Source organism: Puntigrus tetrazona, chromosome 16, assembly GCF_018831695.1.
Source record: "Puntigrus tetrazona isolate hp1 chromosome 16, ASM1883169v1, whole genome shotgun sequence".
In the NCBI taxonomy this organism is placed as follows: Eukaryota; Metazoa; Chordata; class Actinopteri; order Cypriniformes; family Cyprinidae; genus Puntigrus; species Puntigrus tetrazona.
Genome location: NC_056714.1, coordinates 25,283,072 through 25,355,160, shown reverse-complemented (window position 1 = coordinate 25,355,160; position 72,089 = coordinate 25,283,072). Strand labels below are relative to the sequence as shown.

Here is a 72,089-nt window from a genome sequence, read left to right as displayed (position 1 = left end):
AACATAGAAACTTCCAGATCGTCCACGCCGAAGCCTAATATCGCACGCCGCGCCGAGAATAACAGCGCATGATGCACGCAGAGGCATATAGACGAAGCGCAAAGTACTTTAAAACGTGATGAGAGCTAAAAAGCCGTGGTCGCGTTCGATCGAGCCGAAATGCGACGATCTCCGGTGAGTCTAGAGTTCAATAGAGTTTACGATCGCATCTGCCGTCCGTTCCGCGAGCGGAATAACGCTTTTAAAAATAAAAGTAACCGCCGGCGTTTCCTGGCTAACATCCTGTTGAGCCTCGGCGGTACGCGCCTATAGGAACAGAAGCGTTCGTGGATCGCCTCTCATCTGGCCAAACAACAGCACGAAGCCCGGCGACCTGCCGTCTCATCTCGAGCCGATCTGCAGATCCGAAGCAGCTTTAAAAAGTGCGCGATACACTTTCGAACGTCGAACGAAACGTCAAAGCATCCGGAACATTCCTGACGCGCGTCAGCTCTACATTGTATCTTCCGCTTGTTACATTTGTAACATCTGCGCTCGGTCCTTTTTCTTTCTGTTTCTCTCTCTGTGTGTGTGTGTGTGTGTCTCTCTCTCTCTCTCTCTCTTTCTCTCCGTCTCTCTCTCTCTCTCTCTCTCTGTCCCCATTAAATTATGAGTTGCATCGGCTCATCCCTCCCTCTCCGCGCTGCCTGCCGCTTCTCCTCATCTCTAAACCTCCTAAACGACGCGATCGAAGACGGATTTCCTCGTGCTCCCGCGTCTGTCGCCGTCCTGGAGGAGGATGGACGCGAAAATAAAGTAAAGTGCAGGAGAACGAGGATGATGATGGTGTTGGATTTCCGCCCGCACGCGCGCAGGAATTTTTAATCAGCTTGATTAGAGTGAGGCGGTTCTGGCATTTTATTACTGAATCTACACACACATCCTGTACACAGCCACACACACACGCAGGATGCACATGCACCGAACGGCGCAATAAAATCACTTTGCATTTTTTTTTGGTCGCAAACAAACGGTATTTGTTTGTGAGCGCGAGGGTTTTGATCCCGATGGCGTGTGCTGAGACGTTAACGATGAGTTGATCGGCGGAACCGGGGGAAGGAAGCAACGCGAATGATCGCATGAACGAGAGCGATGATGTTATAGCGGGGTTTGACGCGGTTCTGTTTTAAAAAGTTGCGAAAGAGCTCAAGAGTACAATATTTCTTATAGCAAAAGGACACGCCATCTGTCAGTGATGCTGGTGCATGACACACACACACATATGTGCAGGTGACAGCAGACGACTAACCCTGAACACACACACACACACACACACACACACACACACACACGCACACAGGAGAGATCTAATTTATGCAAATATGATAGAAGAAGAAATTAATGCACACTAGTTTAAAAATGTGATGTAGTAAAAATTTTATAAAAACAGTAAGACTTTTTGATGCATTTGATGATAGACTAAAACTAAAACTAAATTATTTTGACATTAAAACAGGAATGAGATCATTTCCAGCCTTATTTGAATTTAAAAAGATGCCTGCTGCAATAAAAGAAAATAATTATTAGAGGGACGTTATGTGTGTCATATGCACCGAAATGTGTATTACTATAAATAAAAACACAGTGACTTACTGAATGCAGACGACAGTCATGCAGAAATGTGTGCAAGGGTCCAAATGTAATTACTCATGGTTTAAATGAAACACCACATCCTGAAAAAGTCTTTCAAAGATCTGTACTTGCTACTATACTATGCTTATGATTTCAACACTGTATATAAGTATACCAGTAATAAATAAATACACACACACACACACACACTCAAAATCCTATGAACCTAGATGCTTTGTTTCTGCTACTGTATGTTATTATAACACCGAGCTTTAGGGTGAAATATATTGTTTATTTATTATAAAAAAAGAAGGTAGTTTTAAAGGTAACCAAGTACATGCCCATGTCAGAATCAACAATTATAATGACTAATGGTCCAAATAATTAATTACAGTGAAGACAGTAAAATGTCTTTTTAAAAGCAGGAGTGTGTAACATGTACAGACATGAAAGTGAAGGTGGATAAAGTTATATGAAATCAGCAGAGGTGCTGCAACTGGAACACTGTCACTGGCGTTAAAACAGGAAATGTCAAAGAAGAGCAACGACCAAAAACGTGGACGCTTTCAAGCGGTCGTCAGATACGTTCTTCAAATCAACGCGAGCGAAGCGACTTTTAATGTCACGTATGCAGGCGGCGACGTTTCAGAGACACGCCACGCCAAGGTTTTTCGGCGTGGATGTGAATTTGCGCTGAGCTCGTTTTTCGCTCTCTCGAGATGTTTCGACTACAGCGACGCCCAGATCGGGCCGAAACTACTACACCCAACTTGACATGAAAAACAAAGACTCTTTTGCGCAAGACACATTCGTATTTCAATGCAAAACACGCAGCTGACCCTTCAAATCGGCAATGGTGGCAAACGATATTTATCTGGCGCATTTCTGCACCCAAAACCCATCGCTGGCTCTAAAAGGCACTAAAATCGCAAACGGATGCGCGTAGCATCGGTCCACTCTTATTTGCACAGTAAAATGGAAACGCGGGCCGGGCGCAGTGGTAAGCGGAGCGTGGTCGCCATGTTGACGTGCTGTGGCTGCAGTCTCTCTGCACTGCGACAAGAGCATCACACAATTTCTGCCGGCCTTGCCAGGAGGGTCCTGATGCTGCCAACAGGTGCAGACACTGCCAAGAGCCCTGGCACACACACACACACACACCGCCCAACAACACCAACTCTGACATACAGAAGGGCATGCAGATTCACAGAGCAGAAATGATTTGATCAACTGTGGTTATAATTCAGCTCGCCATTTAAAAGAAGGGTAAACACAATTGAAGAGTTGAAAATGCCAATATTTGTAGCACGCCGAGCAAACGCTAATGAATGCTAATACGCTTAGCGCTTTTAAAAGAAAACAACGATGAACAGATACGCAAATGCACAATGCAGGACAAAAGCAACGCATAAACAACGTAGCGCCTCGCATTGGTGGAGTTTCTAAATTGATCAATATGATCAAATATTTTATCTAAGCGTTTCGGTTTTCGAATTTGAGAAGCAAGCTTTAGCTTATATTTTTAAAATTACTCGAGTTAGCGGAATACGACATTAATTAAAAATTAAAAAAAAAGATTCCCAATTATATAGCATCCAAAAGATAATGCATTGTTTCTTTTGCCTTTTCCATGAACATACCAGTCATCCTGGCTTATGATCATTTGATGTAACTGTTATATTCACGTTAAAAAAAATGGTCAAAACTTCCTTTTTAATTTTTCCAATTAAAAAAAATAAACGGTCAGTATAAAAAACTTTTTTACAATTAAATTCTCACCGCATTTGAATAATAAAAAAAAAAATTCATAATTCTAAAAAAATGGAAAAAAAGTTAATACATTTTTCTGTAGCACTTCTAACACTTCCAACACAGAGGACTGTAACGCTATTTGTCCATGTTATACCCTCCTAGGATGTCGCATTGCTTATTGTTTCAAGCTCATCCGGTTTCCCCCGGAATAGTAACACAATATGTGTAAGTGTACATCCAAAGTTAGAAACCCCTATGACAACAAGACAGTACGGTCTTCCTCTTTTTAGCTGCACTGGAGGCAGTTTATCACTCGGCACATTTCACCAGCTCTATTCTGACTGCTCGCACGCGTAGGTGTTGTTTAGTCTATGTGCTTGCCACTTCCGCAATGTTAAATGTGCATTAACAAGATTATTTGAGGTAGTGTTATAAATCAGAGCCAAGATATCTCGGCAGTTTGATAACACAAACAGCATGGGGTAGAGTCATCAGTGCCCACCACATACCGAACGGAGACACTGAATCAACGCGGAGGCAAATGGGCAGTATACAAATCTCCATTAGATGCATTCAAAACAAACATTTCCTGAAACACGAAAACGTGGAACTCATTACAGTCTCTAAATATTGGTGGCTGGCGCATTTTTAGACAGAAGAGAGGAGCCGTGTTACTCGAGCACACATTAATACAGCGGTTTGCAGTTGACTGTGCGCATGACTCGTAAGTGTATTAAATAATAAAAATAACCTGCAGTAATAGACTTACGCGGCGTGAGGGGAGCCTAACTCCATCACTTTACATGTGCAAGCTAATTATTTAACGCATGCAGCGCGTAAGCGATGCAGCACAGCTTAACAGTCATTTCTGTCTAGTGCGCACTGTGTTGCCGAACCTCTAGTGCGCACTGTAAAAGTCCCCCTGTGGCTCGCCGGCATCTGAACGCCTGCCAAATAAAGTGCGGGAGACTTTTAAATCAGTGGAAAGCTCGCGTAGAGCCGAGGTCCGCCGCACACGAGAGAACGACAAACAACAACAAAAAAAAAGATCCTGCTCTTTGAGCCTCCTCAGAATCCGTATTAATTATTTAAAAACAATTACTCCTCCGAGCGCACGAGAGAGGCTCTTTATCGCTCATCGCTTGTTTATTCCCGCTTTTATCGAATTATAAAACAAACCGTCATCTAACGATCAAGCGAGATCAGTTTCAAGGCCCGGGAAATTACTTTTCTGTCACTGCAGTGGGGCAGCGTCACATGATCGAATAATTAGCCCTCTAATTTCTGCCTCGTGGATTGCGACGTATCAACAATTAATAGAGTTAAAGCGACAGGAGAGAGAGAGAGAGAAAAAAAGCTCTTTTTGTCCGAGCCTGCCGAGATGCAACGCTGGGCCCACGCAGATACTCGCGCCCGCAGAAGTTTGAGCAGAATTGCAACGCCCGTCATTCACAAAGTTCTCCGCGTTTTGCCTCGTTTTTTATCCCGCTTTCGAAATGAGCGCGGTACTCTCACTTGCGACATTCGACGCGCAAGTTCTAAAGACATTCCTGCAAAATTCAACTCGATGATGAGCGAGTTCTCTCTCTTTTTTTTTCGTTGTCTGCATTAAAGCATGCACTGAAAGACGCACTCTCGCAAATAAACCGTTTCCATTGCACCGCAACGCCTTTTCGGAAGCTTCGCTTTGAAAATGCACAGCCCCGCCCGGGTCATCGGGTTCAAATCTTACGAGGGACGCACACACACGCATTCGCACTGAGAAAATCGACCTCGAAAGTTACGCATAAAAGCGTACGGCGAGTAGATGCAAACTCGAACCGTCCCGTGAACCGCTTCAGAGGCCTGGTGACAATGGGACGGATTTGCGATATATTACAATATAGGATTTTTATCGATATACTTCTTCCTTCTCTTTCGTGTTTCTCTGCGCGTGTGTAAGAAATCAAAAGCAACAAATGAAAGCCCTTGCTTCTTTCAGTTGACTACACTGCAAAGGCAAAGATTTGTATGGCGTTAATCTGCGTCCCTCCAAATCTCTATAAGTGCATGTGTGTGCCTTTGCACTGTAAAAGAGAGTATCTTCTTTAATTGTTTGTTGCGAGTACGTGGGTGGGTATTAAAACCCTGATCTTTTGCAGTATGTGCATTCCTCTGATACATACTGCTTTCTTTGTGTCGCCTTACCAGAACAAAGGATTCGAGAAAACCTACACAGATCGGATAACGACAAGCATAGAAACGGCAGACAATAACACGAGATCAAAACATATGGAGTGTCTAAATTTAGGTTATGCGAAATTTAAAAAGGTTTAAGGTGGAACTGAGCGCGTATTTCAAATTGTATTAGTGATGGTGCTGCGGAGAACGATTACATTGCTCTTCTGATTTTACACAAATGTCGTTTAGCCCAAGCATGACCAAATCGACATGACGCACTTTTGACGCTTTGTCCTCTCGAAAGATCCGGCGCCCGATTCTCGAAACCAGATAAAAGCAGGGAGACACGTAATAATCTAAAAAAAAAAAAAAAGAAAAGAAAAGAAAAGGAGAGGGAGATAGCGCTTGAGGAATCAAACGCGAGACGGGATGCGGATTTTAGCACGAGCGTCAAATCGCTGCTGATGTATGCAAATCATCTCGGGAAAAAGTTGGAAAACGTTGCTAAATTATTCTCGAGTTGCATGTGATCGTCTGCCGTTTTACATGCTTGACTCAGAGCCCAAGTATGCGCAAACAATCCTTAATTTTCCTTTCTTTCTTTTTTTTTTCCCAAACTGGTTTGAGCTTGTCATCAAAAGTCTCTGATTCATTGTTACCTTTCCTAACGATTAGAAATCATAACAGCTCTTTCCAAACAGGGTGGAATCTCCGAGCAGCCACATATTAAAAAACGAGACAGACCTCTTATTTGCTGGCGACAGTCTAATAAATGCATACTCTGGCAGCTAAACAGGTATTTACCGTGCTCTAACCACAAGTATAATTCTTCTCTTTGCTGAGCTGTTATTTCAGCCTAAGTTTCATTACCGCTGTGGTAAAGACGATTAATGGTTTTACCCCAGAAATCGCTCTTGACTTCGCTGTGCATGAATCAGACACGGACCGACCAAGAAGCTCTTCGTCTGGGAGGTGAGGAATTTTAGGTTGCGCCTCCGTTGCTGTCACTTACAACGGGACAAATCGTGCGAGACGGCGTGGAAATAATTCATCAGGACGAGTTGCCTTGATTATACTCTCAGGTGCGCGCTGAAAATAACCGCCGGATAATTGGTCTCGAGGGTCGGGAGGGCGACCGGGCGCGCGTCACTCCCGACAAAGATGCAACTTCGTGTCTCCGCGTTAAGGAGTTATTAAGCGCCACGGAGAACGCTTTGACCTCTCCGACCCGAATTTGCAGGCCACTTGCTGAACGATATCACCTTTTCTCTCGGAAGCTACTGCGACTTCCTGTTGCTATTTGATGCTCGTGCTACGATTCAAGGCCTACCCGACAGCACTGATCCTAGCCTACTCTCGTTTTTAAACACGCGCGCTCGTTATTCACGGCCCGTCTGAGCGTGCCAAGTTGTGCCACCGGCGCTGAGATTTGGGACAGCGATATCGGCGCGCGGCGATGAATAAGGCTGGGTTACCATATCAGGGTGAGTATCTGAACAACAACAACCAGCCGTGGAAACGGGGTTAGGTGATGGCGATAAAAAAAAAAAAATGGTTAACAACTTTCAAGTCGAGATCAAGGGGACCCACGCGTTTCACATCGGCAGACTGTACATTAACGTGACACCGTGAAGGAGATGTCAGAATGAAACAAGTGAAGCAAAACCTGCATAATAACAGCCACTTTGATGTCAAACAGCACTTACAAGAAGCAAACCTGACGCTGGCAGGAAAGATCACGAGCTCTGTTCTGAGAAACACTGACCAGATCGACCGCACTAATTCTACCCCAGATAACTAGCAATCTCAAGAAGAATAACCTCGTTTTTTTACCACATTGACCTGTTAATGAGGAATCAGATGTATACCTTACGAACGAGATGGCAGTCACACGCTCGAATAATATTCGGGCGTGCACTTATTTACTGAATTCGTGAAATATCGATCACCGACTAATTCATTACATGCACATCACTTTGCACTGCGACGGTCTGGTTTTCCCAAATATCATTTGTGGACAGCACCTCGTCCACGCAGTGACGATGAACGCCGTGCACTTCCTACAACCGCTCTCTGCTTTTTCGTCATCAGCATAGCAAAGTGAAACGTAATAATAGTAATGTACGGTCGCTACCCATAACCATAACAGTAATGTACATAAATTTAAATGCAACATTTAATGAACCACTTTGTAATATAATTTATTCTATCACACCCCATATAATTGCCAATTAAGAGCGGTGGATATAATGAAAAGCACAGAGATGCAGGGATATTTTTTTTTATTTTATTTGTGCCTAAATGCAATCGTTTCAGGTCAAAAATGTGGAAATGCATTAATCTCGGTTGTGAACGATTATTTTTAGGGCTGAGCTGCCGAACGCACGCCGATTACTGGCGCTTTCCCTACCGGTCTGATATTTTAAAGAAATTCGATCAAGTGCAAAAATAATAGATATCCTGACAAACGTGCACGTGACAAGCCCTCGATAAAATTTTCATTTTCTTAAACATTATTCTTCGCAAACCTGTGCCTGCTTCTTAACTGCCTGAAGTCTGTCGCCTTTTTTCTTTGCAAGTAAATGCATATCAAGCTTTCTCAAGTTCACAAGCGAGAATGTCACACTCAGCTGCACGGGGTCCTGACCACTACATCCTCCTATTAAAACTGAGACGTGGAAAGTTTTACATCACACCAGAAAAGAGAAAAGAGTGTGATGCGATTCTCTGCAGGCTGACAGCCGGTTTTATTTAGAATCATTTAGTCGTATTAGTCATTTCATCTTATTTAGGAGCATGTCTGCCTCTTGACTCCATAAAATTGGATTTTTGTTTCTTTTTTTCTATTTAGATCTCAGTACGTATGTGCACAAGTGCAAATGCAATAGGTTTTGTGCAGAACGTTTAAGGTTAATAATAATCACGTTTTTCAATATCTAACACGAACTTTTGCCACTTAAAAAAAAAAATCTGCATTAAGAGATGTGCTCGTTGCATAAAAGGCTTGGATGTGCAAAAGGCGATTATGAGAAAATCAGTTGCACCTGAACCCATGCACGAATGATTTTTCCACCCTCGCTGTCAATTGTTTTCCTATTGACAAGACGGGACGGCAAACGCGTCTGACTGGTCGTTAAATATACAGCAGCTCTGCGTTCGGAGCAGATGCTCAGAGACATCCGAGAAAGAAAAGAAATACGACAGTACCTTAAAGAAGTTAGCGATCTCCGCGAAAGCGCTCGTTTTCCATCCAAAAGTTGAGAAGGCTCGTTTAACTTCGTCCCCGCGTTGAGAGATCCAAAGCCGGCGCGCGTCCGCAGCAGCTCTGCTTCGCCGATGGAGATGGAGATGTCCCTGCGCGTACCGCTGAAGTTGGGAGCGCACGGACTGCGCGCAACGTGGGCTGCGATGCGGGATAGAAGCGCGAGAGAAGGGGGAGGGTTCGAGCTCGACGAGAGGGGTGTCAGGTAAACGAACCGCCCCTCCCCGTCGACATAAGACGATCTGCCAGCTGTGGCGCACCGCGTCTTCTTGCCCCACTTTGATTTTTGGAGCGGCGCGTCTCCGCGCGCTCTCTCCAGGGACTCATCCACTTTCACACTCAGCCATTCTCATATTTACACACCACATGTTAAAAAATGTCAGGAAGGAGGACTGTATAAAATTATTTAAAACTTGCCATCCGCAGCCACGGTGTGTTTACACTTCTAGTCATTTGATTTCATGTGCGACTTCACACACACACACACACACACACATTCGCGGGATCGCGAGAAAACATTTGATTTTTAAAGCCCGTTTATAGATCAATAAGTTTTCAATTAGTCGCGCGTGAGATTAAAATCCAAATGAATACAGAGAAAGCGAAATCTGGCGGGGAAGAAGTAAACGCGCGTTTGAAATATATTCCATATAATAATAATGATGATCATAAAATCATCAGCGCGGGTTGATTTCTAAAGTTTGCGTAATATGATTCTCTCTCGTTTCTGATTTAGGAGTTGTACGTTTTCGTCCGTTTTAATCATTTCATTTTAGACGCACGCTAAAGCGCCATAAAGTTGTAATTCGTGGCACAAAATTAAAGACGTTTTATAACCCGCTCTTACGATTTTCTCTCATTAAAAATGATTTTAATATTTTATCCTGTACTCCATATACCAACAGTGGGAGATATTGATTAAAAAAAGAAAACACACACACACACACACACACACACACACCTCGCGATTAAAACATAAAGATCTACCATATGGATTTTTATTTTAATATTCAATGCGGAAAAAGAAACCATTCAAACTGTAGCTCTGCAGGAGTTTTGCACCAGATATGATGATGAGAATGAATCCTTTCAAACGTGAGTCATCCGACCCGAAGCTCACGTTATTAGAAAGCTTTTACACCATACTTCATTTGACATTTATTCGACATAAACACGCATCAGATACCATCATCTCCGATGCAGATTTCCAGTAGAGCTTCAGCGTTTCCTCCCTTTGATGAAGAGGAAAGAAGTAACGCCGCGCACCGTTTTGATCCTAAAGACCAAGTTTTGATTTAAAAAAAAAATAGAGATTAGCCATTTTGATCTGAAAGAATTCCAATTCGATTTTTTTTAACTGTTGCTTCACGCGCACGCGCTCGTTCATTACTGTAACGCATGCATCGTTATGGTATAGAAATGACCAAAGGGATGCAACGTGAGGAAACCTTAAACGAACAGAGCAGACCAGAAAGTGCTGTAACATCATGACCACCAGCCTCCTGAAGTGACAGGACGGGTTATGAGAATATGTGTTCCAATCATTTCAAGGCAGCTTATTTGAAATGGGTGCACTTATATCTGGCCCACCGGAGAGATGCCAAACAGGCCTGTGTTTAATTGTACGTAATTTAAAATAAAAAGTCGAATGAATCGACGCGAAAGAAGCATGCATGAAAAAAGAGATGCTTCTGGAACCGGTGGAGTCGGCCTTAAGTGCAGCGCTTTTGGAGCCCGAAGTTAATTTAGACCTTTTTAGGACGAGCTTTAGTTTTCAAAGCAACTTCATGTAGAAGTCCGAGCCGTGCCCCAACGCTCGACCTTTCGGAAAGGACTCTGCAAGCGTCACCTGTTGCTGCAGCACACGCTCGAGGGCGCCTGTCCGAGTGCGTTTGAGCATTTTCTGTTTGCGGCGACATCGTTGTCGTGAACGGAAAGGTGGCTTCTGGCGTGACTCGCATCATGGAAACAAGCACATGTCGATTTCCAAAAACACTGACACCTCGGACTCGATAACTAGGCCAAAATTTACATAATCTCAGAGAAAATCTGCCGATGCTTTCTGAAGTGTCGGCGACCGCTGTATTTCTGCTCTTCGAAAGCGAAAGAGACTTGGTTTCGAACGGAAGGGATTCGGAGTCATCCCTCGTATTAGCCCCCGATATTAACATGAATAACCGCCGTCGTTTCTTGTCACCGTCGCATTGTAACTGCTTCTCAGAAAGCTCGCCCAGATAGCGGCTTCGGGACTCCACAAAAGCCAAGGCAGTTTCATTTATCAGTGGCATTCATAATTTAAAGGTTCTCTGTATGAATCACCGTCACGCGTTAGTTTCAGGGGAGCCAGCTAGAGCGGGAGAGATCGGGGGAAACTCCTCGAGTCTGAGAGAGCGGTACAGTATGAGGAGCGCCGAGAATATCTGACACCGCCTTTGGATTCAGCTCACCCTGGTGTGGATGGAGAGCTCGGGACGAGGCTTTTTTCGTGCGCTGTTCCCTTGAGCGACCACAAGAGGGCTTCGTGTGTGCTGGAGAGAAACACTGAGCAGCTCTGATTTACACACTTTAAGGCAAATCGTGAAACAAGCCATTTAAAGGAGACAGTTCTGGGTGACGCTCGGATAATGCAGCATCGCTAAAGTTCATAGTATAGTGGCACACACACACACACGTATGTATAATACTTCAAAATAATATACACATTTTTAAAATTATTTTATTAAAATAGAAATAAATACCATTATTATTATTAAAATGAACTAATAAAGAACTAATATTAAAATAATATTAAAATAACCAATGTTAAATGCTACACATATTGTGTATTATTGTATTATACTGTATACATTTATGTATGTAATATATATTTATGTATGTATATATATATATATATATATATATATATATATATATATATATATATATATATATATATATATACACATACATGCATATATATACATATATACATATAAAAAATATATATATATATATATATATATGCATATATATACATATATATATATACACATATATAATTTTTTTATACATAAATACACACACGCACATAAAAGAAAATGTAAAAATTAGAAATTAATTTTTAAAAGAAAAATTAATACTAAATAAAATGCTACATATGCATATATAACAAGTTATATTAATGTACTATTATTATCTAAAAGTTTACATATTTGCACAAACAAAATAACGCATATATACTGTAATTGAATTACTTTTTAAGAAAATGAAAACAGAAATGACAACAAATGTATGAAGGCTATATCTATCTACGCGTGCAATTATTTAATATAAAAAGGAAATAAGTACAGAATAAAACTAAAAGCAATAAACACAAATATAGATGCTACATATAAAGTATGTACCTATTCATTAATTTTTTTTTTATGAATAATTGCTTAATTGGGAACACCACCAACCGTATGATATTTCATCTTAGAACTGGGTGTTTTGATCTACAACACAAAACTTTCCACCGGACGATTTTCTTTAAAACGAGCTAAGGAGAAATATACTAGAATACAGCAGGTAAATACCCAAACAGCTTCACGAAACAATAAGAAAGCTTGCTGACGTCAACCGAAATGGAAAGCGATTTCAGAGGAGGAGGAGGGAGGGATGGGGTCGAATCATCACGTTCCGATCAAACTTTTTTCTTTTCTAACGCGGAAGAACGTGCACCAGGCGCGCGTATTAGCAAATTAATTGGGTTAATTTCGATGTCGTGTTGACTTAAAAACAAAATATTTCACGCCGTCTGCCACGACTGCCATAACAGCTGAGAGCGCGTCGGAGAAGTCGCTAACGGTGCAGTATTAGCGGTGCTGGGGTGCATCCGCGCTTTGACAGTAGGTGTTAAAGCGGCGGCGTGGGTGTCTGACACAGGAAGTCAGCTTAATTGTGTTGACAGAGTCGTATTTTTTCTGCCAGCCGAGTCTAATGGCGAGCAAAAGGAAAATGCAAGATCGAAAAAAGAACTCGGCAGAAGCAGAAATAAATAAAACTCTCAGATCCCAGCCCTTCCCTCTCACCCCGAACAACACCCTGAAATTAATGTTTACAAGCCCAAGACTGCTGTTGTTTTCATCCAGTGGGTACATTTTAATTACAGGCTATATTTACCATGCTAAAAAAAATACGCCTGGGGCAAAATATCAGAGGGCTCGTCTAATTTTAGAATGTTTTATTATTTTGTTGTTCTTGAGGAACAATTTGCAGTTTTTTAAAGAATGCGAAGAGCGATTGTTATTTTTGTTTATTCCTGATTCGGTGCTCTTAGTCAGCTTGTAGGATCGCCTGCGATGTAATGTTATTAAATTTGTCTTCTTTTAATTAGCACGGGTTTTAAATAAAATATCGCTTGTGAATAACGATTACTTGAAAACCGAGCAGCTTGAGCCCTGCGATGAATCTGTCCGAAAAAGAAATACAAGACGTGGGTTAACCGAAAGAGTTCGTGTACTTTTTGATATTTCCTGCTGTGAGTATACGACCACGTAAGTGTTGATTGGCAGCATGCACGGCTGAGGACAGCTTTAAAGGCAAAATTTGGAATTTTTTGCACCCTCAGATTCCGGATTTTCAAAATAGCAGCTCAAACACATCGTCCTAACATCAACGGAGAGCTTATTCATTCAGCTTTCAGATCGTGTGTGAATCTCGGTTTGGAAAAAAGGACACTTCTGTTTTCGCGCTCTACGCTCTAGTGCACAGAAAAAGTGATCGAAACGCCGTGAAGTTGTTCTAGTCCGTTTTAGCTCAATCCAATAACAATCCAAAAAAAAAGACAATCCTCTCGGGGTCAAAATGACTGGAACACGGCATGAGGTTTAAGTTAAAGTTAAGATAAACTCTCAAACTCTGTATTTTGTGTTGTTATAACATTGTTATAACAGATCTGGGTCACAACCTGTCAGTTGACATCTGCTTTTTCTAACATGAATGCAACATTTCAGCTTTAAAAGAGAAAAAACTATTTTGTAACTCTTTCTCTGCCATTGACGAGATAACTTGTCAATTAAGAGACAATGCACATATATATATATATATATATATATATATATATATATATATATATATATATGTATATATTATATACATATATATATATATATATATATATATATATATATACATATAAATATATCTATCTATCTATATATATATATATATATATATATATATATATATATATATATATATATATATATACACATAATTTAGAGGTGAAAGAATGATATCTGAACGCATTTTGCTTGAAAATTCAACTCCATTGAAATGCATTTTTCTCAGGTTTTTTGTACAAAATATTGCATTTCTGACGATACCTATCTGCATTCAAGTAGTGATAAAGCATGAAAATAGAATAAAATATTTTTTTTTTTTTTTTTTTTTTTTTCAAAAGCAGAGGCTTGGTTTTTTTTTTATATATATAATATATACATGTTATATATTGGTAATTATGCGTTGGTAAAACATCAAAAATGCAGGTGGCGGCTTGCAACTTTAAAAAAACACCGGCAGGGAAAGAGTTAATATAAATGGGGTGAAATGGACGGACTGTGTGATGTGAAATTTAATGTGGGTCCTTGTTTAAAACCGGTCTTAAAGCCCATGAAGTACGTTCACAGCAGCTGAATTTCTCCATTCAGAAAAAAAACGGTGAGCCAGCAGCTGTTAGATCAGCAGAGCTCTGATCATGGCTGGATTTCTGGTGTGGTTCAACATGCTTTTCACTCCCCAGACATGAAAGCAGAAGAGTTTCAGACGCTGATAGCCCAGGTTTTCAGAGCTACCACCCATGTTAGGCCCTGACAGGATGTTGATTTAAAGATCTCTCTAGATAAGAAAAAGTTTCTACAGTGTGAAACTGATGAACGAGCAAATTTAACAAAAAACTGCATATCTGGTACATGATATAAACGTTTGCTAATTTATTAAAAAAATGAAGAGCTGTCAAAAAAAAAATCACAAATGAAATTAATTTAATAAGACTCTGCCAGGCAAAGACTTATATATAATTTATTTTTTTTTTTTATTTATATATATATATATATATATATATATATATATATATATATATATATATATACACACATACACACACACACACACACACACACACACACACACATACATATACACATATCTATACATATAAATATGTATAAATATTAATACATAAATAAATAGATGCATGCATGCATACACACACACACATACATATATATATATATATATATATATATATATAATGTATGTATGTATGTTTATATATATATATATATATATATATATATATATAAATATTCTATATATATATATATATATATATATATATATATATATATATATATATATATATATATATATATATATATATATATATAATATATATATATATATATATATATATATATATATATATATATATATATATATATTAATAATCCTGTTTTGCTGTTTTGCTATATGTGCATGATTTCTTTTTATTTTCATATTTTATATTTATACTTCATTTTATTATGGTATATATGCTATATAAAAATATGTTGTATATATTTATTTCTTTATTTTGCATCAATTAAAGTATTATTAATTTAGTTTCTGTACAAACGCACACACAAAAAAAAAAAAAAATCCACAATTCAGAGACGGCATGGAACAGCACACCCTAAAAGTGCCAATGCCGCACGCGATTCTATCACTATAGTAAAGATAGACATCTTCAAATGTGGATAAAAGTGCGAAAGAAAAAGTGTGAGAAAAAGCGTACAGTTAAATCTTCATCCCCTCCAGTTCTCTACCAGAGCACCGGCGCGCATCCCAGCTGCAGAGAGTGCATTACTCCTGCTTAATTAAAGCACACACACACTTCTGAACTCAGACAAAGAAGCCTGCATGAGAAGAGTTTGATCTGTAAATAACTCAACGTTGTTGGACTTTCTAACTCAAACACTTTCTATTCTTGAAAAAACTTGCCCCTCGCGTTCTACTCGTTTCCTAACTGCTTGTCTTTAAAAAAGACGCTAACCTCTCTAACCTTTTTGCATTCTATATATTTAGTTTTTTATTATGCAATTAAAAAAAGCAAAAAGGCCTCTAACGTTAACGCTTCTTTTGCTGAAACTTTGATACCTTATCCTATCGTTGCTCTTTTGTTGATTTTTGCTTCCTCGCTTTAAAAGTGTCTGCCGGCCTAACTAAACGCATGTGTAATAAAAAAATAATAACAACAATGAAAATGAGAAAACGCATTAAAAATAAAATACAATAATATTAACAAAAATGACAACATCATCCTAAATAAATAAAACACTTATTACCACCGACTGAAATGAATGCATACTGCAAAAATAATAAATTACGCCTGAGTTTTAAACGTTGCCTTGTGAAATTCAGACTAAAAGAAAGTTTCCAATTTGTTCAGGGAGGGTTTTTCCTGCCACTTCTTTTCTTGTGTTTTCATCAGATTTATGACCCGTTTCGAGCGCCGTTCTTAAGATAAATGTGACTTTATTACAGTAATTCGACGAGACAGACCGCACGCCGATTCCTAAAATTCCACAGAGTTTGAAGTCGGAGTGCGCAAAACAAAGCGAGCGATTGCCTGCCATTAACAGCGCTCTGCCGACAAGCAGCAACACATCACTTCGGCGAAAGCTTTTATGAGGGAAAGCTCGCCCGCCTCTGGAGACGATCGGTGACTACGCTACGTTTTACCTGTTGCTAATTTGCCGAGGAGTGAAGTTCATCTGTTACGCGTAATTGCGCGGGCTGTAACCATGGCAACGTCTTCAGGCATCCAAGCACACCTGTGCTCCAGTCCATCATGAGCTCATCGGGCAGCTGAATTGCCACAAACCTGTCGGATTCATTACGTCCAGCTAAAGCGTATTAACATTAATCTGAGAAAAGACAATTCATGGCATCTCTCGTTTTAAAAAAAAAATTCCCTATGTATTACATCGATAAGACGAAAGCGGCAAACGATTAAATCGGCGACGTGACGTTTAGCGCATAAAGTACATTAAGCAAACTTGTATTTTTATCCCTTTTTCTAGATAACAAACGAATAACGTGGCTTTTTTTAAGCGTTTAAAACTATTAGGAAAAGGTTTTTACATGCCGTCGGAAACGGGTCAATTAAAACGTCTGTCTTCATTTACTCGTTGCAAAAGTGTGTGGAGTTCATTTTCGATTGCAAGATATACAAAATAGACTTTCAAGGGAAAAACAATGTACAAAGGCTGTCACTGGAGCAGTACCTTTTTCAAATGGTACTCTTTTGCACCTTATTGTCCCCCTAAAGGTGCATTTTAGGAACTTAGAGGAACCTGTTAAAACATTCTCAGAAAAAAAGGTACAAAAGCTGGCACTGGGACGGTACTTTTTCAAAAGTTACTTCGTTGTCCAAAAAAGTTCATACTGGTACATTAGAGAGACATATTAGTGCCTAAAATGCATATATTTATACCTAAAATGTAAAATGGTGTTACTTTCAGAGAATTAAAACCACCCCAGTGACAGCTTTTGTACCTTTTTGTCCTGAGAGTGTATTCATGACGTGAATGGTAGATACCTTTTAAATACGTTATTTTTCAGCTTTGTGGCTAAAAATAAGTTCATAAATAGAGCCTGTCAAATATTGTCTCTTTAAACGTAAATAAATGTATGAGGGATGAAAAAGTGTTTATTGGTTATTAATTAAATACATGGATTTGGACTGAAATGGGGGTGAGTAAATAATGACAGATTTGCTTCGGAATAAAAATATATTACACTTATATGAAGAGACTATTGAATAAGTTCATAAAAACTGCATGGAATTGGCTAAAAAACAGTTGGGGGCTTTTGAAAAATCTTTTTTTATAATATATTTTACTTATTGTAGAAGTTTCATTTCTCCAGTCTTCAGTGTCAAGTGAATTCAAAAAACATTTCTTATTAATACCAAAGTTGCTGCTTCATATTTTGGATGCGTTTGTTTTTTCAGGAGTCCTTTATGAATCGAAGGTCCTAAAGAACTTACGTGAAATAGAAACCTTTTGTAACGTTGCAAATGTTGTTTTTCGGCGGCCAACTCAATAAGCAATTTAATAATAAAAAAATACACGCACATATTATCTCAAAAGGTTTGAGTGGTAGTATATATAAAAAAATGAGAACAATGTTTCAGGCGGAGTTTAACAAATATAATCGCCCGATACCAACCAATAGAAACGAGTGAGCAGAGCGCTGGTTTGATTACACGAGAATGAAATGAGTTTCAATTACGCTCTCTTGACAGAGACTTTCCACTTCTTTTCTCCGACCAATTAATCCTCCGATATTCCATGTTGCTTTTGACAAGCGCTCTACATCAATCCATTGAAAGCAATGGGGGATCCCTCAACCGAAGAGAGCGCTTCTCCCAAACCTCGTCGCCCCCGGTGATAGCGACAGAAGTCAGTAATTGCCGCTGCCTCAGACGACTTCATTAAGACGGGGATTGTCTGCGCGGCTGATCTCAGAACAGCACAAACGCGATTAGGCCGAGGCTGTGACACGTGGGGCCGGCGTCCTCCGAGTCTACAGGCGCTAGCGTTACCGGGGCCGGGCGAATATCCACATCATCCGTCATCCCGCTGTCATTAGCTGGTAATGATTTGATTATTTTGCAGATGAATCGTGATATAAATCTCTTTCACAAGCACTTCCTGTGTAAATTAATCAAAACCGTTTGGGTAGAGCTGACGGAGAAAAGAAGGGAAATGATGTCTGAATTAAGAATTACAGTCTGTCGATTTGAGCGCAATGCTAGTTAGTACAAAAGCAGTGCAGTTAAACGGGTCATACCATAAATGTAGAATTCACTTCCTCCCCCAAGGTTCACTTATAACTTGAATAAAAGACTTTTATGCCATAAATAATCTTTATTTATTTTTGATGTCTATTTGCTATTTTTTCTTACACCCTTAGGCTGAATTAAGCAGTGTTTTTAAATAAATTCATTAATTAAATTCATTAATAAATAACAATAATAATAATTAGACACACACATATATATTTTCATTAACTAACATAACTAATATTACACTATATTAACATAGCCAATATTAAATATATATATATATATATATATATATATATATATATATATATATATATATATACACATAGTTACTTAAAACATGTTTTTTACACCCTTAGACATATATACACATACATACACACACACACACACACACACACACACACACACACACACACACACATATATATATATATATATATATATATATATATATATATATATATATATATATATATATAAATGTGTCTAAGTGTGTAAAAAACATGTTTTAAGTAACTGAACAAGTTTTGTAATTTACTTCAATAATCAAATTCAAATATTTTATTACAGTGTAGCAATGATAACAGCCAGACAAAAATGTTATTTTTTTGTCCTGAAGAAGAAAGTAATTCAGGTTCAGGATGACACGAGAGTGAGTAAAGAGTGACACAAAGTTCGTTCTAGTGTGAACTATCCCTTTAAGACGCCGTGTTCTCCTGATGCAGCCCTGTCCTGTACTTTTTCCCTTGTCTAACCCTTGCCATCAAATCACTATAGTTAATATCCCTATAAACTCCTCAGCCTTCTCTAACAGCCTTTTTGCAAGTCACATTATGACAGATTCATAAAACAGCTCATGCTGAAACGTGATGCTCAAGCTGTTACAATCAAACTATCATCACACTCAAGGTACAAAAAAGGTACAAAAGCTGTCACAGAGGTAGTACCTTTTTAAAAAAAGGCACTTTTGGACCTTATTTACCCCTAAATGATGCATATAAGTGCCATAACAGCACACATTTGTATCTTTTGAAGGGTGTCACCTCACTGATAGCTGTTGGACCTTTTTGCTCTATGGTTTTTATTATGTTTTTCAGAAATAACAGTAGCATACCGGCCTTCTGTAGTCCTGCCCCTTTTTAGTGTTTTGCTGTCTACTGCCTTCCAGTTGTATTTCCACAGTGATCTGCAAGATTTATGAATGAACCGCTCATCTTAAAATGCTTCTGGTCTATTGACATTTGTTAAAACATTTGCTTTAAACATTACAGCGCAAGATAACTATTGTAAACTTTACAATACGTAAGTCTACTTCACCAGCTAACTTGCTCTTAGACAGCGATGCCATAGAAATATACAGAGCTACCGCACAAAGAGAAGTTCAAAGGCAATATGATAAAAATGGAGAAAACTGTTAATATAGCATCTTGTTTAGCATCTGACAAAAACACTGCATGCATATAAATGATTTTTTTTTAAATGAACAATTAATTTTTTATCTCAAAAGATGTGTTGGATGCACATTTTGAGACACTTTTTAAACCTGAAAATGCAGTGAGAATAAATGAGAATCCAATGCAACCATGTCTTAACCATCCTTTCCCACACCCTACATGACTAATACCAACAAGTGACGACCAAGTCTGGGAGGATCATCTCAGCCGAATACAACCCATTCAACCTCAGCAGATACCCATTCAATACCTTTACAGGCACTAATAAACAGCAAACAGGTTAAACTAAGGGATGAACACTAAAACGTTGTTTCCACCATGTAAACAATCACAAACAAGGACGCAACTCTTACATTCCATAAAACCATAAATGATAATTTAACAGATTTAATGATTTTTAAATGCAGCTGTGACTCCTGAACTTTGTAGTGAATTCACTAAGGTTCAAGATTTGAAAGAATCATTATGAATCATTTATTAAGGAAAAGATGCATTTATTATAGGAAATGACAGTAGACAATTATAACGTTACAAAATATTTCTATTTCACGTAAAAGCCCTTTGCGAACATTCTATTCATCAAAATGTATCAGATTTTCTATTAAAAAATACTGTATTAAGAATTTTTCAACATTGATAATAATAAACAATATTTTTTTTGAGCAGCAAATCAGCATATTAGAAGGATTTCTAAAGGATTATGTGACACTGAAGCCGAGTAAGGATGCTTTAAATTCAGTTTTACATCACAAGAATAAATTATATTTTACTATGCATCTATATAGAAACAATTTATTTGAAATCGTAATAATATTTCACAACATTGGCAATTTTACTGTATTTTTACTGTACTTTTACGCACCCATTACTTAAGGACAGAATACGTATGCAGTCTATGTTTGCGTATATATTTCGGACTCATCAAGTGTCACTAAAGACTGCAGCAGTGATGCAAAAAATTCAGCATTGCATCACAGGAATAATTTCTATTTTACTATACGTTTATATAGAAACATTTATTTTAAATCGCAATAACATTTCACAATATTAAAAATCTTCTGCATTTTTACTGTACATTTTACGCACCCTGTACATGCAGTCTATGTTTGTCGAGAGTGTATATATTTCTGACTCATCATTTGACACTGAAGACTGCAGCAGCAGCGATGCTGAAAAGCAATGAATCACAGTATTAAATTCCATTTGTATTCAAATAGGAAACTGCAGTAGAGACTAAAACATCTACTCGACTCCAAACTTCTGAACGCTAGCGCATGTGAATACAAAGAGGACAGAACTATGAGAGTGAAGGCAGTCGGTCCACGCGCTCTCAAACACCTCCAGCCAACAAGCTTCCTTTATCCCTTTCAGAATTCAGCACGATGCAATGGCCTCTTGTGGATGGCATATCATACCCATCCACCTCTCTCAGGATCACTCCAGGGATGCCAGCGGCTCCGAATTGGCCGAGATTCCCGAAGGGACACGAGGGGGTTTAAGCCTCTGCAGTCCAGTAAACCCACAGGCCTGCAGCCCTGGGAAATGTGGCTAATTGTGAGCACCTTGGCTGCGGGTCTCCCTTCGCCTTAGGTTCGCCACAGCTCAAAAACAAGTCGAACGGTGCCCAAATATGGAGCAAGTGGGCCCAGAAATGTAGGGGGAGCGTGTCTTTGAGTTAATCTGGATTGGCGCCGATAAGAGGTGGCGTTCTTTCCTGCCGCGATATCGCCGTCTGACACCGCAAGGCGAAGGCTTGGGTGGATGGCGGCGACGCACATTGGAGCACTGGAGGCGAAAGAGGCGCATGCCAAAGCTGGACACTTCCATGACGGCATTCTTCAACAGCGCGGAAGGCATCTCGGAGCCCGGCGCTCGCTTGCTGAAGCGTATCGGTTAAAACACAAAGTCTGGGCTTTAAAGATTAGGCTGGGGCTTGTGAATTTGGGAAACAGGTGAAAATGACATGCAAACGTCATTGAGGTGAGATAAAACGTTGACAATCAAAGTCAATATTGACTGTAAGTAGTTTCAGAAATGCTCATGAACCGCAATACCGTTGTGTCTTTTATAATTGGTAGGAAATACCCACACGAACGTGAAAGCAACCGCAAAATCTTAAGGTCATACATTTCCTTCCACACCTTCATTCTTTTAAACAGCTAGTTTAAGATAACTACGCTTTGTTTTGAATGCGTAAGCAAATCGCTCTTTTAAAAGACAAATTAATGCATTTTAGGTAAGCTTATTTAAACGCGTAACGTAATGCAAGCATTCAATTTCAGGAGATACTCCTCGACAACTTTTAAACGAGAAGGCGCTGTACATCACTGCCATCGTTGTTTGATTTTCGAACAGCATGCTAATCGCTTGCCTTTCATACTATTTGTGAATTTTGTCACAAATAGAAGTGCTTGTTGTGGAAAGACCAGCGATGGTTTGCTTCAAGTAAGTCGTGGGAGTTTTTGAAACGGAAAGTGCCACAACAAAGAGCGAAAACACGAGGTGCCGTTCAATACAATGAGTAACAGTGAGCAATTGCCAGAGTGTGGAATTCATTGTAGTGGTATGATGATACTAAATGACATTTAGAGTATTTCCCTAATTACAGTAAAAATGATTTCTGAATCTGTCGTGAGTTTCATGCCGTGGGAATACTGTACAGAGACATCTTAAACCGTCTATGAATGAATTTCTCTTGAAAGAATTACGATTTCTGCCACATTCTGCAACTGCAACTCATTTAAAATTAAGAAATGCTCTTCATTCTGGGGTCACGGTATACATTTATCTCACATTCGTCTAGTGTATAAACATTCAGATATATTTAAAAAGAATTAATAACTTTCATACATATAAAAAAGCATTGATAACTTGTTACCATGGAGAATGTGCTTCCTTCAACAAAAAAAAAAAAAAACACTGAGACGGAAAAAAAATTCTTGACCCACGCGCTGACCTAAACTATAAGACGCCCACATTTAATTGTACCAGATGATTGACAGAAAGCTCATGACATATCTATTTATGAGCGATGGAAAATAGGAGTGTCGGTTCAGATGCAAGTAGCTTGTGCCATTTTTTCAGCGTGAAATAAACATGTCAGTGTCTTGACCAAGAAGCACTGATTTATAATATAAGAATATTAAACATAATGAAATAATCGCTGTCAGACGCTGTCCTGTAATGTGAAAGATCTGCAAATGTTCAGATCCAGTAGGTCAATAGCAAATATATGTATATGATATATACGAAATGTTGCATAACATCAGATTAACTGCAACAGTTTTTCTCTTTGGTTCAACCTTCAAATTAAAGGTCATTCAAGATGTAAAGGAGTTCGTTTTTCATCAGATATGGAGAAATGTAGCACCACTTGTTCAGCAATGGATCCTCTGCAGTGGATGGGTGCCGTCGGAATGAGAGTTCAAACAGCTGATAAAAACATCACAATAATCCGCACTGCTCCAGTCCAGTTAATATTTAAGTGAAAAGCTGTGTGTTTGTAAGAAACAAATCCACGAAGATCCTTTTTTACCATTAAATTGTTGCTTCTGGGCTAAAACACGAGTCCTCTATCCATAACATTGCTTTCTCAAGCGATAAAGCCTGAATCAGAAGAGAAATATGCAAAGATCAAACACTGTACAGTGTCCTAACTATGTTAGCGATGTGAGAAGACAACACAAGACGGCCTTTTCACCACATAATGGACTCGTTTGAATGGTTTAAAGTTAAAACTCCTTAAAACTTCTTACAAACACGCAGCTTTTGGCTTCTCAAGACATTAACCGATGGACTGGAGTGATGTTTTTATCAGCTGTTTGGACTCTCATTCCGACGGCACCCATTCACTGAAGAGGATCCGCTGGTGGGCAAATGATGTTATGCTACATTTCTCCAAATCTGATGAAGAAACAAACTTATCCGCATCCTGGATGGTCTGACAGCAAGTGCCTTTTTGGTAATTCTTCATTTTTAGTGTTTTTTTAGGAAGCAAACCTCATTACGGTGGCACTTGCCAATTTACACAGTAAGTAGATTTTGAAGCGCGAATGAAATGTTTTGGGTGAGTTACTACATTGTGCAGACATGCAATTGATTTCTGATGTCCAATAAAACAGTTGTGACTGGTGCACTTAGAGAAAAGCGAGCCAAAGAGTTTGAGAGAAACAGTCATGAGGTGTCATGACTCCCGGTAAAGCATCCCTCGTGGAATAATAGTTAACATACTGGATAATTTCATCCCTTTATCTTGAATTTTTTGGGAGTCATGGAGTTTCAAATAAAGCGTAATGAGAAAATAACAGAGGCATCAAGAGACATAAGTGGACTAATGGAAAGTTTGATTGTGTTAGTCGAGCCATGTTTAAAAAAACAATTCCTACGTGAAATTAAACACTGTGTATAGTACCGCTAATTTGACTTCAATTAAAGAGTGAGCTATAAATGGTCTGTTCGGTGATCAAATGTTCACATGCAACAAAATGTAGGGTCCCAAACCATTACGACAAAAATAACGTCGCTCCCGAGGGACGATACCAGTATCTGATCCTGGTAAGTGACAGCTGATGGCTTCAGAAAGATAATTAACTTTTCAATTAGAGGTGCATCCGACATTGCAATTGTATCTACTTGAACAACTAAGGAGTGACTGAAGGAGATGCAGATGTATTATTACTGCAAACAAACAACGTGCTTTGAAACAGATGTCATGATTTCTGATGTCTTTGTGTGACAGCAACATCAAAGAGCAAAGGCGAAATACGTGCTGAAATAATAATTACAACAAAGTGTTTGCACGGAGTAAAATCTCTCAAAGAGGATGAGCTGCATCTCCATTTTTCTTTTTTAAATTGTGGAACCCTAAACTCGTGCGTTAAAAAGCTAATAAATACAGGCGATACAATAAATGGGAAAATAAATAAATATAGCATGCGGCAAAAAGCGAATCAAAATCGGAAAAAATCAAAAACATGCAAACAGACGCGGATTGAAAATAAATACGTGCGAAAAATGCAGCATGCAAACATAAATAAATAAATGCAAGGAAACAAACGGACATGAAATATGAAAATACTCTAATGCAAACAAATACAAACAATAAAGTAAATAATATTTGCGAACAAAGACAGTAAAGTAAATGGATAAATCATCCAAAAACTTGCAGAAAATCCAAATAAAATGAGCATATAATTAAAACAAATATGCTAATATTTGCAAAATAATAACATGCAAACATAAAAACACACAAATTCCGAAATATGTCTAACAAACAAATAAATACGCATGTATACTGAATTTGGAAACTTTACAATACGTTTATTTGATTCTGACTGCTGCCTGGGTCGGCAATAGCACCTTCAGCAAGGCCTTTGTTATCTGTCCAAACACGCAATTGTGTTTGCGTAGAAGATATACTACCCACTGAATCTGATAGATTCAATTAGTGAGAGTCTATTAATTTTGTGCTAATATCACGGCACATCCTGCGTTTTTTTAATTGAGCCGGGTGCAGTTCAGAGAGGAGAGGAGTCCGTGTCTGCTCATTAGACCAGCCGAGATCTACACCTGGGGTTCAGCCAAACTCAAGGCCGAAGGCCGCGGAAACACGGGCCGTAATTACAGTCGGAGATGCTATAGAATCATTTATGGTAATGCAATCACAATGAATGTTTTAGTGATCCTGGGAAAAACAGAAGGGAAAAAAAAACAAAAAAAAAAACAACAACGTGTGAATGCAAAGCCATAAATTCTGCGTTTCGAGACCAACGGGTCTCCGTGCGGTCGATTCCATCAAACAGTATCCGGCTGTCACCAGAGTCCAAAAATAACCTCATCTCATCTCCATCACAACAAGGTCTTAAATCAAATATCAGCTTCTGAGAAGCCAACCATCCATTTATAGTTGCTTTTACATATTGTCTGCAGCAAAAAGGCGCCGTATCTGTCTCTCGAAATGTGTCAGGAATTACAGCAATTTTTGCCTCCAATTCCAAAAACATGCATTAACCCCCTCCTTAGGAGGTGCCATCGTTCTTTTCTGGTGCAAGCTAAATATCGCAGCGAAACACGGCTGTTCGAGGCAGCAACCTGGCAGCCGGATGAGAATAACCCAGCACAGGAAGAAAGCATCCATGTTATCATGCGCACACATGTGGCCTGTGTAAAGATTAAGCCGTATTCATCCCCCCGCCTGCCTGCTCTTCTGCCTCAGTCCATCACAGATATGGCACCGATTCAGCCAGGAATGCAGGAGAGGTGCCACGGATTTCACACGCTCCCCAAATCGGCGGGACCCGAGACGTCGAGGTGTGGTGCGCCGGTATCGCCCCCCCTCTCCCACCCCCTCGGCTGGAAAAACCACGTTTGCCGAAACGCTGACGACGTTCACGCTCCCGATAATAATAATAACAACGATCCCCGGAATTCCCTAAACGTCAGTCGGTTCTGGGAACACGCCGTTTCCTCTCTCTCTCTCAATCGCCGCCGTATCTTGACGCCGGTAGGAACAGCCTTCGGACGTTTTCTAACCCACGGGTAAAGGGTTCGGAGAAGAGGCTTATGCCGTCAGAGCCACGTCGGGACCCTCTCCGTGTTAAGCCCCTAATAATTCCTGCTGTTCGGTTCAAAAGGAGACACACAAAGAGCAGACAAAGTGATGAATGCGGTGTATGTGGTGCTAGTCGGCCCGTGCGGACAATGAACAAGCCGCGCTCACAAAGGAGGCCTTGCCGGTGGGAGCGGCTATTAGGCTACGTCATTCTTTCAAACAAATTCAGTCCTAAAATCCAGATTAGGTGCAAAGCTGGAGCATAAACAGGGACGTGAGCACCGTAGACCTCCATACAATAAAAAAAAAATGTAATAAATAATCAAAAATAACGCTACGAATAATACCAGGCGGATGACTAAATGTTTTGTTTGTATGGAAAACAAATCGAATCAGTTTTTTTATATTCTCTATTTTCATTTTAGTTCAGTTTTGAGCAATTTTGGTGACACTCTACAATAAGGTGTCATTTGTTTAAATTAGTTAATGTAGTAACTACCATTGAAGAATACATCACAGCGCTTATTCATCTTTGTAAACGTCAGTTAAAAATACAGCCAGTTATTGTTCATGTCGGTTCGGTGTATTAATGCACCGATGTTAACAAACAAAGCTTGTGATTTTAATAATGCTGAAATTAACATTAACTAAGATTAATAAATGCTGTAGAAGTTGTTTATTCTTAGTTTACCTGATGTTGCAAACGAATGAACTTTATTGTACAGTGTTACCGTTTTGTAATTTTCAGTGTTTTAAAAATATAGTTTTTATTCATTTTTACTTCCATTTATCAAGCTAAACTTAATTCAATTGAGAAATGCTGTATTTTATATTTATTTTATTTCCCTTAACATTTAATTTTGTTTCAGATTTTTTTATTTTAGCTGTATGCAGTTATAATACTTATATTGTACACACACATACATTTATTTATATATATATATATATATATATATATATATATATATATATATATATATATGTGTGTGTGTGTGTGTGTGTGTGTGTGTGTGTGTGTGTGCGTGCATGCATCAGAAAAATCATTTGACGCATACATTTTTCAGGGTCAGATCCTTAAACTTCTTGGAGCCCTACATTTCTGGAAGCAAGACGTTTCTTTCAAGTTTTCAAAAAGTATAAATAATAAAACAAAATCTACATATTCACCTGCTACGCCTGTCATGTGATCACGTTTCACAGTTGTCTGCTTTTTATTCATTTGCACCTAAGCTCATAAATGATAAAAATACCTTGCCGCAACATTGGGAAAAACATATTGTTACCAGAAGGCTTTGTCACCAGTTACAACGTGCGGTTTGAACAAATTAAGTTACAAACACAAACAACACGAAGTGTAGATTGCACAGCGAGCGAAAAAAAACCAAAACAACAACTACTTTTAAAGTGCAAAGTTTTCAACTGTTCTTAATCAAATAAGGGTATTTGCACCCCGCGAACGCACCGACTATTGTTTGCATGCGGGTTGCAGGTGTACAAAACATGTTGTTAGTAATCAAATTTGTGTACTCAGCCATAAGCAATGCACTAACCTCTCAGAGTTGTGAAAGTGAAGTGTTGTTTGTGGGCGTTGTGCATTTTGTGGCGTGCATCCGTGAAGGGCTGCCGCTGCTGCAGTCTTCTGTGTCAGCAGCGGCATTTGATTTTTTAAAAACCGCTGGTGCAGTATATTAACTATAATTTATATTTATCATCTCTTGTACCCCAGCTGACTTCAACAAACCGTTTAACACTTCAGTCTTGCATGTGGCCCCCTTAATAGCTATTATGCTTGAAGGAGCACTTTAAAGATTTCAAATCATTTCTTTGGGCAAACACTAATGAATTATGTCACCATAACTGCTATCCAAAAGGGCCAACGAACCAGTGGTAATTACCGGCCGACAGGAAGTAATTTGTGTATGTGCGTGGCGTGTCTCAAACGCATCTCACATTTAATGGTCACACGGTGATTTATAAGAAAGTGCTACTTTCTTTGTTTAATTAGTGTTTTAAAGGTTCTTTTTTTTTCTTGGTGACAACTGCTGCACCGGTCCTCTGCATATTAAGGCGATTCGAAAAAGTACTTTATATTTCATATTACACAGAAATGCAGTAACGACGTACCTGTGCTCGTGGCGTGAAGAGATCGTGAGTCGGGTTAGGGGTTCAAATCCTGCAAAATAAGATTGAGGAATTATTTTATTTTCACGTGCGCCAAACGGACCGATTTATGTTTCTGTTGACAAATAATGCAGTGATGATATGAAAAAGAGCAGCTTGAAGATTCTTCAGATCATCTTCTGTGATTCATTCATTGATGTGGTGATGAGTAAAAACCGAATTAGAAATTTTGGGTTTTTGGGTTTTATTTTGGGTCATTAGTTCATGGTTATGCATTATTAAATATGCGTCGTGGCTAAATTTATGAGGTCGTCAGGCTTATTATACAGTAGTAAGCAAAACCGTTAAAATCGTTAAAAATAAAAATAAATGTTAGCTGAAATGAAATAGAATATAAAGAAAATGACAGGCAAGGAAAATAAAACGAAATTTAAACTCAGGATGGAAACTATAACAATAAAAACTACCACAGCTCATGTAACGCTTTTATGTTTCGTGCAAAACCTGTATAGTTTAACGGTTCGTATTTGCATCATTAAATTCCCCTCAAATTTTCTTCAAAAATTAGACATTATCACAAATTCGATGTGTTAATCTGGACATTAAGGCTTTAACGTGTTTGAGAAAACCACCAGGAAAACCCACTCAACGCAGAGAGGCTGCCTCTGCCCTCCTAAACCATGTGAAGGTGGACTAAATTTAATTACAGCCTCTATAAAATCCATTTGGCAAATATTTCAAGGTACAGCACAAGCCCAGAAATTGCAAACAGGACTGGCAAGCGCACACAGTGGCTGATGGTGAGTGACAGTAATCCATGAAGAGAAGAACCAAATTACCGCGTTTATTCCCAACCCCGTTTCCTATTCTGTGATGGATTTTTTTTCTTTTACTTCTTTAAAAAAAAAAAAAAAAAAAAAGAGAGAGAGAGAAAACACATCTGCTGAGCAAATATTTCAAATAATGTCTGTTTCATGTTTGTGTACTTCCATGGAAGGAAAAGCTGAGAAGCTGAGCCAGAAACACAACTGTCAGTCTTTGTGATTCACTTATTCGGGTGTTAATTCAAACGAACAATCAAAAGAGGAGAAAGAGAAAAGAACGAGAAAGATTGGTTTACTCTCTAGAGCGCTTTTTGTTGTTAATTGCCATTTAGCAGTTGCTTTTCCTCCAAAGTGTAACACGACGCACAATTGAAATGTAGTTCTTTTGGGACATGTGGGCACTTTGTTATTGTTCGAATGCTCGATAGGCACGAAGTTTAAAAGTACTGCGCTGGCAGAAATGCTTTGACTCATAACAAACAGGTTGCGCACCGATTCTCCTAATGGGCCGTCGCGTTAGACTTTGAGCTCCGTCCGCTCCGTCGCGCTCGTGTGCATGCGGCCGCTGGAAAGGGACTGCAAGCATATGCGCACACGTTTCATCTTTTTACTGCAAATCCGTACAGAAAATTATTACAGCGTATATGCCATTAACTTATTATGCTGCATTCATTGCATCGTATCGCGTTGCATTCATGTGGGGTGATATCAAAAGCTTAAAACTATACTTAATTGTTTAATTCCTAGTTCATGAATACGCATCGTAGAGGTTACGAAAGTAAGGTAACTACTAGTTAGTACTTTATTCATTGCATTTGGTGACAACATAAGTTTAAAACTTTCTTTCTGCACTACTAACCTCAACTGTTGACTGTTATCAAACAGGTTTCCCCAAACCCAGTCATTAGCAGAATCGACGTTACTGGCGGCACGGCACTCGAATATTGTCTCCTCATATTAATTTCAGATTCAAAAACGACTTTAACGTCTTAATTGCGTCTAGCGCAACCACACATTTGCTAAGACATGTCACGACACGCGTTAGCATGCCACTTTTTCCATTATGCAAGATCATTTCTGTTCTCTTAATCACTACAAGAAGGCACGCGCCGACTAGAGACGTTTACCAAGACGCAATCTCCCACATGATCCGACTCGGTGCACACTCCCCATCGGTGATATCACAGTCAGGTGAGGACGTACAGCGTGGTTCCTTCACCCTCAGAAACATCAGAGCGTGGCCTAGTTTCTGCAAGCCGGGTTTGTCGTCGATGTAATCTTCACACGGGGGCTGCGTTCGACTGCCGTTCTGCGAATGCACAGAAAGAGAAAGACCACACAGACGAACCGGGCTGAACATTTACGCTTCGAACACGAGATTACATCGGCCTCACCCACGCTCCCCCACTGTGAACTTGCATGCCCAAAGCCAAAGCTGAAGGGACGCATTAAAGACGCCTTGGCTGAGATTCAGGTAGCAGCATTATTCTGCATCTTGGAAGCTGGGGTGCTATTATTAAACTGCCACATGCAGGAAACACGACGTGCGTCGCCCTATATTATTGTACAGAATGCTGATGCCACAAACCCAGTTTTAGTTCCTGCCTTGCTTGGTTGTGCATCTTTTGTTGCACTTTACCTCAATCCCCGTATTTCTGACAGTCATATCTGAACACCTGATGCGCAACTTTGGCAGCGAGTTGAATTCGAGATCATCCGTGCAGCTTTGTTTAGACAGACTGGCCTACAAACGCAAAGGAAATCAAAGAGGCAAAGAATATCTGGGTAACCAAAGTTCATCAGTAAACCTAACACACAAATGAAAACACGCCAGATGCACAGCCTCAAGCAGGAAAAATACACTTAGGACTCCATGCAAAGTCTCACGAAAATTTGTCTTTTCTTAAGACAAGATCTAAACTAAATATATATAAGATATAAACTATAATGAACCATCAAGGTGTTTTAAAAACGTATAAACAATATACGGTGCTCAACAAGGTCTTCTCTTTGCCTGACATTTTTCCAATATTTCTCATGAAAGAATTATGCTTTTGTAGCAACATATTCAACACGCAATATAAGTTTTTCACCCAAAAACTAAAAAAACAAACAACTCATATTCAGGACTCAATAATGAGGATTTGTACTTGCCTTGACAATATTACCACATTTGTTAAGCGAAACCAACTTTAGCAACATACTGTATATGCAGTTTTAAACATATTGAGCTCAATGGTTAGAATACCTAGATTTATGCTTGCTGTTTCAATTATATATATATATTAGCAAGATATTCTATGTGAAGTATGTGTTCTGTTTCACAAGAAAATTACAGAATATGATGCTAAAAACGCTGAAAAATATCTTTTCTTTTCTATTTAGACCCCGCCAAAAAAACTTTTAGATTTCCCAAAAACCATACACAGAGCTTAACAATCAGGATGTCTTTCTGCTACTTTCTTCACACACAAAAAAAGATGCTTTCTCAGCAACGTACTCTATACGCAGTATAAGTTTTCAGGCACTGTCTGTATTTGCTTGGCCAATTTTCTCACCGGCCTCACCAAAACAAATGTACACAAAATTAAGCCGTTTTTTTTTTAGCACCATATGCTATATGAAGCTTTCTCCAATTAAAAACAATTGCTTAACATGCAAAAGCAAAATTTAAATGACAAAATTTAAATTCAACCGCATCGGTAGCCAACTGGCAACACGCTAACTTGATAAAATGAAACCGATCACGATCACGCAAAACCCTATTCTTATGCACAGAAGAAGTCGTAGTGGTCTGATTCAAACTTGAGCACTTTGACAGAAATGAACGTTTTAGAGGTGCAGAAAACATTATGTATATACATTTTGAGCAATCAATCACCGGGCCCTTAGAGTTGGGAGTTGCAGTGGGCAGCCCGTACGCTGTGCCATGCGCTAATAGGCAAAACCCGGAGCGGGACGCCTCTAATCAGCCAGGCTGGGAGGGATCAAGTCTGATTTTTGCCACAGGGCATTTAGCGTTCCTGAAGAGGCACGGATGGGCTGGTGGGAGGGGGGTATTGTCTGCCACGGCTGTGCGTTATAGGATTGAGCTCAAGTTTCCTTTGTGCATCGATTTTTGTTGAGGGATTATGTTCTTTGAGAGAGTTGTGCGGGCAGGGGGACGGAGCGGAGGCGGTGCGGCGGAGGGAGGGTGCGGGGAGCCCGCGTCTTTGTTCCGACAGAGGAGAGGGAGAGAGGATGTACAGGGAGAAAAGAAAGGCATAGCTCAATGAAGCGAGCATCTGTGTTATAATGTCATTGGGCTAGATGTCAAGCAAGTCATGTAACCAGCCATGTAACAATTCAAAATCAATTTACCTCCCAAGAAGGAGCTGATCTCGAAGGCACTCGAGAAACCCTGTCTGTCTTAATCGCCCCGGAAAGTTTCAAAATCAGTCACTTGTACCTGGGCGCAAAGTCGGAGACTTGCATGGGGTATCTGTACGCAGACTGGCATTTAAAAAGGCTCTCGGTTAATAAAAGCTGCATGCGTTTGCCGTTTAAGTTTTTTTTAACAGAAGAAACTTTGCAAAAGTGTTTCGCATCGGCTAGGAGTCTGGGCATCAAGTACTAGATAAACGTAATCTTTTTCGCTCCGCGCAGGTTTTCGTCGCACATTTGGCGTTCGCAACTTGTTAAAGCATCACATTTGCATCGGATAACCAACATATAGCGCATCATTTGCATGCCTGAAAGTACACTTGAGTAACCGTAATTACACGTGACACCAATTACTCTGTTACTTTGTATTAAATTATAATGGAAAATTCCACTAGAGAATTGGAGCCTAATTGCATCTTAATTTGCATAATTTTGCATATTAATCACATCTCAGATGAATAATAAATTTCAGCAGATTTTTTAATTTATGCACAGATACAAAAACAAGAAAAAAATAATCCGTCGGGTGGGGGGGAAAAAAAATCAGAAACTATTACTTTGGCATTTGCACTGATTCTCTCATTATCCAGTAAAGTTACAGTGTGTCACTCATGACACGGTAACATATTTTTTGTGTACGAACCGATACAAGCCTGGTTTTTTTAATGCATTTGTGAGATAACAACACACAATGCCATACCTCTGTTACTGGCGTTAATATGCAAACCAATGGGCGAGAGTGTCACGGCCAAAACTGGAAACGGGTTTTTCCAATTACGCCTTTTTTCCGGTTATCATTTGCTTTTTGTTCTCCGCAAACAAGACCAAAACCCAGGTAGCAAAGAGCGCGGAAGGTCACGCGCGAACAAAACTTTTTCTTCTTTGCTACTTATTATTGGAAGCGCTCCGTTATCTGCGTTTCTTTCCGCTACGAAATCACGACCTAAAGTTTGTAATCGCTCTGGCGAAGTAATTAATTGAAATCGGAAACTGCTGCAAGATTTTTATTATTCTGTTCATTCAAGCCACAGATGTAAAAGCATTTCAGACTGACAGAGATAATTACTATAATACATCTTAGAAAGGTTTCCATATCTGAGCGCAAATTCAATAATGATGAGCTGCAATGGCAATTATTTATCAATAAAAATAGTCACAGAATTCAGAGGGGCGGGTAAATCTCGCAGGTGTCTGTAGTCTTGGTTTTTATGCCTCAACCCTGAATGAATAATCATCATTTTCAAAAGAAAACACAGATAGCAGGCAAATACAAAAGCTTATGACCTGTAATCAGCGGAAACAGCAGGAATTTAATGATGTTTTGCTCTGCTGATCACATTTAAGCTTCTGAAACAATGATGTTGTGCACCTGTGAGGTGTGTTTGGGTGATGCTGCTAGCTTCGGAGAGGGAGGGGGGCACTTTTAAAGCGGCTTGCCCACCTGTGTCACTCATTTGCATTAGATGATTCAACAGGAACACTTGCCTAACCTGCTCAAATCCCTCTTTTCGTGCAATAGTTCATTCACTGCGCGCATTATACGGTAAACGTACGTTCGCATATTCATGCAGACAGGAGCTTGCTAGGTTAAATCAGCAAATAACAGACGCAGAGCCAGCCGTCCTGAAGGTCTCGCTTCAGGCGCGAGCCTACAGGAATATACAAGACGATTCGGTTAAATCAAATCTCCAGTATCACCATATTTTTGTGAAAAAGCGCAGACTGCGCCGTGTTCTCGTGGCAGGGGTGTTTTTGTCTCGAATGCTGGGTCGGGGCAAGTTGTCACACGTGTTTTTTTTTTTAAATGGACGTGATTTTTTTTGTTGCCAGTGTTTTTTCGCGTTTTATGATTAATGAGTGTTTGACTGTTTGAATGCTGATAGGAGCCGGTAACAGTGAGGCTGTTTAATTGTGATATCTTTACACATGTAGCAATATGCTCATCAGCCTTTTTCATCTAATAGTCGAGATGTGGGTTGCATTTTAAGTCACTGTCATGTGTGTATTTACAGATGAAACGTTCAAAAAGATAAAAAAAATATGATTCAAATGTACACAAAAATGCAATATTTTAAACACACACACATTATACACATATATATATATATATATATATATATATATATATATATATATATATATATATACACATATACATATACACATATACACACATATATACATATATATATATATATATATATATATATATACACACATACATATATATATACACACACATGCATATATACACACACACACACACATATATACACACACACACACACACACATATATATATATATATATATATATATATATATATATATATATATATATAATTCTTTAAAATGTATTTTTGATTAAAAATAAAAAAAAAGCGTTACTGTGAGACATCTTACAAAATAAGCCATTGCTGTAGTCAAGTCCTTGTGTCTATGCATAAAAATCAATTATTGCTTTGTGACAACTAGCCCCGGTGTTTCTAATATTATTCTCACTGAGGGAAAAAAAACAGTATTGTTGCATTTTCTAACCGTCTAACGATGGACAACTGGCTTCATATGCGACCTAAAACCGCGAAAACTGATTTTGAGCTGAATATAAGAGAACAACTTTTTCTTTTAAAGAACGTGCATTATGCCGCTTTTGAGCGCGAACAGAGAGTTTTGATGTAATGCAACGACATTTCAACATCGATTTAGTGTCCAAACAACGCGCGTTATATTGTCAACCTGAGACGATTTAGGTGAACAAGAATATGACATTCAACATAGTAGATATTAACTGTAAACGAAAACTTGTTTTTATTTAGAACTTCTCGTAATGCGTAATGCTACTTACATTGCAAGGCCATCCATCAGCATGACGGGTCTGCGCGGGAGCGCGCGCGGGAAACACGGGGCTTTGCCTCCATCTACTGGACAAATAACACAAGCGATGACAAGCCAAAAGCATTATGGGTACAGTGGGCTAGTTTCATAAGGCTGCCGGAAGCGGTGCTGAGGACGGTACATCTATCACGTAATAGTTCTACAGTGTCCAGATCGGCATTGCGCGGTTGCAAAAGAAATGCGCATTTGTTTGGCTGCACAGCATGCACTCGCATTCTCGGGCTGTCTATGGAAGAGGGATATTGAGTCAATTAAACACGATACCCACTGCCAGCCACGGTGGCATCATCGGCGCGTGCGCGCTCGTGCCAGCCTCGCGACCTCTCCAAATTGCGCGCGCGTGGCATCACCTGCGCAGACCGTCTGCGCCGTCTGCTGGACAGTTTATAGTCGAGATGCAGATACAGACAGGGACACTGAGGACACTGAGCATCCTGGATCCCATCGCGTGGATCAGGAATAAGATTTAGTTTTTATTTGAATCGCATTTTGGCTTGAAGTTCAGTGTGGAGCTTGACGACGGTGTGAAACGGATTGGTATGATGATATGGCGGAAAAATGTCCCATGAATAATAAGACTTTTAGAATTATTTTATTTCCTAAAAAAAAAAAAATATATATATATATATATATATATATATATATATATATATATATATATATATATATATATATATAATTTATTTAAATATAAAATGAAGTGATATGACATTGAGAAATACCTCTAAAAAACAAGTATATATATATGTATATATATGTGTATATATATATATATATATATATATATATATATATATATATATATATGTATGTATATATATATAATTTATTTAAATATAAAATGAAGTGATATGACATTGATAAATACCTCATGAACTAAATATTAACTGAAATAAGATAATATTTTAAAAACGTTTTTTTAACTTATTTTATGTCAGCTAGTTTTTCCATTTTAAACACGTTTAAAAACTATAGACATTAAAAACAATCCATAAAATAAATAAAACGCCACTAAATTGCAAATACTGTAACTAAAAAAGAAATAAAAAGCACAAAAAAACACTCTTTTTTTCAGCTATTTCATAAAACTATTTTTACAAATTTGTTTAAAATATCTATAACAAAGTAACCGAAAGACAAGATGATAATAAATACCCTGCAGACGTCTATAGAAGTTATAAAAACAAAACAAAAAAAAAAGTTTTAAATAACGAAAACTACTTTTTCCGGCAAAAACACAGTTGCTAAAACAAAAATGTAAAAATGAAAACAAAAAAATGAATAACACCGATTGTCTAATGATGTCTAGAGAGTACCGTGGCCAGTTAATAGTGCGATTCGATTACAGCAAATGAGATTTCAAGAACAAAAAGCTTTTCAGAAATGAATGAGTGCTTATTTTACATGCTGATTGCTCAGTATCATAATGCTTTAAAAGAGAAATCAATATGATAATCTCTAGATGGCAAGATGCAGCCTGGCAGATATATGTGTTTATGACTAATAAAGCACTAAACTGTGATCATGACTGACATCAGCGGTCCATGCGTCTAATATGCTCTCCAAAGACGAGTTTGATAATTAAGGAGTGTGATGTCGAAAGAGGTTAGTTCATTAAATTACTTGATGACTTTTGAAATAGTATAAGGCCTTTTTTGTTGTTGACATTATATTTCTGTCTGAGGATATTTTTATTCCTCTTATGCACAACTTTTTGCAATCTATACGCTTTTATGTTAAATATGCTTGTGTTGTAACTTAAAAGGATTAGAAACATTCTTTAAAAAAAAAAAAATCAGAAAGTATAAAGATCAACTAAACTTTAGCAACACAATAAATGAACAGGATAATACCTAAAAGATAGAAACACATAGCATGAATTTTTTTTTTTTTTTTTTTATGCTATCGATATTTTGATACTTTAAGTTTTGATGTGGTGTTGACTTCTGTGATTAAGTCAGACAGGATGTAATGTTTAAATATAAAATTAATTTATGACGCTCGCTTGCTGTTGTTTCTCACCAAAGTGATGTCACTTCCTGGAGGACGATGTCGTTAAGCCTTTTGTTAAAGAGATGCTACAAAAAGTGATATATTAAAAATAAATAAATAAATAAAAGTAAAAAAAAATGTTTTTATATATTAGCATATTTTATAAAATGTGTTTATTTGCAACAGTTATGATAACAACAATTTATGACCATATATATATATATATATATATATATATATATATATATATATTAAAATATATTTTATATATTAAAATTACAATAAAATTAAAACCAGCTACTTTGCATATACATATAGATTCACATTGCATCTATAAATGAAAAGAATTAATTTTAAATTGCATAAATTGTTACTTTTGAATTAGTCATACGCGTTTATTACTTATATTAAATATGAGCATCATATTCTTCATTCACTCCTTCTAATCTTTCCGATTCGGGGGTAAAATGTGAACTGGACGTGTTTTTTGACATTTATCTTACGACTCTTTCGGTTCTGCGATCTTCTCCTCGCGTCTCTTTAAGTTTATGTGACTCGTATGCTATACCCGCCTTTAGTTTTCGGCTCAGACATGCATATAGCGGCTGTATGTTTGGCACTCTAGTGTAAATTTCATATACGACTCTTTGAAAGAGTCACACTCAAAACATAATTAGAAGTCAAACGCTCTTCATTTCGTCGCACTTGTAAACTGTCTCGGCGAAAGCACCTCGCGTGACAAATTCTCCTCCCCATAGACACAGATTTCGGTGAGCGTTGACGTAAACTGCACACAGCCATAAGTCTGACTGATGAATGCCAGCACAGCTTCAAATGATCTTAAATGTACTTAATGGATTTCTCCCTTATGACAGACATTTGTTTTCCGCAGTGCTTTGATGGATATATAGATGCTAATAGGTTCGCTCTCAGCTGTTTGCATACTCCTCTCTTTCTCTCGTGTTTCAAAACATCTTTCCATCTGTCACATTAGCACGTTTTACTCGGCTGTCGCTCAGCTAGAGTGCCGTCTCTAAGTTAACTTTGTGAAAGTGTCATACTTCAGATCACCCTAGTGTGGGTCTGATGTGACACGTTTTTTTTTCACACCTTAGGGTTTTTTTTTCGGTTGCGAGTTCTCCGACACCCTTTTTCGTCGTATTATATGAAATTCCCCGAATTCCATTGCATTGCACCGATGTTGAAATTATGGCTAATTGCAATTATAAAATCAAAACTTATCTTTTCCCAACAACATATTTTCACCAGTTGCAATGCAACAGCTTTTCCGTAATAACTAATCTGTCGGAATTGACAAAATATCCAGTGTCTGGTGATTGCACTGATTAATCGTGACAAAAAGTAATGCATATTAATATATAGGATATATATTTTCTAGTTATGCTCATCAACTAGATACTTGCTTTGTCTAATTAACCACAGTTGCTCTCTTTGCACTTGACCACTATTCTATGTGTTCAAGTGAGCATGAACCTCTCATTGGGACACACTTATAGGGCCCTATTTTGACGATCTAAATGCAAAGTCTAAAGGCTCTCCGGGTGTTTCCAAATCCACTTTCGCCGGGCGCATAGACGAACTGGGTGGTCGCTATTCCCTTAATAAGTAATGGTTTTTTTTGGCCGTAAAAAAACAATAAGTTGCGCTTGCGCCATAGCGGATCGCTATTTAAATGGCGGAATTTGTTGGCAAAAAAGCTGAACGCTCATTTTCACTAAAACGCTCTTTAAATAACGAACAAATACTGCGCCATTGACCTTTAGATCAGGTTTGAGTTGGTCCACGGCGCAGTCAGTTTCAGTTCCTCAAAATAGCGACGCGCCACCAATGAACACGCCTCTTTTTTTAGGCCGGCACGTACAAACGGGCGCAAATGCATTCGCTAGTTAAACGACGTGGCGCTGGAAGGAAAAATGAGAACTGCGTCGGACTGAAATGAGGCCCGTAGTGTTGTAAAAAGATCAGGGGTTCACATAGCTTTCTTTTATTTCAAATACTTTGCATTTTAAAATCAGCTTCTAAATGTTTGCTCTCAAGTGGCCAAGAAGGCGGGGTTCGGGGGGCATGGACGTCGCACGCAGGCCAAAGTGAATCGTTTAAGGCGATTCTTTTGAGCGAATCGGTCAAACCAACGCATGAGCAATTTATACTCCTTTTATTAGTTGCACAATTCGTGTGAATTTGTGCAAAATGACCTACGCCAAACCTTGCCCCTAAACTTACCCATCGCCGGGGTATAGGCGAATCTGTTAGTCTTAAATGCCTGGATTTCAAAGGTAAGTGCCCCGAGCATGTCTTAAAGTTTAAAAGCCATGCGTGTAATTCTGTGATAGATTCACAGGTGAGCAGGGGCTTCGCTGTTGGTACAATATCAGTTCACACATTCTGACTACAAACATGATTTAAGCGATCAGATCGGTTTCGGTCTCGCATCCAGTCCTGTACTTTACGTACTGTAGCACTGACCACCTGACACCAGCACAGACAAAGTCAAAGAATCACGTTTCTCTAGCAAAGTCACCTTTACATGCACAACAGGAACAGATCGAGTCTGAGCTCAGATGAGTCCAGGTTGCACTTTATATTTCAAATAAAAAGTGAAACATTATAACAGTTAAGTTTGAGTTTTGTCGTCGTTTTAAAAAAAGAGTTGTTAGACAAAGTTAAGTTCGACTGAAATTGACATTGTAAATGTATTGTGTAAAGATTATTATTATTTTTTTCTGAACCACTAAGACTTTCTGTAAGCAAGTTTCACAATGAAATGTAATTATCGCTGCAATTCTATGAGAAAGATCAGGATGCAATGATTTTTCTTTTTTATTAAAAATCAGCGTAAAATACTCATACAATGAGAACGAGATGACATGAAACGGCTTTAAATGTACCTTATTATCATAATTAGTAATTAATCTCACAACAGCTCAAAATATCTTGAAGACGGGCTTCATTTACTTGGTGTTTATAAAAGTGTGTTGATATTAATGAATTCATTTTGATAAAAAAAAAGATGTCCTTGGGTCACGTAATTAATTAGGGCCAAAGTTTGTTACAGATCTGCATTTTTCAAGTTTCAAAAACAATTTCAGCGTCAAATCTTTATCTAATTTTATCTCTTTTTTTTCCCCAGACCAAGCTTGCCACAAATGAGCTTTCTGAGATTTGCAACAAGATCAACAACCGCAATTAATTATGATATTTGATATGTTCGGATCATAGAGAAGCACAGATGGTTGTTGAGACCAATTATCACCTAATTTAGATATTAAAATAAATCCTTTGTTAAACTGACAGGAAGACGTTCTCACCCATGCGTGGATGTCATCCTATTTCTCTGTGGAAAACTCTTTTATGGCATGTCATTGTTTATGCATTCATGGCTTTACAGGGAGTCATCGAATTATCGTTGACTGAAATTCATTAAATCATTTAGAAATATGGCTGTGGGATTATTATAATTTTTGCAGGCAGTAATGGATTGTTCTGTTCAACTTGCGTGGGTGTTTTGTCACATGTGTGCAAACAAGTCATAATATGATTAACAGTGGATATCATACCTCCTGTTTCAATTGAAATAAATATGTTAATACCATATTAGGCAATTAATCACGCTGGCTTCAACTACAAGTGAACTGAACAAAAGAAAATAAAAGCATTAATGTGCTTTACAAAGCTATTTTGCACTCCTCTAGGCTTTTATCATGGATTAGGGACTCTGCTGTTATTATTAATCTGTTTATTGTACAAAACATTAACTCATATTTCTGATGGGTTGTACTGATGTTGCCAAATTAGGCAGATGAATTCATCTCTGTACTCTTGCGCGTTTAAAGTCAACGCCAATGCAGCCTAAAACCCATTTAACTTCTGTAACGTGACATTTTTAAGGGACAGGATTGGCATCATTTCCACTATAGTATATGGATTGGATCGTGAAACGGAGCTGGATGTGAATTAATAAAGTGAAGAGGTTCGTGTTCAATGCGTCACGCTAAAGAGATTTACCAATCCAAGAGACGCAGCAAAGGAATAGGTGTATACTAATATACAGGTAGCAAATAACTATTATTATTCATAACAAGTTACAACGCTTGCCCGAACTATATTGGGTAAAGCACACAAACACAGACTCCCACTTGTGATAAAGTCCTTTGGGAGAAAGCGGTAATTGACGGCGATCTCCATCTCTCTCAAACTCTAAATGCAGCATACGTCCTCTAAGTTAACTCAATAATGTTATCCTGGGAGGCAAAAATTCATTACTAAGCTGAGCTATTATTACGCTACGTTGAGGGCACTTCTTATTGCAGTCAGGCCCGTTGCAGCACTTTGCTTCATTTGACAAGAGACTAAATTAAACAAATAACATGGCCGAAATTACCGCTGACCCAATAATGGATGTGAACTAATAAAATACTGCAGTTGCAGAAGTCATGAGGGTCTGAACCTACTTCATGCTGTAGTGATGATTACCAGTTTAGTGTGTCCACATCGATTATTGTACAAATGAAACAAACCTTTTATCACGTTACGAAAATAATCCCACGAGAAGCGCCTAGTACTTTACCTCAACTGCTTTTACTTGTTATTTTTAGATGTTACTTTCTCCTAAATGATCCGAAAGTAGGCTTTAATTTTTATATTATAGAGTCGCCAGGGTTTTTACATTTAACTAAAACCATAAAAGCTTTTACTTGAAATAAACTAATTAAAAGAAGTACATAGTTGTTATTAATAAATTAAAATAAATTAATAAACAATACAGAGACAAACAGAAATGCAAACAGTTTAACCAAAATGTAAATGAAAAGAGAAAAAAAATTATTCAAAAGATTAATTTAAATAACTATAAATGGAAATAATACTAATGTAACACTGGGTGTCAATATACATTGCTTGCGAGTTGAGCACAAACTTCTCAGGGAACACACTTTTTAATGCAGGTCTTTATTTAATGGTGGATTATAAATAAAACTAAATTAAAGCTCAAATTTTGTTTAATTTGCGCGTAGTTCACCAAGAACATGCCGAAAGCTTTCCACGCATACGTCACACACGGCGGGGTGTCTCATGGACGCCAACTTCCAGGCCTCTTCGAACGTCTCCGCAGCAAACCTGAGACCCACGTTTTGAAATATCCGTGCGATCTATGATCAAATTCAAATTCAAATTTTATTTACACAGACACATACACATACATACATGGTACGACATGCAGTGAAATGTTTTTTACAACTGTCCAGCGTCGGAAAGAAAACTAAATATATATATATATATATATATATATATATATATATAAATATAAAAATATATATAAAATATAAAATAATGAAGAAGCAATATGCAATTTATCTTTAGTCCGTCTGCAGCCTAAAAATCAAGCTTTAAATTTGAATGCCACGTGACCATCTCACCTCATCTTTAGTGCGAGGGCTAAAAAACTCTTTTTCGTGGACTCCGTAGAGGGAATGCAGAGGAGGGTGCAGCAGATCATGAGCTGTCGCTTCGTCTCCGTAGTTTGTCCTGTCGCTCACACGTTTGATACGAGGAGCAGGCAGATCGGCCCGTACAGTTGGTACTCCGTATGTGTGATCATCTTTTAAAAAGAAGCGTTTAGAAGAAACTTAGAAAACAACCCTGCAAAGCCTGACATGAATATAATTGTTTTAATTCGTTTTTTTATGAACCTTTAGATAAAATACATTTAGTCTGTTTACATCTGTGTTTTTGGTCGAGTATCATATTTCATATATTTCATATGGAGGGGAGGAAAAACTCATTTTAAAAGGCTCAGAGAAAAATATGCAGTTTAGTGCAGATATTTCTTTGACCAAAAAGTAAAATTTGAATGCATGTTAATGAATGAAATCTTTATAACTGTAAAGCATACATGAAATTTGAACATGAATACTGGTTGTCACTCTATATCTCATAATATCTAAATGCCTAGGTTTACTGTCAAAGCTGATGAATAAGAGATGAACAAGTAAGCATTCCTCAAAAGCCTGATGATCATAAAAGAAAAACAAGGATAATCAAGTAAAAAAAGTTGTTTCAGTCCATTAAGTGTTCATCTTGAAATAAGAGTTATTCTTGCATTACCTTATAGAAACCAGATCAGATTTCACAGCAAAAAAAACATTTAAACCACAAGCTGAAAATAGAACTGGCTTTTTACTTGCTAAATATAAACCATATTAAAGAGACAACTCAGTTCATGTTAACTAATGGACCTTATTGTAAAGTGAAACCATCTAAGAATGAACAATACGTCTACAGCATTCATTCATTTTAGTTCATGTTAATTTCTTAAAGATTACTAAAAGTGTAATAAATGTAGTGTTCATTGTTTGTGTTAACTAATACATTAACTAATTTAATAAATGACAGTTTATTGTAAAGGGTTACCACAGAAGTCATACTGTAGATTGTTGATAAACCTGTTGCGAACAAAGTTTTGAGCATATTTATAATTTAGAAGCTGTAGAGATTTCAGATACGACACATTAAGCAGTAAAGGGTTACCTTGAGGAAAAGAAAAAAAAAAGCAGCGTGGCGGTTGTTTTAAAGCTTCGTGTAACTTGAACACTTGGGCAGTTTAGGGAAATTGAAAGGTTTTGTATGAGACTCACCGGCTGGGGAAAGTCCATTCACAACAGCGTTGATGACAGAAGATGAGGTGAAGAAGTTGTTCTGCACAGTTCTAGGCCTAGGCAGGGTTTTGGGAGTCTTTCTGGTGCTTCCCACATCAACCGGTTCCAGATCCTCAGGTATAATCAAAGGCTTCACGGAGCTGGATTCCTGGAGGTCTGTGCGCTGCATGTTAGCTGGGGCTGTCCAAGCCTTCCGCTCTACAAGATGAAACCGGTCGATTTCAAAGTTCGAACATTTTATTTTTTAAAAGAAGGTTATTTGAAAAGGTTTTGGTAGATCAGTCATGGCTTCAGAGACTTTGTGAGCAAGCACATTTAATTCACCTCCTGTGAGAATCTTCTGCTCCACCCTGTTGATTGGCAGTTTGTCTTTCCAATTAAGAAAATTGGAAAATTCCATGAAGCCGATCAGTCCGTCTTTATCAACGTCACAGTAATCCATGAGATCATCAAGCACAGGGTCACTGATGGTCATGTTAAACTGGTGGCAGACTTCCTTCAGATCTTCCTTATCGATTTTTCCTCGACCCTTCTGTAACAGAAGATAACTGTAAGTAATCAGCAAAGTTGGCTTGCAAATCTTTCAGCATATTATTATATTAATGAATAACTACGGTGAAATTCTGATAGCATGTAATATAAATGAATGGTAAAACTTCTTACTATTCTCAACCAATTCTCACTATTAACTACCATCCATATTACTACTCAATACTACCCCATACCTAAACTTAGCAACTACCTTTCTAACTAGTTAATAATAAGAATTAGACCTTAAATAAAGTGAAAAAAAATAATGAGATCTTTATAACACTATATCATACTTGCATGAAATGCTAAAAACATAAGCGGTCACGCTATATAAATCTCTCAATAATAATGTATTGATATTTAAAATGCAGTTTTATGATCAAAGCTCTGTAGTTTCAAAAACTAATGATTAAAAAACTAATTAATGTTCCTTAAAAACCTAATGATCAAATTTGATTCTCATATTTTAACATGAAGAAATTACCTTTGGTATCAATACATAAATTGCTTCAGTAAACGTCCAATAAATGTACATCTTGAAATATTACTCACAATATAAAAATCAGTAAAGATTTAATAGCAAAATTACATGTTAAGCATGAGCCGAAGGTGGACGTTTGTACAATTATACTAAAAGTCGTTTTACTTGCCAAAAAGCATTAGGCAGGCCATCAAAAGATAAAACTGGCAATGAGCAGTTAAGCAATAAGAACAGCTGAGACCTTGTCGTAGTATCTGAATGCTTCCAGTAATGAGCTGAAGTTCTGGTAGTTGGACTTCTTGAGGTGCTGACGGACAGCACTGAGCATGGCTCGCTGTCTGTCTTTACCTTTCAGGTACTCATCAGGTGGAGTTTGATGGAGCAGGTCACCCACACCTGAGGAGAAACAGAAAGAATGGATGAATCTGGACGAATCTCTCAAAACCAGCCAAGAACATACCTCAAATTGAGAATAGGCTTCATTTTCTTCATTTAAAATACAAATGAATGTTTCTGAGTTGTGGGGCCTCGATGAACAGACACGAACCATAAAAGAGGGGATCGCTCTAGAACCAGGTCGTAAAATCGCGCATCCTCCGCACCCCGGACCATAAAGGCAATCAAGATGGTCAGCCGAGCGATGCAGAGCGCCGCAAAGTCTACCAAACATTCTCAAGGGACTGTCGCTGCAGTGAGCTCGGCCAATCCGAGAGTACCCATGTCAAGATTGGGATGATTGAAAACGCAACATCTGGTCGACAGCGCGATAACCCGTTCTGTGCACTGACCTGGGACCAGTTCTACCAAGCCACCGAGTCAAAAGGTGATAAGACTCCCGCGGTGAATCAACGTGGTCAGGACAGCCTCACACTTTCAACCCCCCCAGGGAGGCTTGCTGTGTCCCAAGACACATTCCTCAAAAGCGCGCCTTTTCTTTTTCGCTATAACAAAGGAACTGCCAGGACACACATAAAACTACTAAACGAACACTCTAAAATGCCTTTATTCCAAACATATAAAGGTTCATCTGTAAATAACTGCTTAATAAAGGTTTTGGGATGTATGTAGGAACCGCTATATAATCTTCAAATAATCCTCTAACAGAGAGCGTTCCATAAGCGTTAGATAATGCATGTTTGATATCGAATTGAAGCTTACAATGTTTCCAGTATCGTGGTGAATGAATCTGTGTGTTTGTTCAATGCACGACAGTGTATTCCGCTTATAAGTTTTTTTGATAAGGAACAGAAGTGCAGAATGTCAATTCTAACTGGGACAAAATATGCACGAAACCGGAGTCGAAAGCAAGCGTGGACACGTCCCTTCGACCTCGTGATTGGACCACTGCCCAGGGCACAGCCCAAAACTTGCACCTCAAAACGCAGGAACAGAGCTCCTCAGAGAGTTGAGACGAGTCGGAGTTGAGAACGAGCCGAGTCGGAGTCAAGCGGAGTCGAGAAGAACTTTTCGGGTCGCTGCAGGAATCGCCAAGGAAACGGAGAAACTTCGGAACTGGGAGAAGTTAGAAGACTCTGAACAAGAACGACCCGATATCCTCGACTCCGGTCCGCTCCGTCACATCACTCCACGGACACTCACTGCCCTTTCCATAACCAACCCGGTTCATCCAAAGCGAACCACCAAGCTAGAGAGACTTCATTCAAACGGCCCGGGAAAGCCCGACCACGTCATCCCACGGACGAGCCTGCCCAATCAGCACGCCGGGATTTCCCCAGACACGCCGAGTGGTAAAACTACCTTTCCGTCTCTACTGAATTGGCGCAGACACATATAAGCGAGGCTAAACCTAACTTTGCTTTGTTGGTGCTCTTAGTGCGATCTCAGAACTAGCTAACAGACTTTGGACAGACAATTATCCATTTCCTTCCAACCCGCGAATGTGTGTATGAATGCATGTGTGTGTGTATGTGTTTATGTTTAGTCTTCTCAGCGTAGTCTTGTCAAATAGTAGGTACTGTTTAATAAATTGTGTTTCATTATTACGAATTCTTGTTTGTGTGTTATGTAACTGGAAAGTCAAACTCATGCCCAGATCCGTTGTTACCTGCTCGAGGTAAAGCGAAGAATCCAATTGATTTATTTTGCTGATCACAGAGTAAATTCATATTGGTAACATACATTTAAATTGCCCTAAAACGCTGGACGTATTAGGTGATTTAAAAGTATATTTGAATTACATACTGACTTGAATCTTTTAAGATTCAATTCCCCAAACTTGAATTGAGAGCTGATTCAAATGACAATTCATAATTATCATAATTAAAATTAGGTGTGAAAACCCTACATATAATGATCCCGAAGCAGGCGACCTTGCTTTCCTCCTCAGTTTACCGATTATCGACTCCAATAACATCTATCGACTTAAGGACGTTGTGAATGTTGGATTTTGGCAAGGCAACACCTATGTCAAAATTCACACACCCGAGGTCGTGGCGTATCACGACAATAATGAACAATTGTACCTGGCCCCTAACCTAAAAATGTGTACGCGCACTAAAGACGTGCATTACTTATGCCCCAGTAAGCCCTTTGTCCGAGATAACACAGAGGGCATCTGTGGGCTCGAATCTATGAGGCCTGATGTTAGCTGCCCCGCCGAAGCAACACCTCGTTCTCAGGTCGAAACTACCCAAGCAGAAATAGTCGGGAATCAATGGCTAGTTAATACCCCTTCACGCACCGCCACCCTCACCTATGACCAACACGACACGGCCACCCGCATTATCCTGCCCAACCAGACTCTGTGGATCAATGTCCCTAAGGGCTCGATTCTACATATTGACGATTTGGCATTATATCATCTCGCTGGTGACGAGTATCACGCGGAACTCGAAATCTCCCCCTTCTTTAAACGGCATTCCTTCAGCCTTGATCCCGACCTGGAAGAAAGAATCAAGGAGGAAGGAACGCAGCTAATTGACTTAACGCCCATCGACGATGCCTTAGAAGCTATTGCTCGCTTACCGCCCGCAGGAACACCTCTCATTCGGTCCTGGTCCGCCGCGGACACTGCCCTGTGCGTCTCCACTATTGTAGGATACGTGGTGACTCTGACCCTCGCCTTCCTTCTCCACAAGCGAGTGAACGCAGTCCAAGAGTCTGTCCATAAATGCGCAGCCGGCGTCCCGCGAATTTTTAGACGCGATAAACCCGATCAAGACCCGGAACCGGAACCCGAGGGTCCAACTAACCTGATCGAGATCACGCCCACGCCACCTCGTCGAAACCTTGAGAGCCCCCTAGATTAGAGCAACCTAACCAAAGATAACTTTACCCACTATGTCGTATTAAGTTTCTCACCCGATCTGTCCAAATTCCAAATTTCTGCACCACAGTTCAGTTAGCGATGGAAATGTTGTTTGTGGATGTCTGTTCTCTCTGTCCATTGTTCCAGTGCCCGATGACGTTCGCAACGGGAACCTCATCGCGCAAAAGGGGATATGTGGGGCCTCGATGAACAGACACGAACCATAAAAGGGGGATCGCTCTAGAACCAGGTCGTAAAATCGCGCATCCTCCGCACCCCGGACCATAAAGGCAATCAAGATGGTCAGCCGAGCGATGCAGAGCGCCGCAAAGTCTACCAAACATTCTCAAGGGACTGTCGCTGCAGTGAGCTCGGCCAATCCGAGAGTACCCATGTCAAGATTGGGATGATTGAAAACGCAACATCTGGTCGACAGCGCGATAACCCGTTCTGTGCACTGACCTGGGACCAGTTCTACCAAGCCACCGAGTCAAAAGGTGATAAGACTCCCGCGGTGAATCAACGTGGTCAGGACAGCCTCACACTTTCAACCCCCAGGAGGCTTGCTGTGTCCCAAGACACATTCCTCAAAAGCGCGCCTTTTCTTTTTCGCTATAACAAAGGAACTGCCAGGACACACATAAAACTACTAAACGAACACTCTAAAATGCCTTTATTCCAAACATATAAAGGTTCATCTGTAAATAACTGCTTAATAAAGGTTTTGGGATGTATGTAGGAACCGCTATATAATCTTCAAATAATCCTCTAACAGAGAGCGTTCCATAAGCGTTAGATAATGCATGTTTGATATCGAATTGAAGCTTACAATGTTTCCAGTATCGTGGTGAATGAATCTGTGTGTTTGTTCAATGCACGACAGTGTATTCCGCTTATAAGTTTTTTTGATAAGGAACAGAAGTGCAGAATGTCAATTCTAACTGGGACAAAATATGCACGAAACCGGAGTCGAAAGCAAGCGTGGACACGTCCCTTCGACCTCGTGATTGGACCACTGCCCAGGGCACAGCCCAAAACTTGCACCTCAAAACGCAGGAACAGAGCTCCTCAGAGAGTTGAGACGAGTCGGAGTTGAGAACGAGCGAGTCGGAGTCAAGCGGAGTCGAGAAGAACTTTTCGGGTCGCTGCAGGAATCGCCAAGGAAACGGAGAAACTTCGGAACTGGGAGAAGTTAGAAGACTCTGAACAAGAACGACCCGATATCCTCGACTCCGGTCCGCTCCGTCACATCACTCCACGGACACTCACTGCCCTTTCCATAACCAACCCGGTTCATCCAAAGCGAACCACCAAGCTAGAGAGACTTCATTCAAACGGCCCGGGAAAGCCCGACCACGTCATCCCACGGACGAGCCTGCCCAATCAGCACGCCGGGATTCCCCAGACACGCCGAGTGGTAAAACTACCTTTCCGTCTCTACTGAATTGGCGCAGACACATATAAGCGAGGCTAAACCTAACTTTGCTTTGTTGGTGCTCTTAGTGCGATCTCAGAACTAGCTAACAGACTTTGGACAGACAATTATCCATTTCCCTTCCAACCCGCGAATGTGTGTATGAATGCATGTGTGTGTGTATGTGTTTATGTTTAGTCTTCTCAGCGTAGTCTTGTCAAATAGTAGGTACTGTTTAATAAATTGTGTTTCATTATTACGAATTCTTGTTTGTGTGTTATGTAACTGGAAAGTCAAACTCATGCCCAGATCCGTTGTTACCTGCTCGAGGTAAAGCGAAGAATCCAATTGATTTATTTTGCTGATCACAGAGTAAATTCATATTGGTAACATACATTTAAATTGCCCTAAAACGCTGGACGTATTAGGTGATTTAAAGGTATATTTGAATTACATACTGACTTGAATCTTTTAAGATTCAATTCCCCAAACTTGAATTGAGAGCTGATTCAAATGACAATTCATAATTATCATAATTAAAATTAGGTGTGAAAACCCTACAGAGTTTTGATTATAAGAAAATACAAGTTAAAAATTTCCCCAACAATGTTTTTCACACCGACCAAAAATAAACCATAAACTCTCTCTATACTGGCTGCTAATTTATTTCTGACATATCAAACTCAGAATGTGACAGACGATTTAAATTACCAAAGCTGTCAGGTTTCATCAAGACTCCAAATGTGTGATCACTGGGAACGTTTAATGTCTCTGCAATTCTATAAATTAATGCACAGACAGAAAAGATGATTTGCACGGTGGCGGAAACTGTGAAAATATCATTAGTATTTATAAAAATGCTCTTAAACATTGACTTACGGATCATGAACTTTGCCTGTTTGCGGCTGAGTCTTCTCTCTGAAGTTGTCACAACGTTTGGAAACTAATTTTGCGCTGTTGTGCCTGAAGACATGAAGATTAATTAATTGTTCATTTCTGATAACGTTGTCACATTGCTATATTAGTTGTCATTAAGGGCTTATTTAGAAAATTTGAAGCAAAATATGGATTGTCATTATGGGCTGAATACTGAAGATTGCAGACATTCATAATAGCTGTCAAAATTGTATTTTATGCACACACACACACACACACATATATACACATACACATACATACACACAGAGTAGATTTTTATGCTCACCAAGAATGCATTATTTATTCAAATTAGTGATGCAAAGCTGAATTTTCACCATAATTACATTTTTAGTGTCACGTGGTACTTCAGAAAACATTCCAATATGCTAAAGAAAGTTCACCCAATCGTCATTTATATGAAATATGTATCTTTGACGTTCTAAAATGTATTTCCTGCCACTTGTGGTCAATTTAACGCGTCCTTGCTAACTAACAAAGAAAAATGAAAAATTAGAAAACACTGAAATAATTTTAAATATCAGTGTTCTTCTCTGAATTGTGGTTCATTCCTTACACGGTTTCACTAAATATTAAGCTGAAAAACGTTTTAACGGTTTTAACACAAAATCAGCATATTGGAATGACTTCTTAATGATTGTATAATTGTGTTATAATTTATAATAATACATACATACACACACACACAATAATATAAAAATAAAATGTTATTTTTTTCAATAATGTGTACATTTAACAATATAAACAATCTAATCTGAAAATAGAAAATAATATAAAATCAATCAATGCTAAAAAAATAATAATAATAATAATCACTCAGATCTTCAACTATAACACTTAAGTTAGTACAGTTAAGGTGATCTGGTGTATGTGTATACATTTACATTAGTGAGTCACAGGGCCATCGTGAGAGATCTGGAGATGGTTCTCCCATCATTGAAATGAGGCGTTGGGACACCAAACCTGCTATCTCTCTTATAGTGACTGCAATTGTACTTCCTGTCCACACGCTCTCCTGCAACAACAAAGAAAGAAATGCAGACAAAAACTGTTCGTCTATGTTTTTTGAAACTATGCCGAAATAAGCAGAAAAAAAAGACAAAAACAAGTTTAAGCGAGGACCTCTAAAGACCTCTATAAGGGCTGCATTCTGACTGACCCACAAAATAGGATCCGTGTGAGCGAACGTAGAGCTGATGTCCTTCATCCGCTTCCTTCTTCACCTGATGTGTGGTTTTGGGTGGATTGATGACCTCACCGCCGTTAGATACTGCAAAAATAATTGACAGATTTGCTGTTTCTTTTGATTACCTTGAGTCTATACATGATTATGCCAGTGAGGTTTTTTTTATTACACTGGAGCGTTGTAACACCAAACATGGTTTTCTCAGAATCAAGCCAGCTTGGTAAACCAGGGCCTTGAACTCCAGACCTCCCAAGAGGAGCTTTCTGATAATTGATTTCATGAAGATGACGCAGCCTCTCTTGGAAGCGTGTTTTTGGTGCGGGATTGATAACTGATCCAGCCTGAAAATACATGCATGCAGTAAACAAGACATTTTTTATCTATTACATTTGCGACAGAAAAAAAAGGAGATAGAAAAAAGCTAATGAATACATTTTCAGTTATTTTCAAAAGTATTTTGAACGAGTTGTTTTCAACCAGGTATCACCGTTTCTTTCACAGAATAACGAATTGCATGCTAAGCAGTCAGATTTCAGGAGTGGGCACTCAACAGAGACTTTCCTAACCTTAATCACTGAAGCCCTGCGGATTGCTAAAGCTGACACCAAATCATCAGTTCTCATTCTGATGGATTTATCTGCTTCTTTTGACATTCATCAGATCCTCCTGTCCACCCTCTCATCGTTGGGCATCATGGGTATTCCACTCCGCTGGTTTGAATCCTACATCACTGCTAGGTCTTTCAGGGTGGCCTCGGGGTTAAATGTATCCAAAACACATCAGCTGGTCACTGGGGTTCCTCAGAGATCGATTCTTGGACCCCTACTCTTTTCCACATACACCACATCACTGGGTCCCATCATACAGGTGCATAGCTTCTCCTACCACTGCTATGCTGATGACACACAGCTCTACCTTTCGTTTCAACCAGATGATCCAACTGTAGCTTCCTGGACCTCATGCTGCCTTTTCATCATGGATAAAAGATCATCATCTGCAGCTCAACCTGGCCAAGACTGATCTTCTTGTCTTCCCAGCCACTCCAGCTCTACAGCATGACTTCACCATCCAGCTAGGTTCGTCTACAATTACCCCATCAACTTCAGTCAGAAATCTTGGTGTAATCTTAGATGAACAGCTGACTTCGCAAAGACGCAACATCAGAAAGATCAGGTCCTTTCTTACGGAGCATGCTGCACAACTTCTAGTCCAGGCTCTTGTAATTTCTAGGTTGGATGCGCTTCTGGCAAGACTTCCTGCAAGCACAATCAAACCTCTACAAATGATTCAGAAAGCAGCAGAGCGATTGGTCTTCAATGAGCCCAAAAGAGCCCATGTTAACCCTCTCTTCATCTCCTTGCACTGCCTCCCGGTTTCAAGACACTGTTGCTTTCATAGAACAGCCACAGGCTCAGCACCCGCCTACTTCCATTCACTATTACAAAGCTACATCCCCTCCTGAAGTCTAAGATCTGCGAGTGAGCGCCGCCTCGTGGTACCATCGAAATGTTTCTCCAGAACATTCTCTTTCGCTGTTCCTGGCTGGTGGGATGATCTTCCTAACCCCATCCATAATGCTGGATCCCTGTCAATCTTCAAACTACAACTGAAATCTCTTTCAGCGCTACTTTACTTAATCCTAAATTAAACAAAAAAATCCCATCTCAGTATTCATTCCTTTCCCTTCCCAGCTTGTACTTATTTGAACCCTGCCTGAGGCTGGTATTACGAGCACTTCCTCTGTCTGCTTGCCTCTTTAAGATGAATCGCTTTATGTATTCCCCAATTGTAAGTCGCTTTGGATAAAAGCATCAGCAAAATGACTAAATGTAAATGTAAATGTATTTTGAGAGAAATATGACTGTTTTAACTTGTGGGCGAGTCACACATAGAAGCCAGTTTAAACATGAAGCGATAAGAACGAATGTGCACACTAAAACAATTTCAACGTCTTACATTAATGGATGATTTAGTGTTCACACCATGGACTAGTGTGCTAGCAGTATCAGGATCATTTGCTTTTCCATGGAAGACCCGAACTGTCCCAATGGGCGGCCGAGCAGAATTGACAAACTTTCTCACCACAGGTGGAGTTAAAGCCTGTAAATAAGTAAGTAAGTAAATAAATAAATATGGTATAAAATGACATACAGTTAGTAAAATGACTCACCCCTGGTGTAATTTCTTGCAGGCAAGTTTTAGTTGTGTCACCGACTGGAACGAGTTTTCCAGCCTTTCAGTTGAAATCATTATACATTAATAATGCAACAAATATTACGCAATTTTATAATAGAAAATCGAAATTGTTAAATAGATAATTATCGTTAATCATACCGCGCGGATGTTTGGAAACGGGTCTCTGGGTCTCCAGGTGGAAGAATCCCGCTCCGTGAGACTCATGCCTACACGCTCACACATTCAATGCAGATTTATTTACGACCAGTTAACCATCCAAACAATTAAAAAACAACGACTTTACAACAAGCAGCACTAATTACAAAGACCTACAAACACGCAGACGCGTTTGTTTACCTTCTGTTACCTGACGACGTAACTTGATGATGACGCCAGTCTCTCAGACGTCCACCTGTCAGAAAGTCGATTTCCAAATTAAGCGTGTTTGTTTTATATTCTGAAATTATCCTACTGTCTGTTGTCTGCATGCAACAAAGACCTACGCTGTATGCGCTTTTAAACGCAAAAAGTTGTTTTCGAGAAAAAGTGAATTAATAGTTTTAAAAACGTTAACTGGGTACTAAATATGAAAGTAAATGACTCTAACGTAACGTTAAGGAATTTCAACGGTTAAATTAAATGTAAAATGATAAAAATAAACTTTGATAATTCTCTCTTATGAAAAGAAAACGTTTGTGATGAGCGTTGTTCTGATTGGCCGATTTGTCGCCGGTGAGTCTGACGTCAGATCCAGTCATCCGATCCGTCATCATCAGTTTTGATGCAAAAGGGGAAGTTGGGAGGAACCGAGAGGAAGGTACGAGTCTGTGGGCTTTAAACATTTGAACGGTTATCATCATTTAAATGTCTTTTGCTTTGTTTTTTAACTAAGCCGCACTGTTGCCCAGATATTTTTTATTGTGTTGCTTATTTTAACGGTTTATTTATAAGGTGTCACGCTTAGTGCTGTGTGCGCGCGAGCATAGCGCGCGGCCTGTTTTTCTCTTAGCATTAGCACCATTAGCTTTCGGGATCCGTTTGAGCGGAGCGTCTGAGAAACTGACAGACCCGTTAAAGTACCGCTAAAAACACAGTCGGAACGCGATCGTCATTGAGTTTTTACATGTGTGTATTAAAGAGAAAGACAAGGAGACGTAGTATCATTAGCACTGTTAGCGCCACAAGCTAGCAGGCAGCTCCAGCTTCATATCTTGCCATTAAATGCGCGTACTGTTAAATAATGGAGTGATTTTACTCTGCTATCACTCTGAAACCGAAGCTATTACTAAATTGTGCCGTGGACACTTTATTAACCGATCGGCTGCTGTTGGTTTTGAAGAGCCAGATTATGCTAAACGTTAAATAAGTCACGTTTCATCAGTACTGTTTATTTAATTTGAGCGTATCCTATCATTTTTCGTGTAAATAAATAGACATTTATAAAAGTATTTTAATTTGAAAGCGTTTAGGGGCTATTACAAAGCACTGATTGATAATTAGCGTCAATAATAGTTTTGCACTGTCACTGTGTCATACTTTCTGTATCGCATAAGATATAACAGGGTTGTAGGTAAAGTATATGTAGTGTAGAATGTAACGTAGGCATTGGGACTGTGTTCAAATAGCATATGACCACACTAGTCTTACTGTTTCTGCAGTATACATGGTATTTGTACTTTTCTGAATGACCTACTATATTTTAGTAGTTTTTAATATAAACACCGAATAGTGAAAACCTTGTATGTCTACATTGTAGTGTGTCGACTCAAAATGCGAAATTAAGGAATTAAAAAGTAAAAGAGAACAGTTGGATATCGGTATTTTTTTTTTTTTTTTTTTGCCTGCTAATAAATATTCTTAACTTTTCTGTTGTTATTAATGGGCTTTTGCTTATTGTTTCTTAAAGTTTTATTAATACTAAAATAATTTGGCTGTAAACAATATATACAAAAGAAGGCCATTTCTACCACAGTGAAAAACATTTTAGTTTTTTTTATAAATATATATATATATATATATATATATATATATATATATGTGTGTGTGTGTGTGTGTATATATGTTGTAATTTTGACATTGTCATTTATATAATGAATCATGACTTTTTTCATAATTATTATTGTCAAATTCAAATTTTATTTGTCACATACACATACATACATGGTACGTCATGCAGTGAAATGTTTTTTACAACCGTCCAGCGTCAGAATAGAAACAAAATATATATCTATAGAAGAAACAAGAAAGAAAACAATATATATATAAAATATAAAAAATATATGTACACAAAGTGTGCAAAGTATAAAAGGTAAAAAGAAATAAAGTTTAAAATATAAGTATAAAATATGGCGCTGTGTATTTAAAAGGTAAAAATTAAATAAGTATAAAATATAAAGTCAATTGTGTTTCATAGTTCTGACACATAATTCATGTCACTTTCATGTTTTGTCATAAATATGCCTCTCATAATTATAATTTATTATCTAATTATGATTTTCCCTGTGGCAGAAATGGCCTTCTATAATATACAGTAATAAACTAGCATTTCATCCCCATCGTGGCTTTGGTTTTTGTTTGTGATCTTTAAGGGCATGAGGCTGATGTCATTGGGTTTTGGGTCAATGCACAAAGGATATTTAAGGCTTAACAGCAGCGGTTTCTAAACAATGTCTGTTGTCTATGATTTAGTCATGTGACCACATTGGTATGGATGTAATTGATGGCATGACAGACCGCAACAATAGATGTTCTTACCATATCAATGTTACAGTCTCACATGAGCTGAAGTTCTGGGCCTAAATTATGCTTATTACAGAATATAAAATATGGTGCATGTTTTCTAATTGGCCACAAATGTATATTGTGCAACTCTGGTTATCTTAAGGTTGTATCTGGCTAAGCCCTGATATATTGCATTATGTAAGTTAACTTGCGCGTGATACTAGATCATTAATGTTTGTTCCTGCAGATCTGGGAGTGACCGTTTGAGAAGCACCTCTTGACTTCAGTACAGGAGATTGGGGCTTAGGGTCATGGCAGGAAGAGGTGGAGCAACAAGACCTAACGGGCCGAACGCCGGCAACAAAATCTGTCAGTTCAAACTAGTGCTCTTGGGGGAGTCTGCTGTGGGGAAGTCAAGTCTAGTCCTTCGTTTTGTAAAAGGACAGTTTCACGAGTTTCAGGAAAGCACAATAGGCGGTAAGACCTGCATTATATTGCCTGCATATAATAACTAATATCTGATGTAGCGCTAATGCACTTATGTATGGGGAGTTTGAACAATATTGTGCATTACGGTAATGATATATCACTAGTATTATGTAACTAAAACAACATAAATAAATAAAGGAGCGATTGTATTATCACTCTGATTTGTAACAATATTAGCTATGGTTTGTTTTTACAAGTCATGTTTTATCAAATGTTTATGGATAGGCAGTACAGCTGTGTGTTATGGTACTAGTTATTTTTATTGTATAAATCGTACCGTAAATCTTATTACGGTAACGGATGCGTTACAATATAATTACTTTTGCACTAATTTCGCTATGGATGGGCAGAATGACCAAAATTGCTTGTTGTATTTTAATTGTATTGTAAGTTGAGTATATATTAAAAGCTGAGCCAATGGTTAACAGTTAAACAAATAAAACAACCAACTAATATTATAAAATAGATATTTAATTGTACATTCTTATTTGAAGAGCCACATTTGTCATCGTAATAGTCACGTATACACAATGTTATCAACATCTCAGTCGGCTAAAACATTTCTATCGTTGGTATATGCAGGCATATTGCTCAGCCCTAATTACCTAATGAACTCCTCTCTCCACTAGCTGCCTTCTTGACTCAGACAGTATGTTTGGATGACACAACAGTCAAGTTTGAGATCTGGGACACAGCCGGCCAGGAACGCTACCACAGTCTGGCCCCAATGTATTACAGAGGAGCACAGGCTGCCATAGTGGTGTATGACATTACAAATGAAGTGAGTCCTATGTTCCAATTTTCCAATAACAATAACTCTGTAAAATCTACAGAAGACAACGCTGTTGTCATTTAGCCCAAGACGGTTCAGTATCGATTCATTTCAGTTCAAATACGTTTTGAGATTGAACTTCCTCCCGAGTCAAACTTCTAAACTGAGCTGCAAAATGACTGCGACCCGAGTGTGAATGCGGCAGGGTGGAGTTACTTACTCGCATGCAAAAGATGAATATATGATTTTTATATGAATACAAAAAACATCCCACTTAATTCTAGAGTTCACTGAGAAGGTTTTTGAGAAAAGTAATTATTACAAAAAGCATGATAAACCTCTGAATCCAGAAAATGCTTTAAGAGAAATGCATGTTGTTTTTTTGTGTTGTTTTCCTTTTAGGAATCATTTGCACGTGCAAAAAACTGGGTGAAAGAGCTTCAGAGACAAGCCAGTCCAAATATTGTAATAGCTTTGGCTGGAAACAAGGCAGACCTTGCCAACAAGAGAGCGCTGGACTTTCAGGTTTGCGATGTTTGAACAGCCACAGAGGAGCAGACGCTTCCTGTTGGCTTTACAAATGAGATGTGGAACTGTTTATAAACAAACATGCAATGCAGACCTCCAGTCGCTTAAAGCTGTTTGTTTAGAGTCTGAAACCCTGACACTTTTTTTTTTTTTTTTTTTTTTTATGGTTCACAGGATGCACAGTCATATGCAGATGACAACAGTTTGCTCTTTATGGAAACATCGGCAAAGACTTCAATGAACGTGAATGAGATTTTTATGGCCATTGGTAAGTTTATCGACCAGTTTTGGTAAATAGTTCTACACTGCCATTCAGAAGTTTAGGATTGGTATGATTTTTAGTCTTTATGAAAGCGCACATTTTTAGTTTTGATCAATAAATATACAGTGAAATCAATAATGTTGCAAAATAACTTTTCTATTTTAATATATTTTAAAATGTCACTTATTCCTGTGATGCAAGGCAAGTTTCCAGCATCATTACTCCAGTCTTCAGTGTTACGTGATCCTCAGAAATCTAATATTCTGATATGCTGTTTAAAAAACATGTTCTGGTTGTAAATACAATTTAATGTTCAATGAATGGTTCACAAAAAAAATAGAATTTGCTGTATATTTTATCATTTGTTTTTTCTTCAACTAAGGTAGATCAGATGTGATAAAACATTAGTACGTTTAAATCTAGACTTAGAATTCATCTGTTAGCTATTTTCGAATGAGCACTGTGTCATCATTAAGTTTTTAAATTCTGTGTTTTACTGTTGTGATTTTTTTGTTGTTGTTTGTTTTAGTGAATCCATTTATTTAAAGCCTTTTGACTTGTGCAAGAAATGTGCTATATAAATAAACTTGCCTCGACTTACCTAAACTGATTTAAAAAAAGGAACGTAGCATTCCATCACTTGCTCATCAATGTATCCTCAGCAGTGGATGGGTGCCGTCAGAATGAGAGTCCTAACAGCTCATAAGAAACAAATCCATTAATTACAGACTGCTACTTCCGGCTAAAACATCCATCCATAATATTGTTTTCTCCAATGAAAAAAAATAAAAAAATGAACCTGAATCAGGTGAGAAATATGAACACGGTCTATAAGTAAACACTGTCTGTTCTAAACCCATTCACTGCAGAGGATAAGCCGTTGATGTGATGCTAACGTTCTGCTAAATCTGTTACAGTAACTCAATCGCATCTTGGATGGCTTGAGTACATTTTTGGGCGAATTATTCCTTTAACTTGCAAACATAATGCGACATAATTGGTTACATTTACAAAAATACCTCGTGTTTTTGCACCTTAGCAAAGAAACTACCCAAGAATGAGCCCCAGCCTGCAGGTGCCAACACAGGACGCAACAGAGGTGTGGATCTAACAGAAACGGCACAGCCTGCGAAAGGTCCCTGCTGTAGCAACTAAACAGCGATGGTCCTCACCTCCTAACCAACCGCATCACATCTGGACATGGGGCTCCTCCTTCCAAACCTCGCTCCTTGGATTAGCTAAAGACTCTGTATAGCTGTGTTTCTAATACTTTTTTTTTTTATTTTTTATTTTTAAGAAAAAAAAAATGTAAATCAGCAGTCTACTGGATGCATGTATCACTACAAATGCTAAATACACATTTTAACTTAATTCAGCAGGAGAACAAACCGGATGAAAGCGCGAGAGAGAGAGAGAGAGAGAGAGAGAGAGTGAAATATTGAGTGTGTTTGTATGAGTTTAGTATGTGGAACTGATTATAACCTTATAACCAGGCCCAGGCGCAATCTGCAGATTAAAACAATGTGTTAAACAAAGCTATCCTTAGTGGTAACTGTAAGCATAATCAAATTTAGCAAACTAATAAACCTCATGAATGCATTACAGTTCTGTGGAAATCTGCATGCAGATTTAAGTGTAGGCCTGTTTATGAATCAAATTTGAATCGGAGAAAGAGTTCAAGAAGTTGGTTTCTGGTTGTAGTTTGGATGCAGTAGCTTCATATTCTGGTTAGGCATTCCTCAATGCACCCGCTGTGTCCTTAGTACACCACATATTGCAGTATGGCCATGATGATATTGAAAATATTGGGCCTTCAGGAGCATGACTCAAAGTCATCCAGCTCTTTGGCAGAAGGGATCTTACAAATGGCTTGGCGAATCGATATTGTCTTTCGGGATAAAGAACAAATCAAGGAACACAGTTGGTAAAACATGTTCAGCCTGCTGTATGAATGATGATTATTATTAATTAGGACTGTATTGTCATTTCTGTGTTATGCTTATACACTTATTGCCAGGCCCAGATGGACTCCTTTCTGGGGTAAAATCTACTGAACTCCATTGGTAGCTGTGCATATTAAAAAAATGTGCAAAAGTATTTATTTAAAAACATATGGGGAGGTGCATGCAAGCTTCTTTCAGCCCACAAAAAAATTTCAAGATCTGAAAAAATAAATCTGAGATGGTCTCATAATTCTGACTTTTCTCACAACTGAGTTAGACTCGCATTACTGAAAAAAGCATTTAGAATTTTGACTCTTTGTTGCAATTCCAAGTTCATACAGTCAACGTCTGAAGTGGATCAAAAAGTTGTCATAAAACAAGAACGCTTTTTGGTTTTAGGTTTTGATCCACTTCAAATGTTGCCGACTGTATTCGCAGTAGTTTCTTTGCATTCTGACTTTTCTTCCTTTTCACAATTCTAGCCGTTTCCCTCTGAACTGCAAATTTATGTCTCAGTAATTACGGGTTGATATTTGACAGTTCTGACTTTTCAGAGTCGTCTGAATTGTTTTTGCATAGGCAAAAAAAAACATATGTGAGCAAAATTTGCTGTTACCTTTTATTTTTTTTTTTATCCCATGGCGGAGAAGCTTGCATGTGTAAAAGTGTGATCATTTGAGTCGTGCACAATTCCTATGTGGGCCTGGTAATTATCAATTTAAAAACAAACAAAAAAATCACTTTTCAGACATGTCCAGGAATCTTTCTCTGCTATTTTTTTATGTAATCTTACTGGAAGTCATGAGCAAACTGGAAGCGCCTGATTATGTCGGTGATGCAGTGCAGTTTTGTGTTGACACATGTACTCTGAAGACTAAAGGCGTGTGTTTGTGGGCAGATTTAAATGATACCTGCTGTCAGACAAAAGACTTGGTGAGAGCTTTTGCTTCAAAACATGATCTTTCACCGTTTTTGTGGGCATGTCTGCATCATTTAGGTGTGCCTGCCGTGACGGACAGTATTTTGCACACTGTACAGCCTCTCATAAATCCTACTACCAGTTTGAAGTTTCTTTTAACGGAGAATCATGTTTAAATGGTGGTCTTTTTTAATGTCACGTAGTGTTATTAACAAACAAACTTGACATTTAGTCAGTGGTCTGTCTTGTACCTTCTCTGAAAATGCTCAATGTTTTTATTTCTAAGAACCTATTGAATTGCACAATTTTGAGTTGCTTTTTTATTATTATTATTATTATTATTATAAAATTGTGGCTGCCTGTCGTATCCAAAATGATTTAATCATGGATTACAGTGGACATATAACGCTCCTGAAGTACCACAGGTAGCTAGTAAACTTAACTGGCAGACGTTCAATAAACCAAACAGATTCAGCGGCGTTATGCATTAACACTGAGGGACTGATACATTTTTAATGTCCAGGTACTAGTATATTTCAATAAAGGGGTGAATTGTATACACACATGCTGTGGATGTTTGATTCAGGTGGTTTTGATTCGATTGAGTAGCGTGTTTGGGATATAAATATCCTATACACCAGCAGTTCCATCAGATGAGTTACAGTTAGCAGGATCAACTTATCCTGTTGTAGATTCCTCCTTTTCCACTGTGACTTTCGTTTGACTCGCTTGTCCAATCCAGAGCGCGTTTTTTCCCAATACTGAATCCGCAAAAGAATCAGAACAAAACTGGTTCCAACTGCTTCTTCCATCTCCTGCAAGCCGCTTGAAACGGGATGAGCAGTTTGGTGAAGGCCGCTTACGGTCACCAAAGTCCAATAACTTCATCAAACAAGCGAAGAAAGCGAGAAGGCTTGAACATCTCAGACACATCCAGAACACCTTCGTTTCTTTCAGCTCCATGCCCATTTTTGGAACATTCTTAAACATAAAAAGACTTCCACAATACCACAGAAGAATTTTTTGTGTGTAAATGCTTCCGAAAAGAACCTTTTAACATCTGGAGAACCTTTCAGTTCCACAAAGGTTTCAGAAGGAAGGTTTTGTAAAGATCAAAAGGAACGACCATTTTTGGTTCAAGTTTTGATTTAATCAACAGCTCCTGAACTGTTTTTATTAGTGTGACGAACATTTCAGCAATATAAAAGAACCCTTTTCCACTATAAATAAGTTAGTGGAGTGGAAAGCTTCCACAAAAAGTTATATGAAACCATTAACACCGATAAAGAACCTTGATTTTTTTAATAGTGCGTGAGGGATGTTATAATTATCTGTAGAATCATTTAACTGTAGAGAACCTTTTGTGCAATGAAAAGTTTCCATAGATTTTCTACATCAGTGCCAGTTAAAAAAAAAAAAAAATAAACAAATTGTGTTTGCTTTTTGAAGAGGTGTTCGTTAAGTTTCCTCAAAGTGTTTTAGTAGTGTTTTAGCTCTGCCCTGAGATTATTATCTGAATATGCTGCACCATGCGTCCATGGCTTCTCTTTACCATTCATATGAAAATACAGAAATCACACGTGTCTAAAAAAAACACACACACACACAAAATGCACAAGACTTCAGAGAAAAAAGTTTGGCTGTCTGTCTATATTGAAAAACGCTGCATGAAGAAAGCTTTGACTCCAGTAGGCCCCTCTTTGTCGTATTTTCAGGATCCGAATCAGTACATCTAGTGCTTGGGAATTATGAACTACTTTTATATAATAAAATACACCCCATAAATCATCTGCACTCTCTAATGAAAATTAGCTGTCCACCCGCTTTTAACGTGGATAGTATTAGTTGTATATATGCAGACTTTTGGTTTAGTAAACCCATAGTGAGGTACGTTTTGAAGCTCTCTCCTTACCTGCACGTGCTCCTCCTATCCAGCAGATGGCAGCAGGACACTTTCCCAGCTCCGCTCTACGTGCTGGTTGTTTGTCCTCGGAAAAACTCTTTACTCGGTAAAAGTGATTAAAAAAAGTTTTCCGTGCGAGTCTCTTTGGGCTTTTTCCACATGAGCTCCACCGCGGCTCCGGTCAGACCGAATCAGGGTAATTTGGTGCGCAGGTGATGCAAATTACCCAGAGGCCATTGTGGTTTGTGTGAATCAAAATCAATATGCATGCAAATTGGGCATGACCCAATTCATCTGGGTCGATCCGACTCGTTCTTACAAGTAGCCAATCACTGATTCAGAAAGCACTCAGACAAAGCAGACTACGGAATAGAAAAAGTTCAAGTAGCACAGGAATTAATTTGGATTAATCTGTTCATGGACTTCACCCGACCTCACGCTTTTTTGCATTTTCTCACAAAATCTGCGTATTGTCACGAGAGCTGTTTAACAAATAGGCTACCGTTGACTTCAGTTAGCTAGCTCCATCTCGGAAAATAATCATAATTTTGGCACAGCCGCACACACTAAACCCAGGAGCTATTTTACCTGTTGCTGAACGTGTTTCAACGTTGAATTCTAGTGATCATCTCTATTTAATTCCTCAGTGGAAAATTCTATTTTCAAAATGAACACCACGTGTAGGACTCGTTTTGTCCAGCGTCTGGAGCTTCTTGAGTTCATAGCTTCTGTGAACGTTTAGACATTGAAGCAGCAAGGTGACTTTGTGGACATCTGAGTTGTTTTCTGCCACGATATGCATCTCCTGTCGTGCCTGTCACCCGCAGCCCTGAGATGACATCACGCTGACAGTCCTATTAAGATGATAACTCTGACCGCCGCATATATTACTGTCACCCCACTCACCGCTTCATCCTCTCTGAATGAAAAGAACCAGAGGATTGTGTCAAACAGGCCTCGTCGCAGAGAGGGTATCAGATATCTGTAGGGTGAGTGCTTTTTGAAGACTCAAACCACGACTGTGATATCTTCTGTGTGTTCACGGAGGGTGAAATGGTTTTAAAGCGGCGAGAAACTTACAGTTGATGTCATTTAGCTTTCTTCCTGTCACAGTTAATATTGTTAACTAAAACTACTACACCAGTTTTGTAACTGAAATGAAGCCGAAATCAGATAAAATAAACTAGAAAAGCACTAATATTAAGTGGAAATAAATTTAAATTAGTGGGAACGAATACCAAATGAACTAAAAGGTACAGAATTATTAAAACACGATTAAAAGAATGAACAGTTATATATATATATATATATATATATATATATATATATATATATATATATATATATATATATATAAAATAATTTATTTGTAAACACCGATAACTTAAAATAAAAAAAAAAATATATATATTGCATTCTATTGCATGTATTTTTTTAATATGCATTTTTAACCTAATCAAAATAAACCATCTGCAGATTGGCGAAGATTAACTAGAATACACAATGAAAAAAATATGATTTTGAAAATTGTTAAAATGCAAAATATTAGGCCAAAACAGACTTGCAAGCACTTGAATGTACTACTCAAGGACACCTGATCGATAATAAACTTACAAAACGTTTATGTTCTTCTTGAACAATTCTGTTTTATGCAAAAAAACTCTTTTTAAAACTTCTTACCAGCCACTTGGCGTCATTCTAGAACCCAACAATCCAGTCGGTTCCCAATGGATAAAATCTGTGTTCTCATTCAATTCAATTTCAATTCGACACGAATCCAAATTAAGGAAGCGTTGCGGAGGTTAAGGACAGTTCGCAGGACTGAAATAGCCTTTCATAAGAAGTCACATGTCATGTAATCCTATGCAATAAATTGCAATCTAAGCATGCGTGTATTTGTCATTTGCACATTTCCCAGTTTCCCGAAATAGGTCCCCGATCTGCTTGAAACAGCCGTCCTCAGAACAAAACCGCTGTTGCTGTGATGCATAAAGCCCTAGCAACAGTCAGACAGTGTGAATAACTCACATCACGCCTGTAAAAACACACTTTATCTCCTATGGAAATGAACTGGAAACATCTGAAGCGGTCCGGCCTTTTCTTTCCCAGACCCTTGAGATGCGCTCCTAACGATCGATTTTATGCTTTTTCCCACCCTCCGTATTCCTTAATCCAGCCTTAAGGCAAACATTATAAAGTTTTATGGAAAACATTAAGAAGCTGAGGGCTTTTTTTTTTCCCCACCGAAGGCCTTAAAGGTACAGCGCGCGCGAAAATGAAAAACCTGTCTCCGTTTGCTCGAATCATTCCAAATCAAATACGACTTCAGAACACAAATGAAGACGTTTTTCATGCAATCTGAGAGACTTTTATCCCTCGGTTGACAAACTGAACAACTATCGGCGTTCATGAAGAGATCCTAAAACAAATCCAGACGATCTGTGCGGTTTGCGGATTCTTCGAAAAAGACTCGATTGCTTTATATTCGAACAGATTTCATTTAGACTTTAATTCACACGTTTACGATGATCAGCAAACAATCAGAAGCTCAACCGTATGGAATGCAGACGGTGTCAAAAATCCAAAAACGTTACCGCATTTGAGACGATATGCATGTAGCATATATGCATATTGTATATGTATGCAAACGTGAAAAAATTATGTTTATTCATAAAGCATGTTATAATGGTATGCAAGTGTGCATGTATTTTCATCAGAGGCGGAATGCACTGGTTAATTGTCAGTCTTATGCCGTGATGTGCTGTTTAGTTTAATATTCTTTCCCAAGCGGAAAAGCAAAAAAGACAAAATGCATTAAAAGTTGTCACGTTGTCAGTAAGAGAGTTGTCGCGAAAGAAATTTACTCGAGCACAGTAGACGCCAATAAAGCAATGTCGCAATAAATTAAAGGAGAAGGGTTAATACGTGGGCAAATCTAGTGGTTAACGTGCTCGTTGAGAGTTTTAATGCGACAAAACTGTCCGTCTTGACACGTTTTAAAGAAATACCTTAATATGGACGGACGTGCGTGTCTACACATACATAGAAATGTGTTAACATAGACGAACAGTGCATGTGCAGCTTCACACGTTTTGGCCCCATCTGCCCTCCATAGTCAGACAACATGTCGTACGAAGCTGAGGAAATGACCGAATTTGGGGCGAGCTGTACCTTTAAGTGCACTCTCTCTTTGAGTGCTCTGCATTTGGGTTATTTAGCGAATGCATTTTTGATGACCTTCCCTCCTTTTCAAAGAAACGGCGCGGTTTAACGACACCGAAAGCTGCCAGTGAGAACTCTGGAGGTTAACGATAGCTAAACAGAACAAGGTATAATTTCTGTCAGGGCTTTAGTGCTGGAGCCTCGGGCGGCGGTAAAACCTCGTAATGTGCAGTTACTCTTAACTTTAGGACAGCTTTTATTGTGTTTTGAACTTATGATCTGCTCGAACAACTCTTAAAGGCGCACTGTACACGCGAGCGATCGTGCATAATGCATTCGGTCTGGAAAATATTAAAAATACAGGTATGTGAAATGAACTTTAATAGAATTAGCTATTAGCGGCTCGACAGCACCAGCATTGCTATCGATCCAGAGCATTCATTTTACACAGGAGTTGTTTGGCAGTCTATATTCTCATTTGAATAGTCATCTCACCCGTTGAATGCATTTTTTTTTCATCGATTGTTTAAGGTTTTTGGCTCGCGATTTAAACATCGCTCAGGGATTTTTTAATATCTGGACTGCTGTAGTCTGAGCCGAAGCCTCGTCTTATAATCAGCGTTTTACACTTCAACTTCTGTTCCAAAATACAATTATTGACATATTTTCAGCTGCACACAACCAGATCCCTCAAGTCCTCAAGCATGCTTTTTTTCTTTATGTTATAAATATATTATTTTTTTTTGGTTTTTGTGCTAGAGGCAAGAATTTGCTTAATGCAAGTTTTTATAAACCTCCTGATATTTATTAAGTTTTATGTCCATAAATGTAAATGTACTATTTGTAAACATCTTCAAATAAGAACTGTAACTGTATTTAAATACAGTTTCTACATTTGTTAAGAAGAAAGCTGTAAAAACATCTAGAATTTGTGCTATGTTTAAAATTTCTCCTTAACTGTATCTTTATTCACATGCCCCTTTTTATTTTATTTCTGTACATTTCTTTAATAATTTTTCATTCAAAAATAACTATAATTTATATATATATATATATATATATATATATATATATATATATAAATTATAGTTATTTTTGGATAAAAATCTCTATCTATATATAGTCTCTTTCTGATTTGATTGTTTAAATACTGTTTCATAATTAAATTCAGAAGCAGCATGCTTTTTTTTTATTAAAACAAAGCCAGAACAATACTTGTGTATATATATATATATATGTATATATGTATATATATATATATATATATATATGTATATATATATATATATATATATATATATATATATATGTATATATATATATATATATATATATATATATATATATATATATATATATATATATATATATATATATATATGTATATATATATATTCATTCTAGAAAGAAATACATATATACATATATATATATATATATATATATATATATATATTCATTCTGAAATACATATATACATATATATATATATATATATATATATATATATATATATATATATTTTTTTTTTTTTTTTTTTTTTTAGAATCCTAAACAACTTGCAATGATTTATGGTCAAAAGAGTCCATATATTTCAGGTAAAATAGCAAGTCTGATTGGTTAGTTCAGAAAAGCAAAAACCCATAAAACACACAAAACATAATTACATATGGCATCGTTCACGTCAAAGGACAAGTCAGATGCTTAAAAACAGTACTCATTCTTGTCTTTTAGTCTCAAAGTAGCTATGAGCAACAGCGATATGACCACGAAATAATAAAAACGACCCTCTTCCAAGCTCAGATAAAATGAGCCTTCTCTGAGTCAGTGTCACAGATTACTCCATCCATCTTGCTTAAAAGCGACTTCAGCTCGCTTATTCACGACCTGTAATTGTCTTTGGTGCGTGTCAGCGCTGCGAAGGATAACATCATCTCAAAGCGTGCCTAAAAATCCGAGAGAGCCCAGCTGGAAAGCGGAGCCATAAAGCGGCAAGCACGAGATGCGCCCGGCACATCGGCGGGGATGAAGGCGGGCCTGGCGTACTTAGCAGGCTCCGCTGTAAACCTGCAGGAATAAAGAGAACTCTCTCCTCTCGGACCAGAATGCTAATTACTGCATTTGTCGCGATCAGGAATCAAAGCGGCGCACAGGCGGCGGGCGCTTGAATTTCTCCGCTCGTCCTCCGAGGATCGTCATGTTCCATTAGTCTTCTTTAGATCTCCCCAGGCACTTGAAGAGAAGTGTCGAGGCTTGAGTGCCGAGTAAAGTGTTCTACGGTGCGCGGGAGGTATGAAAAATGGATTTCTGAAATAAATCCACCTCGTGAATGACGTCCGGGCGCGCGAGGCCTTCTCAAAGCGTCTGCGTGATTCAAATGCATTCGAGCGCTTTCAAAACAACGTTAGCGTTCGTTTACGGATCCATGCGAAACGCTAGATTTTTCCAAGACCACATTTGGAGAGCCTGTCAGCGTTACTTAAGGAATAGTTCACGAGAAATTAACCCACTGTCCGTTACACGCGTCGCCCCGCCAGAAACCGCTATGTCTACTTTTAAGGAGCGAGTTTTACTCTCAACTGAGGCTCGCTCAACTCAAACCATGAAAGCATGAAATATTACACAGATACAAGCAATAATGGTTTACGATAAGATAATTGTCAAAAAGAACTTACATGTACTGATCATTTTAAGTATTAAATTAAATGTAAGATCAGGCGGATATTAGTTTAATATTAAAGCTATCAATGCTGGCAAAGTTGTGATGGCAAATTACGTTTTCTGGATTTTTGATAAATAAAAGTTTTTAAAAATCACTTGTTTGATTTAACACATACTAGCTGATTAAAAGTTTGAATTTCTTTCAAATTACAATAAAAATAAGCAAATAAAAATGTACTGTCCCCAAGCGTTTGAGCGGTAGTGTATATTGTTAGAAGGATTTCTATTTGAAGCGAATGGTCTTGTTTTTAACGTTTTATACATTCGAGAATCCTAAAACCAATAAAGCATCACAGGCTGCAAAAAATAATAATTAAGCAACCACGACAGTTTCAGCACTGATAATAAATCAGCATATTAGAATGATTTCTGAAGGATCATGTGACGCTGAAGACTGGAGTAATGATGGTGAAAATTTGGCATTGCGTCAAAGAAATCAATTATATTTTAAAGCATATTAAAATAGAAACTCATTATTTTTAAATGGTAAAAATATTTCACAATATTTTGATAAATATATGTAGCCCTAGTGAACATGAGAAAATTGTTTAAAAAAAATACTAGAAATCTTACTCTTTCCAAACTATTGACTGGTAGAGTATATATATATATATATATATATATATATATTTCTAGGCTTCTTATTCAATAATGAAACAAATCAATTCAAACTACAAACATAAAAGTTCAAGATTTTGTAATGATCCTATTTTGAGACCTATATGTTTTGATGGTTTGAAGGTGAGATGAACCATTCGGCCAAGATTCAGACTGTATGAGCGGTTTTGAAAATAGGATTTCAGTATTGAACAATGCCTCTTAGCAACTGTAAAAAAGTGCCTAACAGTTTTTGCAATGCATGCTTTTATTCAAAATGTACATATTCCATCACGTTATTAATTTTTCTTTAAATTAGCAGTGGTCTAAAAACCACAACAACAAAATCCAGATAACTGGAATCCGATTTGGCTCCTGGTTCGGATAAAATACAGTCTGTCTTCTATCATGGAATGACCTTCCTCTCGAACAGAACGCCTCGACTCCTACATGCAGATGTTCACCATTACGCTTTGAGAGACGGCGAGACCACGCCAGCATTTCACTCTCCGCTAGCATTACCGTCCTCCTCATCAGGCCGCTGGCTCCGTCGCTTCTGGACCCGGCGCACCTGCCGCTTTTCAGCGCCGATCAAGTCATAGCATGGATTTACGTAAGAGGTTTCGAGAAAAGTTCACGAGGAAGTCCGCGGAAGTACGGGTTATTCAGCCCCGCGTCTGCTGACTTATGAGCTTTTGACAAATGTGACTCATACAGGAATGTCAGAAAGCGAAATTGATGGCGCGGCGTTTCATAACACGCAGAAACCTCCTGAAACCGGCGCTTGTTTAATAGCACGGTTTATATTGGCTTTATAGGCGCTTTTGTTTTGTTTTGAAAAGAGGTAAATGCGTAGTTTTGCTGATTAGCAACTCGCGGCGTGACTCACTTTTACGGCTCGCGGACCAAAACAAGCAAAGTCGAGATAATTGGCGTGCATTTTTTCTCGATGCAATCCATTAAAGCAATAGCTCACCCTCAAGCGATCGTTTTGTCATACGGACTCACCCTCGGTCGTTTCAACCCGTATTTTCTTTCTTCTTTGAAACATGAAAAGAAGCGATCTGCAAAATGTCTGAGTTTTGTTATTCCATACAACCAAGGTGTGCGGTGAGGTCAGCGTTCGATGGCAAGCGTTACTGCTTCTCTAGTATTACATGCATGATGAAAAATTTGAAAGCATACGGGAAAAAATGACCCTGACAACCAGGTTTTGGGTTTGTTTCTCACACAAGTGATCATACGGCTAAAGGAGACTCAGGAATAAGCGCGCCAGTCTACTTTTATAAGACTTTAAAGGAATAGTTCACTAAAAAAATACATTTAACCTTCGTCCAGGATGAAGAAGAAATTCACCAATGGATCCCAATGGGTGCCGTCAGAATGAAAATCCAAGCGACTCATAAAAACACCACAATGATACACAAGTAATCACACGCTCCAGCCCGTCATTTAACATCTTGTGAGGCGAGAAGCAAAAAGCTGTGAAAATAAAAGCGGTGACTCTGGCG

General features: G+C 38.4%; 3 protein-coding genes across 4 annotated transcripts; 2 read left to right on the top strand and 1 right to left on the bottom strand.

Moving 5' to 3' along the window:
- The first annotated feature begins 36,082 nt into the window (after positions 1-36,082).
- On the top strand, positions 36,083-41,107 carry si:dkey-82o10.4 (uncharacterized protein LOC797793 homolog). Its single transcript, XM_043261713.1, is given in 5 exon segments — positions 36,083-36,238; positions 36,240-36,441; positions 37,443-37,481; positions 37,484-37,509; positions 41,048-41,107. Coding segments are annotated over 5 exon segments (483 nt in total).
- Positions 41,108-42,862: 1,755 nt separating this feature from the next.
- efhb (EF-hand domain family, member B) lies at positions 42,863-54,902 on the bottom strand. Its single transcript, XM_043260407.1, is given in 14 exon segments — positions 42,863-43,064; positions 43,332-43,513; positions 44,550-44,768; positions 44,895-45,102; positions 45,824-45,978; positions 50,976-51,043; positions 51,144-51,227; positions 52,085-52,107; positions 52,109-52,215; positions 52,360-52,470; positions 52,556-52,727; positions 54,343-54,486; positions 54,557-54,619; positions 54,721-54,902. Coding segments are annotated over 14 exon segments (1,770 nt in total). The 5' UTR covers positions 54,805-54,902; the 3' UTR covers positions 42,863-42,914.
- Positions 54,903-55,299: 397 nt separating this feature from the next.
- LOC122360982 (ras-related protein Rab-5A-like) lies at positions 55,300-60,937 on the top strand. 2 transcript variants are annotated; one of them, XM_043261865.1, is made up of 6 exons: positions 55,300-55,378; positions 57,530-57,759; positions 58,401-58,552; positions 58,946-59,068; positions 59,246-59,339; positions 60,373-60,937. In XM_043261865.1, the coding sequence occupies exons 2-6, from the start codon at positions 57,594-57,596 to the stop codon at positions 60,486-60,488; spliced, it is 651 nt and encodes a 216-aa protein (XP_043117800.1). In that variant the 5' UTR covers positions 55,300-55,378; positions 57,530-57,593; the 3' UTR covers positions 60,489-60,937. The 2 variants fall into 2 exon arrangements, with proteins under 2 accessions (XP_043117800.1, XP_043117801.1); XM_043261866.1 differs by lacking the exon at positions 58,946-59,068.
- The last annotated feature ends 11,152 nt before the right edge of the window (positions 60,938-72,089 follow it).

Bases quoted from the DNA above. Each gene is read 5' to 3' on its own strand.
- LOC122360982 (XM_043261865.1), top strand. From the start codon at position 57,594: ATGGCAGGAAGAGGTGGAGCAACAAGACCTAACGGGCCGAACGCCGGC. The intron at 57,760-58,400 runs GTAAGACCTGCA...TCTCTCCACTAG, and splicing joins TCAGGAAAGCACAATAGGCG to CTGCCTTCTTGACTCAGACA. The intron at 58,553-58,945 runs GTGAGTCCTATG...TTTTCCTTTTAG, and splicing joins TGTATGACATTACAAATGAA to GAATCATTTGCACGTGCAAA.